This window comes from Heteronotia binoei, chromosome 19 (genome assembly GCF_032191835.1).
Source record: "Heteronotia binoei isolate CCM8104 ecotype False Entrance Well chromosome 19, APGP_CSIRO_Hbin_v1, whole genome shotgun sequence".
Lineage (NCBI taxonomy): Eukaryota > Metazoa > Chordata > Lepidosauria > Squamata > Gekkonidae > Heteronotia > Heteronotia binoei.
The window spans coordinates 17,061,719-17,133,807 of NC_083241.1; the positions used below are offsets into that span (position 1 = coordinate 17,061,719).

Sequence of the window (72,089 nt, forward strand, 5' to 3'; positions counted from 1 at the left end):
CCGGGACCGGTCTGCGGGCCAGGGATTGGGGACCTGTTATAAACAATAGATGATGTAGTTAGGCTCTGAGTGGAGATTTGAACCTGGGTTCCTACAGTCCTAGGCCAATACTCGTAACTACTTCACCACAATGGTGTAGGGGTTTTTTTTCCCATGTAAATGTTCTCTTTAATGAAAAAAGCTGCCTTTCTGAAATGTCTTACTGCCCAGAATAAGCATATTCTGTTTTCCTAGAAAAGCTCTCTTTGCTCTCTGCCAGCTCTTCCCTACCCACCAAAAAAGGCGCAACAGCAGTTTCAAGGGTGTGATCAGTGCCATTGCAAACAAAACAGAAGTGCAGGGGTGGACAGAGACCTCCCCAATGGCAGAAAAACCAGACTAAGCACCAGATCCGTTGGGCTCGGCAAGTTAACGAAGCCGGCGCCTTGATAATGGCTGCTCAAGGAGACGAAATGAGACACGTCCAGGCTGGGGCTGGGAAATGAGGCATTTTGGAGTCACATCAGGAACGTGCTGGCATCATCCAAGCCCTCCGCTTGCCACGCTGCTCCCCAGGCAGGGACAAGGCATTGTTATTTGGCATTAGGGCTCCAGGGGACTTTACCTGGAATTACTAATCCACATTCATAAACATGATCCTGCTAATTGTCTTGCCAGAATGGCAGGCAGCTCCTGCTTTCTCCCACTTCCCTCCCAGTGCTGGGACACCAGCCACATCTCCCTCCCTTCCCCATGCCAGTGCCTGAGATGTCTTGATTCCACATCTGGCTTTGATTAGAGAAGGGGGGAGAGGGAGAGAGATTCCACGGGGGGTTGTAGGAGGACCAGAAATAGGGAGAGTTAATGAACCAGATTAGACCTTCACAACAAAACAGTCGTGACACAGCCCCCGCCCCCCGCAGCAAGTTCCAGATACCCATAGTTTGTGACCCGTATTTTTGTGAGAATAACTGAAGCAGAAGTGGTGATGGGATACTGTTCCTTTCTCCCTGGATTCAGAGGAGAATTTTGTTGCGGTCGGCCAAATAGACATGCTGCATGGCTCAATTATGTCTGAGACTCCTTTGCTGGTGTGAGTTGCTGGGAGAGGAAAAGCCTTCCATACGGTGAGCCAGTTTGGTGTAGTGGTTAAGCGCGTGGACTCTTTTTCTGGGAGAACCGGGTTTGATTCCCCACTCCTCCACTTGCATCTGCTGGAATGGCCTTGGGTCAGCCATAGCTCTGGCAGAAGTTGTCCTTGAAAGGGCAGCTGCTGTGAGAGCCCTCTCAGCCCCACCCACCTCACAGGGTGTCTGTTGTGGGGGGAGAAGATATAGGAGATTGTAAGCTGCTGTGAGTCTCTGATTCAGAGAGAAATATATATATATATATAGAACTGTTGCCAGTCTGAGTAGACAATACTAACTCTGAGGGACTGACGGTCTGATTCAGAAGATGATATTGGATTTATATCCCGCCCTCCACTCCGAAGAGTCTCAGAGCGGCTCACAATCTCCTTTACCTTCCTCCCCCACAACAGACACCCTGTGAGATGGGTGGGGCTGGAGAGGGCTCTCACAGCAGCTGCTCTTTCAAGGACAACCTCTGCCAGAGCTATGGCTGACCCAAGGCCATGCTAGCAGGTGCAAGTGGAGGAGTGGGGAATCAAACCTGGTTCTCCCAGATAAGAGACTGCACGCTTAACCACTACACCAAACTGGCTCTCCAGTGTAAGGCAGCTTCATGTGTGTTCTTGAGCCAGCACCTTAGTGATCTATCCATAGTCCTGAGCTACAGCTGATCTCTTGTATGCCCATTTAGCCAACGCAGGGGAGGTGGGGACTAAGGATGAGCACAAATCAGGAAGACTGAGGTTCGTGACGGTTTGCAGTTCGTGAGACACCCTGAACCACAGTTTGCAACCCCCATGAAGTTTTTGGTTTCCTGAACCAGTTCATAGTTTGTTGGTTCTGAGCTGAGGCGGCAGATTTAAATGCCTTCCCTTCCCTCACTGAGGTGTGCCACCAAGAGAGCACAATTCAGTGAGTAAAGGGAAGGCAATTAAAGAGACCTACGAACTAAGCAAACTAGTGCAAAAAACATTGAAGTTCATGGGGTCGCTCATGAACAACTCAGTTGATCAAATCAGAGTTTGCAAATCAGTGAATTGGCCCGGTTCATCATGGTTCATTAGCTGGTTAATGCCCATCCCTAATGGGGACTTTTTGAACACTAGGTTCCCTGACTGTAGCTTTAATGTGAGTAAAAGGGCATTCTTGCTGCCTGTACATAGAGTAGTCTCTGGCACAAGGTGTAGAGATGTCCAGGTATCCTATAACCAAAGGCAGCTTTAAAAAAACCAACAACACGGTGACACTTGACATGTAGGTTGGTGAAGAAAAGGCAAAGCAGCGTTCTCCATTAGACCTTCATGCTGCAAATCCTCCAAGGAACCCAGTGTGGTGTACATGATTCTTTTCCCTTTCTCTCTCCACAAGAACCTGCTGAGGCAGGTGAGCCTGGGGAGAGTGACTGACCTTGGGTGAGCTCCATGGCAGAGTGAGGACTGAACCCCGGTCTCCCCCCCATCCTGACTCAGTAGTCCAACCACTTCACAAAGCCATCCCCTCCTCCTCCCACGAACAATGCTGCAAGGAGGACTTGGACTCTGCCACCTCTTTTTGCTCTGTTCTCTTCCCAGATTAGCGGCCCCATGGCACAGAGTGGTAAAGCAGCAGTACTGCAGTACCGTGATCTGAACTCTCTGCTCACGACCTGAGTTCGATTCCAGTGGAAGCTGGATTCAGGTAGCCGGCCCAAGGTTGCCTCAGCCTTCCATCCTTCCGAGGTCGGTAAAATGAGTACCCAGCTTGCTGGGGGGGAAGTGTAAAGGACTGGGGAAGGCAATAGCAAACCACCCCTTAAAAAGTCTGCCGTGAAAACGTTGTGAAAGCAACATCACCCCAGAGTCGGAAACGACTGGTGCTTGCGCAGGGGACCTTTCCTTTCCTTCCCAGATTAGTTATTTCTCTCGGCCCTATCATCAGGGTTGTCATATAGATGATGGTGTGGAATTGTTTTCTGTAGCCCCAGAAGGTAGGACCAGAACCAATGGGTTGAAATTAAATCATAAGAGTTTCTAGCTGAACATTAGGAAGAACTTCCTGACCGTTAGAGCGGTTCTTCAGTGGGACAGGCTTCCTCAGGAGGTGGTGGGCTCTCCTTCCTTGGAGGTTTTTAAACAGAGGCTAGATAACCATCTGACAGCAATGGAGATCCTGTGAATTTGGGGGGAGGTATTTGTGAATTTCCTGCATTGTGCAGGGGATTGGACCCTGGAGGTCCCTTCCAACTCTATGATTCTATGATTCCAACTGCTCTCCACTTGGACCCCTTGGAAGTCTTCCGCCCTAACTCCCAGGTTTCTTTTCCTCAAACTTTTGCATTCCAAATCTAAAACAGCCCTCTGCAAATGAGACTACAAGGGGAAATGTTAATTTTAAAAGTTGTGATATAAACAGAGTCGTGGGATTGGGACCATAAATTGATTTAGTTTGTGTGACCATGTTTTGCATAATTCAAGCCATGTTTTTGGATGCAAACAGATGGCAGGGCAGCTGTTTTCCTGCTTTGAGGTGGGTGGGGGGGGAGAAGAAAGAAATATCAGAGTCCTTATGAGATATAAAACTGGATACCAATCTTTCAAGGACAGTATGCACCTGAAAAACAATCCATTTATTATTGAAAGCATTTACAAAGTGATTACAATCATTAAAATAACAAAGTACAAGTGGGACATAACTATAATATATCTGCATAATAGTAACCAGTTGATCTAAAAACCGAATATGCTTACCGACAACTCGTCTCTTCATAACTCTTTACTCATCAGCTTTCTTCTGATCTTCTTGCTTTTTTCTCCTCCTTTTTTATTTCTTTTTCTAGGCTTGGGATGGTGCAAAGTTGCATGCCTTATTCATCTGTAGGCTATGAACACTGACAATGATTATCAAAATCACAACACTTTACTTGCTACATGACAGTTCGTCACAGGAAATTGTATTCAGAGTAATCCTTAACAAAATAAGAAATCACAAATCCAGAAAAGATGTTGGGTCTGGATGGAAAGAAAAGGAACACATTGTATTAAAAATATCCCCATTTAAAGCACTGGAGAAATTATTAAGTCTTCTTACCACTTGTCAAGTAGTGGGTGGGAAAGCAAGCCTGCAGAGGAGGGGAAACGGTTTCTCCAAAGAACAAGATCCAAGCTCAGAAAAATCTAATATCTTTATTTAACACTTGTCTCTTTCACCCTACAAGAAAACAGTGCTAGATCAAAGGGGAAGTGATGTCATACATAAGAATATGGTGTGAAGAACTTGCACTTCTTATCCCGCAAGAGCCAGTTAGACCCAAAACAATCGGGTCAGGGACCCAGTCCACACACACAGATACAAATGATACGGTCTGGGAGAAGGGCATTCATTATACAGTGGACCAAACTCAGTGGGCCACAGGCAGTAGAAGCAGACTAAGGGGAACAGAAATTTTCAGTAGGAGTGGGGAAAAGCCAACTAGGAGAAAGATGATCCCGTGTTAAAAACAAACAAACAAACCTGAGGATGTCTTGGATGTCCTCAAAGTACATAATATGGATGTAGCAAGCAATAACAATGAAATTAAACTTCCTCATCCAGGAAATGCAGATTCTGCATGAACTAGGGGAGCTCTGGGAGCTAGGGTTGCCAAGTCCAATTCAAGAAATATCTGGGGACTTTGGGGGTGGAGCCAGGAGACATTGGGGGAAGAGCCAGGAACAAGGGTGTGACAAGCATAATTGAACTCCAAGGGAGTTCTGGTCATCACATTTAAAGGGACAGCACACCTTTTTAAATGTCTTTCTTCCATAGGAAATAATGAAGGATAGGGGCACCTTCTTTTGGAGCTCATAGAACTGGACCCCCTGGTCCAATTGTTTTGAAACTTGGAGGGTAGTTTGGGGAGAGGCACTAGATTCTATACTGAAAATTTGGTGCCTCTACCTCAAAAAATAGCTCCCCCAGAGCCCCCAAAACCTCCAGATCAATTCCCTATTATACCCTATGAGAAATATTTCACATAGGGAATAATGAAGACGTTTCCCTCTCCTCCACACACACCCCTTCTCGCAAATCTGATGTAGGGGATTGGCTCTCTACTCACCAGCCAGCTTCTTCACAGTAACAAAGACACAGTCCCTGTAAAGTACTGGGGTCGGCGCAGTAAGAGACCAGAGTCGGAGAGTGATTTCAGCAAGCTTTACTTCAGGAACACACACACACAGACTGAGCTCTGTTCAAACTTCCCGCTCCTTTATACAATTCTTGCCCCCTTCTGATTGGTCCATAACTATCTACACGGATTGGCTATTTACAGGGCCCTAAGGGCCTATCAGGGTACAGTATGAGCCTGGATGTTGATTAGCTACTTATGTTTCAATCCTTCCCCTGATTGGGCACGCTTAGGCCTTCTCTGGAACCCTGGTGTGGAGTTCAAGCTCTGGCTTGTTCGGCTTCCCTCCAAAAGTAACAGTTCTCCCATTGGCTCGCCCAACAACTTGTAAATTGGACCCATGCCCTTCCTGGCTTATTAAATCTTGCCAGGGGGATCTTAGATATCCTGTGCGGGATATCATAAATAGATCCCTAACGGAAGGGCACTTTCCAACGCCACTCAAAGAGGCCGTGGTCCGTCCCCTCCTAAAAAAACCATCCTTAGATCCGGCCCAATTGGCGCACTATCGGCCGGTTTCAAATTTGCCCTTTTTGGGTAAACTTATTGAGAGGGCAGTGGCGATGCAATTACAGAATTTCCTGGAGGACGCTTCCATCCTTGACCCATTTCAGTCCGGCTTTCGCCCGGGACACGGGACGGAGACAGTGTTGGTCGCCCTAGTAGATGACCTTCAACGGCATCTGGATCGGGGTGGCTCGGCGGTGCTGATGCTGTTAGACCTGTCGGCGGCGTTCGACACGGTCGACCATCGGCTACTGACGTGCCGCCTCGCCGACGCGGGGATTCAGGGGTTGGCCTTACAGTGGCTTTCCTCTTTCCTGGAAGGTCGGGGACAAAAGGTCGCAATAGGGGGGGAGCTATCCCAGAGGCGCACACTTGATTGTGGTGTGCCCCAGGGGGCGGTTCTCTCCCCGATGTTATTCAATATCTACATGCGGCCTCTTGCCCAGATTGCCCGAAGGTATGGGCTGGGGTGTCACCAGTATGCTGATGACACCCAGCTCTATCTACTGATGGACGGCTGGCCGGTCTGCGCCCCGGAAAATCTTGACCGGGCATTACGGGCCGTGGCTGAGTGGCTCAGACTGAGTGGGCTGAAGCTAAATCCTACGAAGACAGAGGTCCTTTGCTTGGGTCGCCGCGGCCCGGGGGGGGGATCCCCCTGCCAGCTTTTGACGGTGCGCCGCTGATGGCGGCGGACAGAGTCAGGAGCTTGGGGGTGCTATTGGAGCCTTCCTTAAAGATGGAGGCTCAGATAGCAGCCGCTGCCAAGTCCGCATTTTTTCATCTTAGGCGGGCAAGGCAGCTGGCCCCCTTCTTGGAGCGTGACGACCTAGCAACAGTGATCCATGCTACGGTCACCTCGAGGTTAGACTACTGCAATGCCCTCTACATGGGGCTGCCCCTGTCCCGGACTCGAAAACTGCAGCTGGTGCAGAATGCCGCGGCCCGGCTGTTATTGGGTCTCCCAAAGTGGGGACACATTCGGCCGAGTCTTCGGACTTTGCACTGGCTTCCAGTGATGTATCGAGTCCGGTACAAGGTGCTGGTTATTACCTTTAAAGCCCTATATGGCCTGGGACCTGCCTACCTGAAGGACCGTCTCTCCCCACATGTTCCCCAGAGAGCACTGAGGTCAGGAACACAAAATCTCCTCTCTATCCCCAGGCCAAAAGAAGCCCGCTTGAAAGTCACCCGAGATAGGGCTTTCTCCGTTATGGCCCCCACTTGGTGGAATCAGCTGCCGAAAGAGGTGAGGGCCCTGCGGGACTTGGCTCAATTCCGCAGGACCTGTAAGACGACCCTCTTCCGGCTAGCTTACACCTAGCTGGGATGGAAACCTGACGTAACTGGCCAGCCATCTGTTCACATAAAATGACATGTTATTGGTTTTAAGCTGCATTGTTTTTATGAATTGAAATGTTATTGGTTTTAATGTTTAAATGTCAAGTATTTAATTGTTTTATACTTAAATTGTTAAATTGTTAATTGTTGGAAGCCGCCCTGAGCCACTTGTGGGAAGGGCGGGATACAAATCCCGAATAAATAAATAAAATAAATAAATTTGAGCCTAGGACACAACAGACCCAGACACAGAAAGTTGACGCCTTTCACCACCTCCAGAGGTGCAAAGGCACATGGTCCTTTGGGGCGGGGCAGGAAGCAGCCTGGGAAAGCTCCAGCTGCTGCGATGGAGCTGGGTGGAAGGGGAGGGGCAAGGAGAAGCTGCTGCGATCCAAGGTGAGAAGGTAAGGGAGGAGTAGAAGCATCAGGGATCGGTGGGAAGGGGAGAGGAGAAGCTGCTGGGATTTAGGCTGCGTGGGAAGGGCCGCCATTCCCCCCGCTTTCTGGATTTTTGCCGAGCGGGGGAGGAGGCTCCAAATCGGGGGTTCCCCGCTCAGGTGGGGGATTTGGGAAGCCTACTAGGAGCTGGTACAGAGCAAATGAGATGTGATGAGCCAGACCCCAAGTTAAACTCTCATCTCTTACATTACTTTCATCAAGGGGGGGGGCATTTTCTTTCTCAGCTGGAGACACCATCTTTAATATGGTAGGGATCACACTGGTCTGCCTTACAGAGCTGTAGCAAGAGTCTCTGTGATCATAAATGTTCTTGAGCATGAAAATGCCTAGTACATTCTAAGTATAGTTTCTGCATAAATGGAGCTGGGATAGTCCTCACTTAATTCTGCAGTTTTTTCTGAATCCTTAACTATTTTGATTTGGGTAGTCTCAAGAAAGGGCAAGGGACAGAAATTTTATTCAGTCATTTGTCTGGCTTGTGGGACTTCAGTAGGCATAGCCCACATCCTGTCATGCATTTCTTTGCATCACTGAGGGCTAGTAGGGACATGTTTTAAGTTGGATTCCCAGGCAGTGGGAATACCACATTTTCAAGTAGATCCATAGCCCCATGCATAGCTAGCACCTTCCTGCTGTCCCTATCATGGATGAAACCGGGGCTTTTTTTGTAGCAGGAACTCCTTTGCATATTAAGCCACACACACCCTGATGTAGCCAATACTCCAAGAGCTTACAATAGGCCCTGTACTGAGAGCCCTGCAAGCTCTTGGAGGATTGGCTACATCAGGGGTGTAGCAATGGAGTTCCAGCTGCAAAAAAAAAAGCCCTGGATGAAAAAAAGCAACAGCTGGTGTGATAATCTCATCCATTTTTTTGTTAAGGTTCATGTGACACTGTAGACAGCACCTGGTATTCTGAAGATGGATCGTTTAAAGAAAGGGCTTGTCTTCCTTGCCCTGGGAGTTCTCTCAGGTACATCACTTGTGCTTTCCAGGTCACTGAGGGTGACAAGGCGACACAGCAAAAAGGTCAGAAAATGCTATCCAACCTTGATCACTGTATGCGGACTGGAACCAAAAGCAGTGTTGTCAGGAGGGAGGGGGAGAAGAGTGCTGGAAGCAGACCTGCCTGGACTTAAGCAGCTGGTGTACCTGTGGAAAGCCCATTGCTGAGGCCACTACCACCCCCTCAAAAACGGAAGAAAAGCTCGCTGTACTTCATCCTGTTATCTTCTTGCTATATGAAGTACGTATTTCATTTCATTTCCCTTGGACATGTCCAAAGGGGGGAAGGCTGGGCCAGCAGTGTCTCCACCCCACAGCTCTGCCACACAGAGGCAACATCAGGCTGTCTGGCTCTCCCTTCCCTGGCTGCTGCAAACCACAGCCCCTTCCCAAAGGCTCCCTCGAGGCAAGAGGGTGGAATGTTTCTCCCACACTAGGATTCACAATGCCACGTAGGGACAATTCTTCGACCGAATCAGGCCATGGCTCTGTCAGGGCCATGACAGGTTATTTATTTATTTACTTGGTTTGCTTTTCTTCCCAATGGGGACCCCAAAGCAGCTTACAGACTAGTGAGGTTGGTTAGGCTGAGAGAGAATTGACTGACTCAGGGTCATCAGTGAGCTTCCATGTTAGAGTACAGATTTGAACCTGGATCCCCTGGATCCTAGTACAATACTCCAACTGCTACATCATGCATGGCTAACACAACAAAAAATACAAGCTAGTGGCCAGTTTACTAAGCAATATATAGAAACCAGTCCAAATGTCCAAAACATGTACATTCAAGTCCCAAAGTAGTGTGGTGACAAGCCAATCGATTAAGTACTTGTTTCTTTCCAGTCTTCATCAGACCTGGGACCAATACTGATTCAGTTATATAGATTATTTACATAATTTCTTGAAAAAGGGGACGCAGAGCATCTCCAACAGCAATTTCACATCAGCTACAGCTCAGTATGAGGCTTATGTAAAGAATTTATATAATTGAATCAGTATTGGTCCCAGGTCTGATGAAGACTGGAAAGAAACAAGTACTTAATCGATTGGCTTGTCACCACACTACTTTGGGACTTGAATGTACATGTTTTGGACCTTTGGGCTGGTTTCTTTATATTTCTTAGTAAATTGGTCACTAGCTTGTATTTTTTGTTGCGTTATCCATTATAGTGACCTCTCTCGGATTGTATTCTCTTCTACATCGTGCATGGCAGCAGCTCTCAGGGGTCCCCGGTAGAGTTCTTTCACACCATGTGCTACCTGATCTTTTTAAACTGGAGATACCAGAAATTAAACTTGAGCCTTCTATGTGTCCAATAGATACTTCCCCACACACCTGCACACTGGACTCACTAAACTATTGGGGCTTCAGCAGGCCAGTTTTTCCTCCCTCTCTCTCGGTATTTGGTGCCTCCAGGACACTATTCAGTCTTCATCAGGGCATTTTGTTGTTGTTGGAAGGTTGTCCCTTTTTCTTTGGGCTAATTTCCAAATGTTTTTCAGCACACCTGGGAAGTCCCCCCCCCCTTGTTATTATTCTTTATGAAGTGTGGCAGTGAAGCATTGTCAGAATTTCATTTGAGATTCTTCTAACTGCATGAGAAGGATTTGGAAAGGAAGAGTATTGGTGGAAGAATTGCCATTTGATGGCTGCAAAAATCCCTCCTTTGGATCCCGTGGAGGGATTTTTGCTGGCTCCCCTTTCTCGCTACAGGCTTCCACTTTCCCCTTCAGGCTGCTTTGAGTGTCCCACAAGAGCAACATTTTGGGAGCATTCTGGGGAGCTTCAGAAAGCGGAAGGTGAGGCTCGTCCTTGGCACTCATAGCAGTGGATTTATTCAGCAACATCCCAAGCTCGCCTCTGTGGAATCTAATGCTTCCCTTGTTTTCTTATATAATTTGTCAACACATTTTTTTTAAACTTGAAAAGTACCCAGACAACATTATGGTTCTTTTTCGACTAAATGAAGGAACAGGCAAACTCAGCATTTGTTGCATATGCTGGGTAATGTGATTGTTGTAACCCTGCATCTAGCATTTCTGTTTAATCCTTATTCATTTCAAGACCAGCAAGATCGTAAAATTCAGAACTTATCTTCTGCAGAGCAGACATATGCTTCACGGGATCCATCGCTGACAGAGAGATGTCACCTGTGTAGAAGCAGATTTTACGTGTTGTTCTTTTATGCTGCAGCTGCCTCAAAACATGGGAGCTGCAAAGAAATCACAACACACCACCCCTGGCAGAAGAGGCCCCCCCCCTCCCCAGTTCTTTTGCCTAAATAGAACAGATTAAAGGGCTGGCCATTATGTGACTGAGGGAGGTAGCGTTCAAGTTTTGGAAATGGCTTTTATTTTTAAAAAAAAAAAAATTTAAAATCTTCCAAATGGGAGGCTGAAATTTTGAAATAATTTCTTGACTTAGATAAAAGCCACTTACAGAATTCCTGAAGTAAAAACTTAGGTAATGGCCAGAGCTCGAATCTCTTCCATTTCATTGCCTTACTTCTAATCTGCTCCTAAATGTTTTTTTAAAAGCCTTTTCTAGAAAAATGAACAAGATATATGTAATCATGTTGTTTACCTGACTTGTTAACAGTTCTTATTTCTTTCTATCTATTAAGTTTCTTTATCTGCAGTCTCTGGAGATGTGGCATACACATTTTCTAAATAGGAAGTTTGAGTACTACTGGGGATATAAACTGAAGAAATCTATTAAATTGTGCTGTTGAAAGAGATGCAAACACTTTAAAGTAATTTTTAAAGAACTAAATATGATCTCTAGCATGTTAGTGCTAGGAGATGTCTATCTGATTTTGCAGTTTGCAGTAAGATCATAACTGAAATGAAGTCCTCCACAGAACTAGCCTGTAGAAATCGCTTTCACAATGTATAGGGATGGCTACGAGGCACTGTAGACAAAGTATCACATGGTAGAAGAAGAACTGGGTTTTATACCCCTCTTTTCTCTACCCTGAGTCTCAAAGTAGCTCACAATCACCTTTCCTTCTTCTCCTCACAACAGTTACCTTGAGAGCGATGTTCCCTCTAAGCTGCAGAGTCTTGTGAGCGAAAAATCCACTTTATGAACTACTGGCATTAAAGTAGTGAGCTACTGCATAAATTATTGTGCTCTGTGGCCATTTTTCCTGAGCTAAGACAAAAATGTGTGAGCTGGAGGCTAAAAATCTGTGAGCTACCTCACACTACCTCAGCTTAGAGGGAACACTGCTTGTGAGGTACATGCAAATGAGAGTTCTGGGGAAACTGTGACTGGTCCAAGGTCACCCAGCAGGCTTCATATGGAGGAATGGAAAATCAGACCTGGTTCTCCATTATTCTGAACCATTACACCACACTGGTAAGACCACCCCTGTTCCACTTATCTGGTGGGGGTTTTTCTATTACTGAATACTCTTCTACATTAAGAAAAAAATTCCCTGAAGAGAATCAGCATCTAGCAGAAAAATGGGTTAACCCTTTATTTGCCATACTTGTATTCCAAAGGCAGTATTTTTACATCATTGTTTGGAGGAATTATTCAGTTATGGAACCGTACACCTGGATAGCTCAATGAAACTTTCATGGACAGAGGTAGTATAACTTTAATATCAGATGCTAAGGACAAAATGGGGTCTGACCTTGATGCAAGGTATCTCAGTGGATGCTATTTTTAAAAAAGATTCCAGGCCTACTTGGCCCAGTTTGGTTAAGAGAGCAGATTCTAATCTAGGAGAACTGGGTTTGATTCCCCCCTTCTCCTCTACATGCATCCGCTGGTGTGACCTTGGGCCAGTCACAAGTTCTCTCAGAACTATTCTGCTGAAGAGCAATTCTTGGGAGAACTCTCACAGCCCCACCTCCCTCACAAGGATGTCTGTTGTGAGGAGGGGAAGAGAAGGTAAACCACACTGAAACTTCAAGTGAAAGGTGGGTATGAATCCACACTAAATTCTTTTCTTTCTCTTATCCTACAAGACAAGAGCAACAGTGGGTGGGGAGCATTACAGGTGCCAGGCCAAGATCTGGGAGATGTGATTTCAGATTCCTCACTTTCTCATGAAACCTGAAAAAGGAACTTGGGTCAGACAGCTGAACTTGAGAGATGATCTTGGGGTTAGTCATCTGAACATACTTCATAGCATTGTTGTAAAGATAAAATTACAAAGCAAGAATGCTTAGTGGAAGGATGGGATACAAGCATACCCAGATTTCCCACTCACCTTATGCCACTCTCACATTCGTCTTCTTAGCGGAGCTTCCTTCTGATTTCCCACTATCTGCCCCAGGGCTGCAGCAAGCATTGGCATTTTTGCGCAGCAAACAGAAACTGTTTTTTAGCAGTTTCTGTTTGCTGCACGAAAATGCCGACATTTGCTGCAGCCCCAGGGCAGATAGTGTGAAATCAGAAGGAAGCCCCACTGAGAAGATGAACGTGAGAGCGGCGTAAGGTGAGTGGGAAATCAGTTCTGATAGACTGGCCTGGAGACCAAACTCTATGAGGAAAGGCTGGTGGAGTTGGAAATGTTCACTCAGAAGAAGAGGAGATGTAGGAGGGGACATGATTCCTCTCTTTAAGTATTTGAAGGGCTGTCACTTAGAGGAGACCAGAGAGCTGTTTCTGTTGGCAGCAGAGGACAAGGCTAGCAATAATGGGTTTAAATTAAGGGTGGGAAGGTACTGACTGGATATTAGAGGGGGACAATTGCAGTAAGAATTGTTCAAAAGCTATCAGCTACTGAGGGAGGTGTGGTGAGCTCCGCCTCAATGGCAGTCTAAGAAGTGGCTGGACAAACACTTGTCAGGGATGCTGTAGGCTGATTCTGCACTGAGCAGGGGGTTGAACTAGATGGCCTGTATGGCCCCTTCCAACTCTGTGATTCTATGATTTGGCTGCACAAACATTGAAGCAGGAGCTGTTAAAGCTGGTAGGATAATGCCCTGGGGCGGGGCAAGCTCCCTACACTGGGGCCACCCAGGCAGAGTAGAGATTTGAATCTGAGTCTCTCAGATCCTAGTCCGACCCTCTAACCCTCTAACCACCACCCTACATTTACCCTCTATAGGCCAGATGGTCCAGGGAGCTGAGCCTTTTTTTTTTTTTTTTGGAATATGCTCCTCGTAGTCCCTTTTTGCCTGCCTGGTCCCAGCTACAAGTACAAGTTGATGGGGTGTGAACTGGCAGAGACTGACCAAGAAAGAGATCTTGGGGTCGTGGTAGATAACTCACTGAAAATGTCAAGACAGTGTGCGACTGCAATAAAAAAAGGCCAACGCCATCCTGGGAATTATTAGGAAGGGAATTGAAAACAAATCAGCCAGTATCATAATGCCCCTGTATAAATTGATGGTGCGGTCTCATTTGGAATACTCTGTACAATTCTGGTCACCGCACCTCAAAAAGGATATTACAGCATTGGAAAAAGTGCAGAAAAGGGCAACTAGAATGATTAAAGGGTTGGAACACCTTCCCTATGAAGAAAGGTTAAAACGCTTGGGGCTCTTTAGCTTGGAGAAACGTCGACTGCGGAGTGGCATGATAGAGGTTTACTAGATGATGCATGGGATGGAGAAAGTAGAGAAAGACGCCCTTTTCTCCCTTTCTCACAATACAAGAACTCATGGGCATTCAATGAAATTGCTGAGCAGTCAGGTTAAAACGGATAAAAGGAAGTACTTCTTCACTCAAAGGGTGATTAACATGTGGAATTCACTGCCACAGGAGGTGGTGGTGGCTACAAGCATAGCCAACTTCAAGAGGGGGTTAGATAAAAATATAGAGCAAAGGTCCATCAGTGGCTATTAGCCACAGTGTGTGTGTGTGTGTGTGTGTGTGTGTATATATATATATATATATATTGGCCACTGTGTGACACAGAGTGTTGGACTGGATGGGCCATTGGCCTGATCCAACATGGCTTCTCTTATGTTCTTATGAGCTCCAGGGGCCATCCCAGACCTTGAGTCTGCAGTGTGTGACGTCTGATGTTGACACTCTTAACTGTATTGGTAGGGTTTCATTTTCCTTTCTTCTGTGTCCAAATTTGCTGTCTTCTCAGCAGACAGAAACCTTGTTTCATGGACAGGTCACCGCTTTCAAACAACAATTTGGCTGAACAAGCCTGGGTTTAAGATTCCCAAAGAACAGCACGTGGATAATTACCTCCTGCCTCACCCCCGCTATTTCACAAGGGAATAATAAACAAGATTAGAGATTTCCTACAAAACAGAATGACCTTCGGTGACTTCCTAGGAAGTTATTGTGGTGCCTTTTTAAAGACTTGGTCATTAGGACAGCATTCATTAGCTGAGCAGCTGGGAAGGGCTCAAAGAAAGAAATGCTTAGATTGGAGAGGTGGGGGGGAGAGTGATTCAGGAAAGAGGGTTAATGACTTTGAAAGGAAACAAAGGGGAAGTCATAGTCTGAAGCCATTTGCTACCTTCCCTGTCTCCTCCAGTAAAGGAACATGGCTTCAGGCGGCTGAAAGGAAAAAGTGCGCAAACTTTTAGACTATTATCAGGTTTCAAAAAAAAAGGGGGGGATGAACTTGCACATGAAATAGTAGGAAACCACACCAGTGTAAGGGAGGAGCTGTAGCTTTATGAGACAGTACCTGTTTTGCTGCCCTGACCTGGAAGGCCCGGCTACCCTATCTCATCAGGTCTCAGAAGTTAAGCAGGGTGAGGCTGGTTGGCACTTGGATGGGGGACAATCAAGGAAGCCCAGGGTTGCCCTGTAGAGGCATAACGTCCAAACCACCTCTGCTTGCCTCTTGCCTTGGAAACCATGTGGGAGGGTCACCATAAATCAACTGCAACTTGATGACACTTCCCCCCCACACACACACACACCTGCCTTGCACGCAGAAGGTCTCACGTTCAACCCCAACATACCAGTTGAAGGATCTGGAGTAGGGTTGCCGACTCAAGAAATATCTTGGGACTTTGGAGGTGGAGCCAGGAGACTTTGGGGGTGGAGCCAGGAGCAAGGGTGTGACAAGCACAGCTGAACTCCAAAGGGAGTTTTGGCCATCACATATAAAGGGACCACGCTCCTTTTAAATGCCTTCCCTCCATTTGGAATAATGAAGGATGGGGCACCTTCTTTTGGGGCTCCAATATTTTTGAAACTTGGGGTGTTTTTTGGTCCAATATTTTTGAAACTTGGGGTGTTTTTTGAGGCGAGGCACTAGATGCTATGCTGAAAATTTGGTGCCTATACCTCAAAAAACAGCCTCCCAGAGCCCCATATATATGCATGGGTCAATTTTCCATTATACTCTATGGCAGAATTCCCCAACCTTTTTGGCACCAGGGACCAGTTTTGTGGAAGACAATTTTTCCATGGACCGGGGGAGAGGGAAGGGGAATGGTTTCGGTATGATACAACTGTGCACTTTATTTCTAAAGTGTTTGGTGTGGTGGTGAAGTGTGCAGACTCTTGTCTGGGAGAACTGGGTTTGATTCCCCACTCCTCCACTTGCAGCTGCTGGAATGGCCTTGGGTCAGCCATAGCTTCTCACAGAATTGTCCCTGAAAGGACAGCTTCTGGGAGAGCTCTCTCAGCCCCACTCACCTCACAGGGTGTCTGTTTTGGGGGGTAGGAAGGTAAAGGAGATTTTGGGCTGCTCTGAGACGCTGAAATTCAGCGTGGAGAGCAGGATATAAATCCAATATTGTCTTATTATTATTGCTACATTGTAATATATAATGAAATAATTACACAACTCATGCCCCGGTTGCTAGCAGGCCACGGACCAGTACTGGTCCATGGATCAGGGGTTGGGGACCTCTGCTCTATGGGAATCGGTCTCCATGTGGATTAATGGAATGCCCAGCAGACAGTTCCCCCCCCCCCACTTTCCGATGACCCTGAAGTGGGGGGAGGGCCTCCAAACCGGGGGACCCCCTGCCCCCACCTGGGGATTGGCAGCCCTAAGTAGCAGATGCTGAGTAGAATTCTGTTCTTTCCGAGAGCCTGCGGAGCAACTACCAAGGCCTTGGTCTGAGAGGTCTCGTCCCCTGTCTCTGCCGTGAGACCCTGGAACAAGCCCCTCTATGATGATGTTGCCAGATTCACCCTGGGTTTGGCCCAGCCCACTCACAGCAACACACGTTAGAGTAAATATAACTTTGTTGTGAAAGTTGAAGAAAAATATTTAAAAGCAATATAGTTCCAGTGGCAGCTCCAGTACACATATACAATTTTTTTTAACTTTCTCTCTAAAAACAGTTACAGCTTCCCATAACTTTAACAAATCCTAGCAAGCAGCATACCTCCATATGGTTGTCACATAAGGCAAAGTAGGTTACACAGATAAGGGCAGCGAGATGGAACAGGGGTGAGGAAGGATATAACTTAACAGCATAGACTATAGAAATGGGAGCCACAAACTTCCTGACTCCCTCCAACCAATCATTGGGCTATCTCTAAGGGAGATTCTGAATAAGAGCAAGCTCTCTCCCCACTCACATCCACATCCAGCTGAGCTGAACCAATTGATATAATTAGCAAGGCTTGAGAAATGACCTTGGCTGGTAATAGTAGATTTGTTTGGGGGGGGGGGAGAAGCTGACACCTGTTAACAGGCCAGAGAAGGGGGGAGGATTAAGTGGAATTTTCCTCTGAAAATGGCTTCTCTCTTGACTGCAACTGCTAGTCAGAACAGGCAATACTGAGCTAGATTGACCTGTGATACGACCTGGTATAAGGCAAAAAATTCACCCCCAAAAAAATAATGGAGAGAACACTTTGAAATTAGGCAGGTTGCCTAATTCAGCACAAACACCATTGCTAGCTGAAACCTCCCTCCCTCTGATAGGCATGAGGTGAGTCCACAACTGGATCGCAGAATGGAAGGGTGCCATAGAGGCCATCTAGTCCAACCCCTGCTCAATGCAGGATCAGTCTACAGCATCCCTGACAAGTGTTTGTCCAGCCGACTGCCAGTGAGGGGGAGCTCACCACCTCCCTCGGGAGCTGATTCCACTGTTGAACAACTCTGACTGTCAAAAAGTATTTCCTAATATCCAGCCGGTACCTTCCCACTCTTAATTCAAACCAATTATTGAGAGTCCTGCCCTCTGCTGCCAACAGGAACAGCTCCCCGCCCTCTTCTAAGCGACAGCCCTTCAAATCCTTCAAGAGCAGTCCTGTCCCCCCTCACTTTCCTCTTCTCCAGACTGAACATTTCCAAGTCTCCAGCCTTTCCTTATAGGGCTTGGTCTCCAGGCCCCTGATCAGCTCATTGACTACTGCTAAAGTTCATGTTGAGTCGCTGTACTTGCACAGGAGCTTGTTCTAAAGGCCCAGATTGTTGTCACTTGAGTTGTCAAACTCTGAACTGCTTGCTGCAGTTGCTATTTTTAATGAAATTGGCATTATTATATTATACTGTTTATGTTGCTAGATGACATTCCAAGTATCATGGCATACTTGGGTCAACAATCAGGTCAAACGGGGAAAAAGTTGAAGAGGCCAGCATCAGCAAGCAGGGAGGGAAACAGATTCACGATGACAAAGAGCAGACACCAAAAGCACAGCACGACAGTTAAACGGTAGGTCTCAATCCAAAACGACTTTTGTTTCTTCTAACCATCTGTGGGGAATGTGGGGAGTAACGGCTGCTATGAAAAAGTATAGTAGCTGTGCAAGAAATTTGTTTGAACACAAGCAAACAGCTCACTGCTTCTCCAGCATGCACAGGAAGTAAAAGGCGAGCAGAAAAAATTGAATCAGCTGATGCCATTTCAGTGTAAACCACCAGGGGCAGTATGCAGCACATACAATTTCACTCAACATCATTTTCCGGAAAATGCCAAAATTAGGTTCAGAATCTCAAACGGACAAGAGACTCTGACAAGACCAAAATGTGTGAGAAATTTTACATAGTGAATTTTGATTCATTGTAGATCCCATAAGAATCAGCCAGCACAAAGTAAAGATTTTTTTTTCATATTGTCCCCCAACTAGGTTGTGGACCAGAGTTTAGTTAAGGGTGCTTAGGGTGTTTACGTATCCTGAAGAACAGTAAAGTTCTTCCTGGATTTCACCATGCTACAGCTAGGCTGCTGCATGTGCTTGTGGTTCAGATGAGGAAACTGTTACTAATTTCTTTAAAAGTTTTTATATTCTCCTCACTCTCAAACCCACAGGTTCCTGAGGTGGTTTCCAATAACCATTGTTAAAATGGTATCAGTAAAAGCAAGACAATCAGCAACATTAAAAATAGTATCATAAAATCTGTAACAATAAAACCAACACAGAATTAAAAATTAAAAATCAAGAGGGGGGATTTTCATCTAGTGCCTCAAACTTAAGCAAATAGCTGTGGAAAAGGCAATCGAGTATGGAGACACGACCAAAGAGAAGATCCTCACTCTGGTAGGTATCTACCTTCCTCCAGAAAGTTGGGGCACACAGCACCCTTTACCACTTTGCTGAAAGGCATTGACAAGGGGAAAATATCGAAATGGTCTCCCTTCTTCACCTACCCCTATCCCTTTCATTCCACTTCTTATCCTAAGAATAGCCACATACTTATCACATTCCTTGAAAGCCAAGGACAGTAACAGTCATAATATTCCAGGTGAGTCCAGTCCAAACTCACTCCTTGTGGAATGTTTTGAGGTATGGATTTGGGCAGTCCTTCATCTCTGTTGGATATATTCCTTTCAAGCCTCTGAAGGAATGTACGCTGAGGAGAAACACCCTTGGGACTCCCTTGCCTGGCTCCTTATGGAAGACTAGTGATTTTGTTGTTCTGTAGCTCATCTCATGACAACAAGTCACAGTCTGCCTTATAGCGCCTGGCCTCTGCATCAGTGACTACCATGGAACTCAGATCCAGGAGGGCAGCCGTGTTGTTTTGTATCTGAGGAAGTGTGCCTGCACACGAAAGCTCATACCATGAATAAACTTTTGTTGATCACAAAGATGCCGCTAGACTCAATTTGTTCTACCATGGAACTCATCGATGGTCTTACTTTATCCAAGGGAAAGGTTAACTGTATACTGGCGCTGCACAATACCACCGCTCTGTTTCTGATCACCTCCATTGTTGCTTTTGTGAGTGTTACACAGGAAAGCAATGAGAGGGCAGGTCTGAAATGCATTTCCCCATCTGCCACAAGAAGAAACACTCTGCTGTTGCAAAGACTTGAAGCTCTGGAGCCAGGATGAATTAGCGAAAGCACAACCAATTCTGTGGGAAGACTTCAACTAACCACAGGGTGCGAGCATCTTCCTAGCCTGCGGCAAGAGTAGATCTGGTGTTTGGAAAAGTACAGTGGCTGCCCTAAATCTCATCAGGGACTGGAAAAGTTACACAAACAAGCAACCCAAGAAGCAAGAGGTTGGGGCATCTTCCTAAAGATAACCAAGAACCACATAGAAGTCAGTTCAAAATTAGGGATATTATAGTAGACTATTTGTGCAGCTTGTATTTGACTTTTCATCCTGTCTGTTTTTCATACGGATGGTGCTGATGTCTACCTGTCATTAATTTAAAAGAAAGTCAGTGTAGTGTATTGGCTAGTGTGTCAGCCAAGCATTGGGAAACCTAGGCTGAAATCCCTGTTCAGCCACTGGGTTAACCTGGGCCCTCTTTCAGTCTAACCTACTTTAAGGGATGCTGAAAGGAGCAAGGGAGAATCTTGTGCACAGTCCTAAGCAAAAGGGAAGGATAGAGATGTGATAGACAGGTAAGTAAAAAATAATGACCTCAAAACGTCCACAGTAAATATGACTGATGCCCTTTTATTTATTTCATTGCATTGGTCAATAGAATGGCTCAGAAACTGAATGGGATCCAGGATGTCCCTGGTTCAGATCTCACAGAGGGAGAGCGATGACTCCCAGGAGCTTGCTGATTCACAGTCTGATGAGACCCAGACCCAATTAGGTTAATCTAGGATGGCCAATGGTAGCTCTCCAGATGTTTTTTGCCTACAACTCCCATTAGCCCCAGCCGGCATGGCCAATGGCTGGGGCTGATGGGAGTTGTAGGCAAAAAACATCTGGAGAGCTACCGTTGGCCACCCCTGACCTAGGAAGATGCATTGTGTGTCTTCCAGGCATGCATACCTTCCAAAGCTGTTATAAGGATCAGAACAAGGAAACGTACATGAACCTCTGAACACTAAAAGTTCTATATATAATTACTATGATTATTCTTCACAATTCGATCTCATTGGTATTATTTTTCAAGTTCAAAAAGTTTTATATTCGATTTATTTCCCTCCCTGTCATTAAATTTCATTCTAATAGCCCAGAGTAGCCTGGGCTTCTCAGAGCTTGGGAACAAAGCAAGGTTGATGGATGGAGACCACCGGGAAAGACTGGAGTTGCTCGGCAGAGAAAAGTCCCCTCTGCCTCCTCTTTTGGCTGGAATGGATGGAATCCCTATGAGCTGTCTGCAAGCTGAGGGCAGTCTCTTCTTCTGTCATCAGAGAGGCTCCTGGGCCAAGCTCACAACAATGAAGCCACTCAGTTTTAATTTCAGTCTGATCCGCCCTGAGCCTGCTTGCAGGAAAGGGCAGGATACAAATTAGCAAAAATAAATAAATTTCTAGCGGTCCAAAGGGAAGGGGGACAGAATGCAAAGAAATTGGGGGCATACGTCTTGTCCCAGCAGGGCTGGCTCGCTCATTAGGCAAACTAGGTGGTTGCCTAGGGTGCCCTCCCCCTCCCCCCTAGTTTGCCTGCTCCCCAGCCGCCTCCTCCCTCCCTCCCCTGCCAGGTCTATTTCAACACCCGGAACCGACAGTGGAGCACCATGCTCCGGGCTATCTAAAGGTGCCCCACCACCACCACCGATCAGCTGATCATGGGTAAAACTGCACGGCACGCTGTCAGTGCCCGGGCAGGTCCGCAGCAGCGGGAAGGACCACGAAGCCTGAAAGGGCGGCCACAGTGCTGCCTCCTCCCCGCTTCCTTCCCATCCAGGAAGTGGGGATATCCCAGAAACATGTTCAAAAGGCATGTGACAAAAGTCAGGGAGTGACTTCCCAGCAGGGACATCAGCCTGGAATTAGGGGCTGTCGGTCTTCATAAACAGGAACAGTGGAGACAGAAAAGGGGTCTGGCTGCTGCTTCCATCAAGTGCATTTTGATTCTCACCCTTTTCCTGAGAACTCAGGGCAGAGGGCACTGTTCTCACTTCCACCACGTAGTTGACTCAGAAAAGCCTCATGACATAGGTCAGGCCAAAGTGTGTGATTGGCCCAAGGTCAGCCAGCAACTTGTCTGGTTCACCCAGATTCTAGTCTGACACACTAACTACTACATCACATCAGTTGTCATCACTAGTATGGAACATCATTGCAGCTGAATTCTTCCCAATGGGCAATTGGAACAGCTGCTTCTGAAGGATGCTGTGAAATTTGGTTAAAGAGCTGTTGCAGGTTTTTGAAAATGCCAAACAAACAAAAAAATCCCTTGCAAGACCTGTTTGTCAGAAATGACAGTAGCAGTGGTGGTGGGGTGTGTGTGTGGAGAAGACAGCAGTGAAAACAACCACAAGCAATAAAAGATGCTTTCTATACCACTTTAAGCATGGAGTGGGGCCTGAAACCCACTCTATAGAAATTGCAGCTGCTCTCTTTCCTAAAAAGTCTTCCTTGTGTCTTGGCCTCCCTGTAGCCTCTGTGCCCCGCCCCCTCCTCCTCCAACCCTGCTTAATCTGAACACAGAGAAGGGGCTGACCTGGAATCATCCTTCTCTGGCTTCTGCCACCACCCTGCCTCCCATTTTCTCTCTGCCAATTAAACCAGTGGGTAGCTGTCCCTATTAGGAATCTTATTTGCACAAGAGCAGAGTGCAAATTACTATCTCTCTCCTTCATGCTGGAGTGCAAGGGGAGGGGAGAGTTGGAGGAAGGAGGGAGGCAGGCTGGACATTTTGGCACATTGAAAAGCTTGGCAAATTAATGAAGAGTGACCGGGTGGGAGGGTAAGGAGGGGGGGGGGTATAAATAAACAGATGAATCCCTGGAACATTCCTTTTGCTGGCTATCCTGTTTTAGCAACAGTAATAATGTCTGGTATCTGATACTATTTCATCAGCAAAAACTGGAAGGCCCCTGCCCCATGGAGCTTACAATCTTTTAGTTGTTGAGGCACATGACACATGAATGTGTTAAGAGCTCGCCAAATAAGTACAGAAAACAAAACTGGGATTTAAAAGGAAAAGCTTTTCTTAAGACCTCTGATAAATGACTGATTCACTGAAAGCACAGAAGATGCTATCTTACGCTAACTCAAGCTATCAGTCCATCTAATATTGGCTAGCAGCAATTCTCCAGGGGAAAAGACCTGGAGAGGCCATAGTTCAGTGACCCCAGGTTTAACCCTTGGTGCCTCCAATTAAAAGGAACGGGTAAGAGGTCATAACTCTACCTGCAACCCTGGCAGTCAGATGCCAAGCAGAGTAGATAATGCTCAGTTTAAAAGAGAAATCTTATAGCAGTTTCACATGGGGAAGTGGAAAGTGCTATCATGTTGCAGCCAACTTATGGTACCCCCTTGGAGTATTCAAGGCAAGAGATAAACAGAGGTGGTTTGCCTTTGCTTGCCTCTGTGTAGCAACTCTGGACTTCCTCAGTGGTTGAACATAACATAAGAACATAAGAGAAGCCATGTTGGATCAGACCAATGGCCCATCCAGTCCAACACTGTATCACACAGTAGCCAAAATACACACACACACACACACACTGTGGCTAATAGCCACTGATGGACCTCTGCTCCATATTTTTATCCAATCCCCTCTTGAAGCTGGCTATGCTTGTAGTCGCCACCACCTCCTGTGGCAGTGAATTCCACATGTTAATCACCCTTTGGGTGAAGAAGTACTTCCTTTTATCCGTTTTAACCTCACTGCTCAGCAATTTCATTGAATGCCCACAAGTTCTTGTATTGTGAGAAAGGGAGAAAAGGACTTCTTTCTCTACTTTCTCCATCCCATGCATTATCTTGTAAACTTCTATCATGTCACCCCACAGTTGACGTTTCTCCAAGCTAAAGAGCCCCAAGCGTTTTAACCTTTCTTCATAGGGAAAGTGTTCTAAATCTTTAATCATTCTAGTTGCCCTTCTCTGCACTTTTTCCAATGCTATAATATCCTTTTTGAGGTGCGGTGACCAGAGTTGCACACAGTACTCCAAATGAGACCGCACAGAATTATTCTTATTCTTAACCGCACAGAATTATTCTTGCTTATTCAAGTACTGACTGACTAGAGCCAACGCCACTTAGCCAACCCAGAGATTGGACCTGGGGTATTTATTTACCATATGGCAGAGTTACAAACAGTGATCATTTAATAATATAAAATACAGAGCCAAGCTGATACAACAGTTATGCGGAACGATTGGGCAATCCCCCTAAATACTAATACTAATATCTAAATTTTCAATCCATTCGATTACATCTGGGGAGAGTTCAGGGAGCTCTGTCACTTCTCCCTGGAAAGCATGACACTCACATTCCTGTGACAGGTGGAAAACAGATTGGCAAGCTGCACAACAATCGCATTCAGGTCCTAGTATTTTGCCCCATTTAAACAACAGGTCTGTCAAAGATTGTTCTTATTCTATTAGCCATCTTCCATATTTTATGTGGCAAGTCACATCCTCCGGGTTTCTCGTTGGTATTTATCAGATTACAAATATTTGGGAGGAACTGAATGGACCTGGGGTGATCTATTAGCAAAAAGTGTACTTGGCCAGTGAGCCACAGCATGTCCTGAGATAGTACTTGCTGTCTGTATCAAGCAGCTTCTGACTCTGCTTTGCAACTACTCATCATTTCCATAAGGGAAACTACCCTTTTGGCTGCTTCTGCACTCATGATGAGAGCAGTCTAAGGTCTCAGGAGGGAACTCAAAGGAGAATCCTGTTCGAGGTTTTTGAACAGAGACCTGCAACTTCAAAACTGTGAGACATGATTCCTGAAGAAATCTGACATTGTCCAATTTCCCACTAGGCTTGTTCTGATCTCAGAGCCCTCCCCCCCTCCCCGGCACTTCTGTCCCATTGTGCACCAGCTGCCACAGGGCTGTGACTTGCCCCCCCCTTTCCCGCAGCAAACAAGATCCTCTGAAAACTGGTTTTTGCTTGCCGCAGGAAAGAGGTGGGGCAAGTCGCAGCCCCACAGCAGCTTGTGTGAAATTGGACAGAAGCGCCAGGGGGGAAAGGGCTCCGAGATCAGTACAAGTCCTAGTGAGAAATCAGTCAATGTTTTTAAAAGCCTACAAGATTTGGTTTTGGGGTAATTGTTAGGGCTTGGAATATAGGCTAGGCGAGAAGGTGGCATGGTATAGCTCACTCTCATCAGATATCAGAAACTAAGGAGGGTTGGCACTTGGACGGGAAACAGCCAAGGAACACTCTGCAGAGGAAGGCAATGGCAAACCACCTCTGCTTTTCACTTGCCTTGCAATCAGCTATATTTTTATGGTATTTACATACATAGAATACGGCTAATTGGGGGACACATTTTGTGAAGTTTTGCTTGGCTACTATCTCTTTGGATGATGTGCTGGATTGTTTGTAAAAATCTTGTATGGTGCAATCTGAAAAGGAGTTATACTCTTCTAAATTCATGGGTTTTAGATTGGTTGTAATTTTGTTTCATATTTCATATTATCGTTTGTCTTACTAATATTATATTTTGTGTTACTAATGTTTCAAATAAAAAAATAAAAGTGGGGGAAAGGGGTGGGTGGGGAAGAAGGGTGTATTCCTGTTTAGGACTGAACTGCAGATCTTTCATTCCTAGCTGCTCTGAGCTATGGAAGAGTGGAATGTTTTTATGTATTCATTTACACCCCCATCTTTCTCCCCAACTGGAACCCAAAGTGGCTCATGCTGTTTTCCTCTCCCCAAGTTTAACCTCAGAAAAGCCCCATGAAGTAGGACAGGTTGAACGAAGAAGAGTGATTGGCCCATCTCATCACACATTGAGCTTCCGCAGCAGAGTGGAGATTCGAACTCCTCCCAGATCCTAATCCAAGGACCCCCAAAATGGCACCCACCAAGTGTTTTTAGAAAGTGGGCACAGTAGATTGGAATTTGCTCAGCAAGGTTTCTGACCGGCCATTGGAGATTTGATTGTTAAAAACACTGATTTAGCAGCAGCGGCCACCACACCAACAAGATTTTCACTGTGTGACTGAAGAGAAGCTGCATTAGCCATTTTGTGGCTAACTCTGCATCCTGCAGCAGCTCTTTTATGGCACCCATTTTGTGGCTGCACTCTTCATGCTGTGCCAGAATCCCAAAAGTGCCCACAGGCTGAAAAAAGATTGGGGGGCCCTGTCCTAGTTCAACAGTCTGGCTATACCACACTGACTCTGAGATATGTTTGTGTGTCCATGTATTTTAAATGAACAAATAAATTCAAAACAAAAAAATACTAAGTAGGGGTAAAGGGTGGCAGAATCCACCTTTAAAAAAAATCACACAAGAGATCTGTATTCTGCAGTCATTGCTCCAAGAGCTCCTCTAGTGCGGGAATAGATGCAACACAAAATAATACAATTTTCTTTTGAGGCTGAATACATGGAACAGTGGTGGGCTGAGAGGCAAAAAGAAAGCCTAGAGACAGACAACCGCTGTCTAACTTGAAAGAAGGATCCTCTCAGCACTGAGACAGACAACTCCTCTGCGGGGCATGGTAGGTAACCAGACAGGCCAGAAGACTAATTTGTCAGGCTTCTTCTCTTTGAAAGGCTTTAAAGAAAGCTTCTGCCAGACTTTCCTACTAGCTTCTTCAGCAGAAACCAGCGTGTTCTGTCTCAATCGCCCACTATTCAAGCCACAGGCAGGCCTGCGGGCCTTAATGCAAAGTCACCTGAACACTGCCGGAATATCTGGCTGCTAGGGAGGAGAATATCCTGTCTACTGAGGAATAAGAAGGCAGGAAGAGACAAGAAAAGCATGGCATGCAATCGCAAGCAATTTCCAATCCATCTGATCCAGGCAGAGCTGCTAATGAAAGTCCTTCCAGACGGGCAGCATGCCGTGAGCTCAGGCCACGCGCCTTCTCAGGGGTTGGAACAAAGCACAGATCTCTCGTGCAAAAGCTGAGCTGCTTCACATTTGCCAAAGGCAAGCAATAAATGATCCTTTGGCTTCTAAGTTAGGGTCGCCATTGACACTTGTAGGTCCCTTTACATATGCTGGCAAGGGGAGTTTTCCTGTTTCATTTGTGCAATTCCGGCTGCTGCTAAGGCCTGGGGGCAGCACTGGAGGCCAAAAGGAAGCCCACAGCATTGTCTCAGAGTGCCTTCAGCATCAGTGACTATACATAACACAAATAATACACATTTGATTAGCAGAATGGGACCATGAACTATACTACTACTCAGCATGTATTATCTGTTTGCTTTATTATTTTGCTTTCTCTGCACTGTGTGCCTATGTAATGCCATTCTCCTGCATTGTTTTTAACATTTCATAGCTAATACTCAAGTTTTGTTTCCGATTTCTGTAATCCTGTTCTTATTATATTGCTTATTAGTCTCTTATTATTATAGGTCTGTTATTATTATTGTCTCTTATTATATTGCTTATTAGTGCCTGCTGATGGCACTGACCCAGAACGGGTAATCCGCCTTGAGCATCAATGACAAAGACTGACTGTACATAAAGCAAATAATACATTTACAGGTGGAGCTTATGTGATGGAAAATGAGCCATGAGAGTTATATGGAGCCTTCATGTTCAGAGGCAAAATGCTTGAAATAGCATTGGAACAGACCTCTCTCCACCCACTGCAACTCTGGCTTCTGGTCAGAAATTCCAGAAGGAAAGCTGAGTCAGACAGGACAAAAAGAGAGACAACCACATGAGAAAAGCCATGTTGGATCAAACCATAGGTTTATTTACATTGCAATCCTAGGCAAGCTACTCCAGTTCAAGCTCATTTATTTGAATGGGCTTAGACTGGCATAATTATAGTCCAACATGCTGGTTCTACAGTGGCTAAAAAGGTACCCATATTTTTTGCCCTTCAGCAGCTGGCCTCTGAATATGAAAGTTCCATTTAGTAGCCCACAGATAGATTTATCCTCCAACTTTAAACACCAGTGGATTAAGCATTTGTGGAAAAGAGCCCTAGAAACAGGATATCCAGAACATGACATTGTATGCCACAGTAAACATTAGGAGGACACGACTCCTCTTGGGTTATTAAGCCTGACTTTCAACAAGATGCTGGCAGGGCAGAAGTGATCTGTGTGACTTTGTGCACAGCTGGATGACCACGACAGAGAGAGAAGGGGTGTTGCTTCCACTGTGTGTTCCAGATTTCCTCCAATCATTCTTCAAGGCAGCCTAGATTTCAGGGCAGTTCACCATTTCTTTGTCTTGCAAGCCAAGCTAGTCCCTGTGCTGGACAACCAGGCATAGCAATTAAAAGTGTTGGGCAAGAACTGGGAAATCTGGGTTCACATCCCACCTCTGCCATGGAGGCTTGCTGGGTGACCTTGGGCCAGTCAATCTACCTCACCACCTGACCCCTAGGTCACAGGGCACTGGTGGGGGCTGTTAGTAGTAGCCCTGCCCCCCCTTTGTCAAAGGACTATGCACGCACCCATATTTTGTCCCTTGGAGGGTTGCCAACATTTTTTTTTTAAGTTTTCAACTGTGACTAGCGTTCCCTTTAAGCTGAGTTAGTGTGAGCTAGCTCATAGCTTTTCAGCTACAGGCTCACACATTGTCTCAGTGCAGGAAAAATGGTCCCGGAGCAAACTAAGTTATGCAGCAGCTCACAAAGTAGAATTCTTGATCACAAGACGCCACAGCTAAAAGGAAGGATGAACCTCCCTCCCCAGAAGCAACCAGAGCAGTGCTTCCTTCCCTTCAGTGGGCATTTTTCCATCACTAGCGGCAGAGGGCAATCCCCTGTACATTCAGGTGCCACCGAAGCCGACTATGCACACGTGCCACTGTCACGCAGGGTACTCTGACCGCAGGGGTGAGGTGGGCACGTGGTTTCTAACTGAGAAATTATAATAATAATATTTAATTTGTATCCCGCCGTCCCCGCCTAAGCAGGCTATGGGAGGCTCACATAGCACAACATAAAATACAAACATGACAATAATAAAAGCACACTGGTCACACAACATATTATGTATCACAATTCACTGATATCTATCATTACATTAAAACCATCAAATTCAATTCCAGCAAATTAGTTTGGTGCTACAGTCTCGATGTTACTCGTCTTACAGTTTTACATGAGGACGGTACAATAGGTTCCACGTTAAGAAAAAGGCAGCCGAAAGAGGGTAAATTATATCCGTGGACGGAGATCTGCTCCCTTGGAAAATGTGCTCTCCTTCCTATACCACCTCCCCCACCACCGCCATCTGGACCCTTCCTCTGCGGAGAGGCAAGAGAGAGACCCGGCCCTGCCTCTATTCCCACCCCGGTAGTTCTCCATCCAGGGAGGATTCAGTGGGCCACAAGCATCGCACACCAACTTCCGAGCGTTCCCTGGGGGCGCCTGCTGAGCCCGAGAGTTCGCCTGAGCCCCGCCCCAGACTTCTCAGCAGCCAGAAGGACGCGCCCTCAAATGCAAAGCAACCCTGCCCCTCTCTACTAAGGCAGCCAATCACCGAGGCGGGGGCGTGGTCCACTGGCGGACTTGCCCGGACATGCCGACTGCGCTTTAGTAGACTTTGCTTCCGGGATTGACACGTGGGAAGCCGGCTGGTGGAGGTAAGGGGGAAACGGGACGGGGGGGGAGGACAGAATTAGGAATTTGGGAGAGAGCATAATGGCTGGGGGTGATGGGAGTTGTAGGCAAAAAAAAATCTGGGGAGCTAGCGTTGGCCACCCCTGGGCTAGAGGAATGGGGGCCCTAGGCAGGCTGGAGAAGCCAGCCAGGGAAAGCCTAGGTTTAGTGGCAGGAACAGGAAGGCTAGGTGCAAAGAAAGAGAGGCCAGGTGATCACGACCACCCGTCACCTCGCCCCCGTTTTGAATGGGAGGGTCAGCGTTTGGGTAGGGAGAAAGGGATGAGTGTGGCCAGAGGTTTTTCGGTCACCACAAGTAGGGGCGCCTCAGTGGAAGAGTTATCTCCTCCTACCTGGAAAGTCCCGAGTTCAGTTCCTGAACTCTCTGTTAAAGGGTCGGTTAACAGATGAAGTGAAGTGCCTGTGTCAGTCAGAGTCAGGGGTAGTCTTGGGGTTTCCAACCTCCAGGTGAGACTTGGAGCTCTCCTGACAATGGGCGGCGGGCTACAGAGATCAGTTCGCTTGAAGGGAATGTCAGGTTCAGAGGGCGGTCTCGGTGGTGTACCGTGAAATCCCTCTCCGGATTCCTCCACCCCTCCTGAGGCACTGCCCCAAATCTCCAGCCGGAATTCCCCAGGCTGGAGTTGGCAACCCTATGGCAGAACCTACTGTAAAAGGCAACTTTCTGGAGCTCATAGCAGCTCCTCTGGCTTTCGCTGCTGTGTTGCGTAGGCTGAGTGACCCAACACAAAAGAGAGGAAAGGAAGGGGGTTTGGTGGAATCCAATGTGCTAGCCACTGAGGATTTGGGAGAGTAGTCCAGTGAATGTCTGATGCCCCAAAACAATTTAGCAGATCACTGGATCCTTGCTAGTAAAGTTTACTGTTACTGGTGGGAGGAGGAGGTTGTTTTCAATATAGCATGCAGAAAGAGAACCTCATAAAAATACAGAGCGATCGATGAGAAAGGATGATAGAGTCCCAGATTTCACACTCAGTTTGGAAGGAGCATGTCTGCATGATCAGGCTGAGTGGATTCTGACGTGGGCCTACTTGAGGCTGACAGAGGAGTCATAACTGCTTTGGAGAGCCCAAGTCAGGAATGCAAAAGCCTGTCCGGAAAGGACAGATTTGCCATTCTTCAGAATGGTGACAGCAGCTTGGAAGGATGAGCCTCGCTTGACAGGGATGTGATGTCAGCATTAGGAAACCTATACCCCAGTCACTGTCCATATTCATTCTTTTTGCTTAGGGGGAAAAAAAACCTCTGAAGAGGTTTAAAGTTGTTAAAAATAAATGGATAAAAATAACAAATAATAAAATGCCAGATAAACAATAACCCTTGGGGGGAAGGGCAGTGGTGGTTAGTAATTCACTGGAGACATGAGAAAAGTCTCTCTGGAAGGAGTGTTGCATACATTGGATGCCACTGCAGAAAAGACCCTGTTGCTTGTTACTGTGAACCTAATCTCTGAAGGAGGGAGTGTTTTAAAGCACAGGCAGGTTGATAAAGGTGAAGGCATTTCTTTTGAAAAGTCCCCTTTCAGCTGTTTGATAAGGAACCTTGTAATGAGGTGGGCTATCCAAACCAATGAATAGGTAGTAAATATTTCCCTCCCTATGTACATAATCAGGCTATTAGTCCATCAAGGTCAGCAGTGTCTGCTTTGACTGGTAGCTGGCTGTCTGGAGTGTTAGGTGGGAGTCTCACATCACCAGCTGCTTGATCCTTTTAACTGGAGATGAACCTGGCACCGTCTGCATTCCTGTCGTATCACTGAAGCACGCTCCCTGTAGATTTTTCTGCACTGGTATTATTTTTATTCCATCCTCAACTGGGCTCAGGGCGGATCACAACAGAAACAACCACAATAAACTACATCATTAAAATGAGTAATCACAAGGTAGCAGCGATTTCAGGATGATCTGCTGGGCTACATAGATGGAATTAATAAATACTTTAATGGATTAGGAATTTGGGAAATTTGAACAATTTAAGCAGGAAGGCCAGCTAACATGGATGCCTCCCACCTCAGTCAAAGGCCTGGTGAAACAGCTCTGTTTTATAGGCCCTGCGGAACAATAAAATGTCCCCTTTTTGATAAAAGCTAGAGTTGATTTAACACTTTCATTATAAAGTATTAAGGTTTGCTGCTCATTACTAACTGTTGCATTTTCTTTCTTTCTTTCTGTTGTCAGGATGCATTCTAGCAGCAAACATCTCCTAGGAGGGATGCAGCCAGCAAAAAGGGACCAGGAAGAAGGGACTAGTTTAGGGGTAGATGACCAGCTTCTCAAATGCCCCCGCCATAAATGGGATCCGGGCCAGTCTCTCAATAAAGCTTCCCCATGTGCTGAAGCTGGTCGACAGAATAGAAGAAAGTCCAGAAAACACCAGCGTTGTATGGCACGCAGAATGCTGGAATGGAAGGAGGTGCTGAGGCACACATTGGAGGAAGAGACCCTGAGCATGGCATTGGACTCCTCCAAGACCTGCAGAATACAAGGCCAGGAAGTCAGCCAATTGACCAAGGAGGAGAGAGAGAAGGAACTTCATACACTCTGTCCAGCAATGTCAGTTCCATCAGCAGGAACAACCAAGCAATATTCATCTTCCCAACACCTTATAAATGCGGTATCCTTTCCCTGCAGCTCTGCTGCAGATGCAAATTCTTTCTGTTATCTGAAATGCAAGTCTAAGAAGCCAGTGGCCATAGACTGCGAAATGGTGGGCACAGGTCCTGGTGGGAAAGTGAGTGAGTTGGCTCGGTGTTCAGTGGTGAACTACGATGGTGATGTGATCTATGACAAGTACATCCAGCCACAGCTTCCAGTTGTGGATTATAGGACTCGCTGGAGTGGGATCACCCGGCGGCACTTGGAGAAGGCAACTCCTTTTGTGACGGCACGGGCAGAGGTGAGAGTGTGAGTTTGTCGCAGAGCTAGAGTTGCTATAACAGTTTTATTATGAAGTACTAAGGCTCACTGCCATGACCTGGATAGCCCAAACTAACCTGATCTCATCAGATCTTGGAAATGAAGCAGGGTTGTCCCAGTTAGTACTTGGATGGGAAACGTCCAAGGAATACCAGGGTTGGGAGGCAATGGCAAAATGGAGTCAGGCAATGGCAAACCACCTCTGAATGTCTCTTACCTTGAAAACCATACGGCAGGGGTGGCCAACAGTAACCCTCCAGATGTTTTTTGCCTACAACTCCCATCAGCCCCAGCCATTGGCCATGCTGGCTGGGGCTGATGGGAGTTGCCGTACGGGGTCTCCCTAAGTCAGCTGTGACTTGACAGCACTTTCTACCCCCACCAACATTTGCTAACTTTTGCAAGAACAAAAGTGTTTCAATGACCTGCAGCCCTGGCTGGAGGTTTGCTGTCTATGTTCCCTTTTGATTTGTCTTGAGAAGATAATCTTGGTTCAAGTTTCTTTTGGAAGTTTTTAAACAGGCTGGATGGCCGTCTGACAGCAATGAAGATCCTGTGAATTTAGGGGGAGGTATTTGTGAGTTTCCTGCATTGTGCAGGGGGGTTGGACTAGATGTCCCTGGAAGTCCCTTCCAACTCTATGATTCTAAGGGGTCTGTTGGATAGTGGCTGCTTAGAACCACAGAATCACAAAGCTGGAAGGGATCTTTAGGGTCATCTAGTCCAGCCCCCTGGGCAATTTCACAAATACCTCCCACACACACTTACATCCCCAATGACACCTGCTTCATGCCCAGAAGATGCCAAAAACCTCCAGGACCCCTTTGCCAAACTGGTCTGGAGAAAATTGCTGACCCACTGACTTGGATTTCACAAAGGATTTTCTCCTAGGTCATATTGGCTAGCATCTATGTCCTTTAAAAATAATGAAATGCTGCCATTTGAGAGGCAATCACATGAGAAATGGGCCTAGTGTGACACTGTAACTACTACACCATACTGGCTTTCACTTAATCTTAAAATATAAGGAGCATATTTTCGTCTCTTCTGCCCACGCGCTCCCAAATCTTGCCATATGATGGACTGACAACCTTTTCACCCTTGCAGATCCTGCAGATTTTAAAAGACAAAATTGTGGTGGGACATGCCATTCACAACGACTTCCGAGCCCTGAAGTATTTCCATCCCCAAGAATGGACACGTGACACTAGCCGGAGCCCTCTCCGGAAAGGGAAAGGGGGGCTGCTGCTGAAAACTGGTGTCTCTCTCAAGAGCTTAGCTAAGAAGTTTCTACATAAACAGATTCAGGTAACCTTCCCTTTTTGTGAATCTTGACCTGATTCACACCCACATGCCCATTGTTTGATTGTTCAGTGTCCAGTGTAGGCTTGCGTGTATGAATAGGTCATTACAGGTTTGGTGGCTTCCCATCCTCTCCAGTACCCCTCACAAACTCGTTTTTAGCTCTCTGCAATCTTGTCCCACGCTGTCTCTCCAGCCTTTGTCCCTTGGTATGTTCCTATCTATGACTGCCGCTTGTCTTCCCCCAACCCTCACCCAACAACAGTTCTCATGTCAGACAGTGAAGTATGTGGTTAGTCTAGCGAAGCCAGGTGGTAGGTACATCGCTGTTCTGAAGTAGCCAAATGAGCTCATTGGGCACAGCGGAAATATTTGGGGTCATCATCCACATGGTAGGTGAAGAATCGGGTCCATTGAAGCTAGTATTTACTCAGACTGGCAGTGGCTCTAGGGTTTCAGGTGCAGATCTTTCACATCAGCCAACTGCCAGATCCTTTTAGGGGAAGATGGTAGAGATTGAACCTGGGACATTCTGCATGTCAAGCAGATGCTCTGCCATGGAGCCATGGCCTCTCCTTGAGTTAATACAAAAATGACTCAGCCTTCAAAGCACTTTATATCTCTTGGCCAGATCTTATCCAGTCAGCTGATCCCTGCAGCTTCCTTTGAGCCTTTCCAGAGAGAAGATTTTGGATTTATATCCCGCCCTATACTCTGAGTCTCAGAGCGATCACAGCCTCCTCTACCTTCCCCCGCCCCCCACAACAAACACCCTGTGAGGTGGGTGGGGCTGGAGAGGGCTCTCACAGCAGCTGCCCTTTCAAGGACAACCTCTGCCAGAGCTATGGCTGACCCAAGGCCATCTCAGCAGGTGCAAGTGGAGGAGTGGGGAATCAAACTCGGTTCTCCCAGATAAGAGTCCGTGCACTTAACCACTACACCAAACTTTGGAAAGAGGCTGTGCTTTCTCTGGTGCCATCTGAGAGTGTGTGGAGATGGGTACAGTAACTCTTCCTGAAGGCTCGGTGTGTACATTTACTTGGGGTTAAATCTCATTGAATAAAATGAGATTGTGTCCACAGGTACAGGCTTGCATGGTAAATTTCACTGTGTTTGGCACAATGTTTTATTTTATTGAATTTAGACTTTACAAACATAGATTTCAGTTCAAGCATTACAAACAGAGCATGAGAGAAACTTATGCTTCAATAAACCAGCATTCAAACTGAGTTTCCAAAAGAAGTTGCACAATAATATATTAGTAACTTCAATATTTTACAATTTAAAAATGTAGGTTTTCTAAAGAAATTTATAAAAACCTAATGATTCTTTAGTCTAATACTGGCAATTAAAATACTCAGTCAATACTGACAGGGAATAGACACATTGATGTAAACATCCATATATTATAGTCAGTTTGATTCGGTATAACATTGTTGAACTTAAAATAAACAATAACTGAGTCCCAGCAGTTATGCATATGGTCAGTTGCAGTTAATAAAGAATCTCCTAAAAAGAAAACATTTTGAGTCATTTGAGACATAATGAATGTTTCCCTAATTCTATCGTACCATGCTTCCAAGTGTGAGTTTTGCTGACTGTTTCCGGCAAGAGGCAATGATATGTCTGGCTGCAGCTACCAGCGGAGAAATAAAAACTCTCTTGCATTTTTCCACCAAGATAGTTGGCCAGGAATCTAAAAGAAAAAATTCAGGACTAAAAGGGATATTTACTCCTGAACACTCTACAATTCTATTCCAGCCTTTTGACCAAATAGACACCACGTCCTCCTGACACTCCCACCATAGATGAAAGAACATTCCCAACTGGCTGTATTTTTTCCAACAATACGGAGTATGGAGTACTGTTTACACCTTAGGGCTGTGCTTCAAAGATTTGGAGTAAATGATAACTAGAAATAGTCAGCTTAAGGTATGATGAATGGCAGTGGATCTTAAGAACTGGACCTTTGTTTTCAAAACAGTTTTCTTCCTCTCTCCCTCATGCTAGGTGAGCAGAGAGGGGCACTCATCAGTAGAAGATGCTCAGACCTCTATGGAACTCTACAGATTGGTGGAGATGCAGTGGGAGAAGGACATGACTGGCCAACTCTCCACAAGTCCTTCCAGCAGCCCTCTAGATAATTGCACTGATAATGACCACTACATGGACGATCAGTATTGGCCTGAGGATCTCAACTTGGACTGCAAATGAAGGCGCCCTCTTGAGGGAAGAGCTTGCTTTGGTGCTTAAGAGAGACCTGTTTAAAACTCTGCTCTGGACAGTTGCTTTGGGAGCTGTGGATTAAGCTTCAGGACTTGGTTCTCATAAGCTTGGTACCACTGTAGTCATTTTGAGAGGATAGATAGATTTGATCCTGACAATATTCCAGCTCCCTCTGGCTAGAGTAGCCCAAGCTAGCCAGGTCTCCAAAACGAAGCAGGGTTGGCCCTGGTTAGTACTTGGATGGGAGACCTCCAAGGGATACCAGGGTTGTGGTGTGGAGGCAGGCAGTGGCCAACTACCTCTGATAGTCTCTTGCTTTGGAAACCTTACAGGGTTGCCAACAGTCAGCTGTGACTAGCACTTTCCACCACGTCGTATTGCATTGTTCATTGAGTGTCTTCTCCTATCAATTGTATGGACTCGCTCTTGTGAAATCTGCCTCCGATCCAAGTAAAAACAGCGGACAATAAATAAACAAATACTATCTGAATGGGAGTGTATACATTTATGGGGGGAAGGCTATAGAACTTCTCATACCAAAGAAAGCCTCTGATAGCAACAATTAAAGAAGCGTTTCTGCAGTCCTTGTTTCACAAAGGGGCCTATTTGGAGGCTCCTGGGCTTTTAAGGAGGAGACCCTGTGAGCGTCCCAAATTTGTCCCTTTTTACTGTTTGTGCTGTAGAGCAGAGGGCACCGTGCCTGCCTATGCCCACCCACAAAAGGGCCTTTTCCTTCTGGAACAAATGCCCCCCTCCTCACACGGCCTTTTCCTCCAAAAATGAGTGGCCCAGTAGTGGGATGCTGTACAAAGGCAGCACAGGATTTCAGTACACTGGAGGAGGCCCTCTTGGTGGGCTGGGAGAAGCTCTTGGTTTGTAGGCTGCTGATCTCTACCCTAGAGGCCTGCTTATAAATTTAACATCGAATTAAGCCTGGAGATGCAGCAGCTGAAAGGTGATATCACCATCTTCAGGTACTTGAAGAAGATATTGGATTTATATCACGCCCTCCTCTCCAAAGAGTCTCAGAGCAGCTCACAATCTCCCTTTATCTTCCTCCCCCACAACAGACACCCTGTGAGGTGGGTGGGGCTGGAGAGGGCTCTCACAGCAGCTGCCCTTTCAAGGACAACCTCTGCCAGAGCTATGGCTGACCCAAGGCCATGCTAGCAGGTGCAAGTGGAAGAGTGGGGAATCAAACCCAGTTCTCCCAGATAAGAGTCCACACACTTAACCACTACACCAAACTGGCTCTCCATATGAAGGGCTGTCATATAGAGAATGATGTAGAATTGTTTTCTGTTGCCCCAGAAGCTAGGACCAGAACCAATGGGTTGAAATTAAATCAAGAGTTTCTGACTCAACATTAGGAAGAACTTCCTGACAGAGGAGTTCCTCAGTGGAACAGGCTTCCTCAGGAGGTGGTGGGCTCTCCTTCCTTGGAGGTTTTCAAACAGAGGTTAGATGGCCATCTGAAGCAATGCTGATCCTGTGAACTTAGAGGGAGATATTTGTGTATTTCCTGCATTGTGCAGAGGGTTGGACTAGATGACCCTGGGGGTCCCTTACAACTCTATGATTCTGTGACCCCGGAGTTACCTTCCAACTCTGAATCTAACTCTACCAAGCAGAGGTTCCCAGGACTGTACAGCCAGGATAGGGATTGCATCTTTGGTTTATGGGAGTTGCCACCTCACCTGACCTCTTCTGTTGTTGACTGTTTCATAAATTAAGAGTTTGCTTTTATGTGCAGCACCAGAGACAAGTTGCATCTGATTGTGTGCCCGCATTAAATATTGCGTCAGCCAGCCATAACAGCTGATTTGTACGAGTCAACGCAAGAATTGTAAAAGTGCCTAGACCAGCACCACTTCAGGCTGCAGCCAGGGGAAAAACTTTAGTCGACTATTCGTAACATGTAGTTGAGGGAGAATCCTACCTTGCATAGAGCAGTAGCTTAGTCATTGCCCTGCTGTGCTTGTTTTCCTTATGCAATGAGAGTGGGGCTTCTTCAGGTAGCCTCCAGCTGTTTTGCTTCTACCCCCTTCTTTCTGAAATGGTATGGTCCAGGGTTTCACTGTCTGCTGCATGTGACAACCAAGAAGAAGAATTGCAGATTTATATCCCGCCCTTCTCCCTGAATCAGAGACTCAGAGCGGCTTACAATCGCCTTTATCTTCTCCCCTCACAACAGACACCCTGTGAGGTGGGTGGGGCTGGAGAGGGCTCTCACAGCAGCTGCCCTTTCAAGGACAACCTCTGCCAGAGCTATGGCTGACCCAAGGCCATTCCAGCAGGTGCAAGTGGAGGAGTGGGGAATCAAACCCGGTTCTCCCAGATAAGAGTCGGCACACTTAACCACTACACCAAACTGGCTCTCAGAAGAAGATATTGGATTTATATCCCACCCTCCACTCCGAAGAGTCTCAGAGAGGCTCACAATCTCCTTTCCCTTCCTCCCCAACAACAGACATCCTGTAAGGTGGGTGGGGCTGGAGAGGGCTCTCACAGCAGCTGCCCTTTCAAGGACAACCTCTGCCACAGCTATGGCTGACCCAAGGCCATCCCAGCAGGTGCAAGTGGAGGAGTGGGGAATCAAACCCGGTTCTCTCAGATAAGAGTCCACACACTTAACCGCTACACCAAACTGGCTCTCCACATTGGGCATCTTGATTTCCCTAAAAAATTAAGTGCCAGGATGTGGCAGCCAATGCACTCATCTTTAGGTGTATTTGTACCTGCATGTTCATCTCCCAGTGGCGTGAGATGGCCAAGCAATTTATAGGATGTATGAATGAGCCTCCACAAATCAAAACTCTACAGAAATCTTTCAAGGGACTTGAAAATACCTCATTTTTCAACCGTGCGACTTGGTTACATCCAGGGAAGGATTGCCTTGCTGGGACAAACCAAGCAGTCCCACCTTTTCCAGTTTGCTGTGGTTACCAGAGACCAGCCACGTTCTTCTGAAAAGCCACAGGCAAGTGACCTCCCAATCATGGGTTCCTAGCTACTTTTACTCCCAAGATATACTGCCTCTGACCAGGGGAAGGTCCATTTGCCATTGATCTTGTTGGAATTTGTCTAATCCTTTGATAAAGATGAAGCCAATGGTGGTCATCACATTGGGTGGCTATGAGGAAAAACATTTTGACAGTCAAGAGTTTTTCAGCAATGGAATCAGCTTCTTGGGGAGGTGGTGAGTTCCCCCTCACTGGCAATCTTTAAGCAGTGGCTGGACAAACGCTTCCCACGGATGCTTAGGCCAGGGGTCAAATGCTTAGGACAGAACGGGCAGCCCAAGACCTTCATCAGGCCCACCAGGCTCTTTTCTCCCCCTCTTTAATTGTGTTTGTCGATTTGTGACACACATGGCCTGGCCCTCCTAACAAAATAAATTCAACGCCCCTGCTCTAGGCTGATCCTGCTCTGAGCAGGGGATTGGACGAGATGACCCAGCTGGCCCCTTCCAACGCTGTGTTTCTACGATTCTGTATTATAGCAGTAAGTTCCATGAGTCCAGTTTGCGTTGTGTAAACAGCTACATTCTTTTTGCTTGACCTGAATCTCTGGCCAGTCAGTTTCACTGGATTGTTCTAATATTAGCTCCACGACTATCGAGTCCATCTCCTTAGAGAGCATTGTAATAAACTGATGGTGAAATCAGGGACAGTCTGTCTACTAGGCAGCAGCCTTAAGTAATCGCCTTAGGGCAGGGGTGGCTGACGGAGGCTCTCCAGATGCTTTTTGCCTACAACTTCCATCAGCCCCAGCCAGCATGGTCAATGGCTGGTGTTAATGGGAGTTGTAGGCAAAAAAAAACATCTGGAGAGCTACCATTGGCCAACCCTGCCTTAGGGCACCAGTGATGGAGAGGCACACGCCAGCCCCATCACCAGCTGCAGCTCCAGTGCTAGGACCTCAAGCACCCCAGGCTGGAACCTTCCCCCACCTGTGCCTGCCCTGCCACCACACCCCCACCTGCCAAGAGGGCAGGTGAGGTGGCACAGCAGGGGATGGCAGGGCAAGCTCCAGGCGAGCTGTGCCTGCACTCTCAGAAGCAATCTGAGCACCTCCAAGAGCGCACTCACAGGCATTCTCCGAGCTCAGAGCCAGTTTGGTGCAGTGGTTAAGTGTGCGGACTCTTATCTGGGAGGACCGGGTTTGATTCCCCACTCCTCCACTTGCACCTGCTGGAATGGCCTTGGGTCAGCCATAGCTCTCACAGAGTTGTCCTTGAAAGGGCAGTGACTGTGAGAGCCCTCTCCAGCCTCACCCACCTCACAGGGTGTCTGTTGTGGGGGAGGAAGGTAAAGGAGATTGTGAGCCGCTCTGAGACTCTTCAAAGTGGAGGGCGGTATGAGGAAAAACCCCTTACAGAACATTGTAGTCACCAACTTGGTTGCCAGAGCACCTGGAGAAGTAACTCACACACGTCTGGCCAGAGAGTGTGAGTGAACCCATCCAGGTGCGAAAGAGACTTATGCAGTACTAGCAGCCATAACGCTATGAAGGCACTCAAGACCGGTACAAGAGTGCCCGCCAGGAGAACAGAGGGCTTCCCGCCATTCTGTATGACGTCCCTCTCGGCCGTGGAGCGGAGGAGGTTGCGCCGCCAGGAGCTATCCAGGCGAATGGTTTTGAAGCACTGACCATGGAATCCACTGTGGAGGGCTAACACCACACATAGCCATCTTCCTACCAGGCCAGACTCCATTCCAGCAAAGCGAACGGCTCACATACTCACCAGATGTCACCTATGATTGCAGGCAATCGACCCACCCCAGGTGTGGCCAACTGTCCAACCGCCACTGTCTTTGTCCAGCACAACCTTGGACAAAACACTGATGACAATAGAAGATTGAAGAAGAGGAAGAACATCTTCACTCGGAGCCAAGTGTCTTTTTACCAACTGGGTGTTACCTTAGATAACAATTTGGCCATCTATTGTCACCCTCTTAGATAAGTGTGATAAACTCAAGCACACCACCACCCAGTGATTTCCCCCATTCTTCTCTGTACTGTCACCTTGGAGCACCCGCACCCTGGTCCATTTCAACCTGAAAGTTCACTCAGGTAACCAGAACCCAAGCCTGTTCATTGGTCAGGTATGGGCACCCAATTAGGTGCCACCAATGAACTTTCTATTGGCTATCGGAGTAGTCCAGCCCTTTTGGTCACTGCGAAGCCTCCCCTTTTTGAGAGGTCTTGCAACAGCTGACCATCTTCCTTCTCCCTCATACCTCCTATCCCCTAAGGGCTCAAGATAGTCCTTATAACCTGTGACACAGCTTCCCACATTTGTGCATCTAGCAGTACCCCAGTTCCACTGTCTAGATCCATCCCCGATTCTGGCCACAGTTTTGGGTCCATTTCCCCCATCCTCTTACGTTGCCATTGGAGCCTTCTTGAAGACAACGATCGGTAATTATCACCCTGTTTCTCTACCCATGTGTTGTCTCTATATTTCTCTCTATTTTTCTTAGGACTGTATGTATGATTTTATGAGTATTTTATCTTGTATGGAAGCCTATATTTTTCTGGAATAAATTTTAATTGTTTTACTTAATTAGAGTCCCTAATATTTTTAAGCATTAATTTCTGGACGTGGAATCCTGTATACACAGGTAAAAGATCCTGATTAAGCCAGGTGCCCACCTGACAATTCCCCAACCTCGTTTTGAGGGCATTTTGGCTTACAGCGGGATATAAATCCAATATCTTCTTCTTCAGCTTCCCTTGCAAGATAAACCAAGCTCAGAGGAGAAGAATGGTTTCAAGGTGAGAACAGCCGGGCAGGGCACGTTCTACTCTGAGTCCGGTTTTCCTTGCAAAGCAAGCTAGTCTTGGAGGAGAGCACCACCCATGTGCCATCCAGCTGCTCTCAGCTTCCCAGGACTGTGACCCAGGAAGCCAAGAGTGGTGAGGGGAGGGGGCACCCAGCAACACCCCATATGTGAGGTGCCACCCCAGGCCGCCACCTACCTCAGCTACTCCCACATGCTGGCCATGGCCAGTTCAGTGATGATGGAAGGAGATGCAGGCAGTGCTGGCACTTAGAAGCCTTGGAGGCCTGAATGGAGCAGTGCTCATGGGTCAGTCGCTTCAGGTACCTGAAGAAGTGAGCAGTGACTCTCAAAAGCTCCTCTCCTGCCACAAATTTTGTTAGTCTTCAAGGTGCTACAGGACCTTGGTATTTCTGCAGACTAATCTTATTCCATACAGGGCTTACAAGAGCAATGAAAGTGCTAGCAGAGACAAGAGGAGAAAGAGCTTAATTTTTTCCTATGGCAAGTATTGCATGACGTGATCACTTGGCAAATGTGAAGATCCTTGCAACTTTGGAGAGTGAAGACTCCGTTGCAGTACTTCCATGCGAAGACGTCCCTGCACTTTGAGAATTAGCCTGTCAAGGAAAACGCTAAGCAGGTAAATTTCTTCCTGACTTCTAGTTTTCTTTGTGCATGGATTTCTTTTCTATGGAAGTCACTCAAGCCCTGTGATTCCTCACCTGGAGCTTGAAGTCAAACTTTTTTTCCCACCTCATACATAGTTTACGTGAACTGGGTTTTACATATGTGGGGGAAATCTCTGGTTTACGTGAAACTGTGCACTTTTAAAAAAAGAACCTTGTTTTCTCAAGCAGATGTGTTTCTGGCTAAAAAAGATCAGAACTGTACATTCCACGTTCTAGTATTTGTTACCTCACTCTTGACTCACTGTAGTTCTCCCCACTGCAAATGACTAAGCGAGGTTACCCCAGCTGTCTGATTTTCAAGCGGCTGAAAGACTTCTTTCCTTGCTCCCATTAAGCAATGCATTCCCGCCCCCCCCCGCCCCCCCGCACTCCGCCCCAGCAGTCGTGTAGTGGGGTTGTGGAAATTACTGTAGTCTGCCTTGCAGCAAAACAACTCATTGAGGAAAGGCATAGAGACAAAATGCCAGCAACAAGCTGTCAGACTCTGTTCATTGATACTATTGCTAAACGCTGACTACTAACCACATTGATCAATACCCATATATGCTAACTAACCTATGATAGTAGAATTGCGGGGGGGGGGCAAGTAGGGAATAGCCGAGGAGTAGCTTCCCAAGAATATCAAAGTCTGTTGGGCGGCCTTTGAAGTAGAGAATGCCCGTCAGGTTCTCACCTCCCCCCTAGAGGCTGCAAGGACATCGCCGCCGGGAAATGTAACCACCAACTGTAAAAGATAAGGGGGAGCTGTGTGAAACCTCGCACATGCAAAGACAGCCTTTGTTTTGGGAATTGGGGAGTAGATGCAATTGCTTTGATGTAGAATGTTAAATACCAGTGATTTGAACTGCTTGCCATCAGTTCCAATACCTATCATGTTGGAGTAACTTTGGAATATACAATAAACGCAACTTTGTTTCAAATAACAAGTCTGCTCATTTGGAAACTTCAATGAACCTTCGCTGACACAAGCAGGATCGAAAAATGTGACTCATTGAGGGGCAGCCCAATCCAGAGAACCGCCGCTTAGCTGCACTCGAGTGCAGAACTGGCATCAGCAGCCACAGTTGGCTCCCAAAGGGGAGACCTTATGACACGCTTGGAAGGGGAGAGGGGCCTGACAAGTGGGAGAAAACCCGTCGTCATGGTGATTCCGCTCAGGCGCATGCCATTGGCCCGCTGCCAAGGCAGGGGTGGGGGAGGCACGGGCTCGTGCGGGACCACAGGATTGGCCAGCCCGTTGCACATGACCGGGAGAGGGGGCGGAAAGCCCGTGCCTGAGAGGCCATCAATCCCCTCACTCCCTCCCGCTGTCAGAGACTCTGCCAATGAAAACACCTCAAAGCCTCTCCGTGTAACCAAAATAATACTCATTATTCCTACTTATTTACTATTTACTAGTAACAAACACAGTGCTCACAGTGATAGCCAAACATAATAGAAACAAACATATTTATAGAACACAAAATCCCTCCGGAACCGAAAGCACACGCTGCTCCTACTGTATGATGGATCAATGTCCTATAGAAAAAATATGGAGCTGTAATACAAGTCCGACAATACCCAAAACCAGTCCAATATTGTTTCGAGTGCAGAGACTCTTCTTCTTGGGACCGTCTTCTTTATTGTTGATTCAGTAGGTAAGTGAATTTTTGTCTCACTTTCATGGCTTTGTTTTCATTTCTCCATGGAACGCCTGCAAATGATCTCCATATCCTTCTGAAATGGCATACCCAAGAAGAAGAGTCTCTGCACTCGAAACAATATTGGACTGGTCTTGGGTATTGTCGGACTTGTATTACAGCACCATATTTTTTCTATAGGACATTGATCCATCATGCAGTAGGAGCAGCATGTGCTGGAAGAGCAGGCTGCGTTTCAGCCGGGTGCTCTCTTAAAGGGACAGTCTCTGACCAACCTCCCCACAACAGGGCAGCTGCCACACACACCATGCCCTGCCAGGGGTTGGGAAAGCAGCCCCCTGCTGGAGCCCACTGCTGGGTTCAAGTGCCAGAGACGCTCGCACACCAAGCGGTCGAGAGCAGGGGGAGGGGGAGAACAGTGGAACTTACCCAGCCACGGCCAACACTCCTCACATGCAGGAGCCTGGAATCTGTGGAGACCTGGAAAGAAGAGCAGTTAGCCCCGGGGAGAGACCTCTCTCTCTCCCTCACAAGTCAAAGATACTGTCAAAGCAACTGCACAGTGCAAAACTCATCACCAATGTGCCTGCCTGTCCCTTGCTCTAAGTCCCTCGCTCTAAGTTGCTCTAAGCTTTCCGGCAGAGCTTCCTGCTATGCGAAGCTGTCCCTAACAACTGAGTTGTGCGAGGCCAGAGCGGAAGTATTTCTAGGAGGGGGGAGACCGCAATTGGGTGCTGGGGAGGGGGCTTGTCTGCCCGAGGAGTGAGGGGATTGGCAAGGCAATCACGCCACTCCCTAAGGGGTTTGCAAGCTTCTGCAGCGGCGGAGGCGACCTTTGTTTTTAGTTTCAACGAGTGCCTATGGGACACACTGCTGTTTTTGCAGGCGTGACGTCGCGCCTCTCGGGGGAGGGATGTGTCATGGGCCGCCTAAACCTGGCCGCGCCCCCAACTCCACCCCCTCCTGCACCTGAACGCCGTGCTCTGCCTCACTTTTGCCCACGCTCAAGCGCAGCTGCTCTCAGGCGGAGCAGTGCTGGGGCAGCCCCCCACCCATGTAACTCCCCTCCCCCACGGTACCGCCAGCCGTACATCGGCGCAAATGCTTCTGGCGGCCACGTAGCGGCAAGTGTGCTTCCATAGCGCTTTCAGCCCCACCCCCTCTTTGGATTGTGCTCTTAGCCTTCTAAAGGAAGAGGCTAAGTAAGGAAAGGGTTGCAGAGTCCTTTCTTGCAGAAAATGGGGCAGTTGAATGTGAGCATCGCTGAAGGAAGAGGGCAGGAACTTGCGGTGGTCTGGATCTGCAGGAGGCAGCAGGGGGGGAGGGTCTGACAGAAGAGGCCAATTGCAACAGAGCTTCTGTCAGAGCTCAGAATGGAATTCTGAGCATATTAAAAGATGCTGAGTTGTCATCTATTTAGATCCTGATTTTAAAGTCTGACATGCACTCCTGAAATTTAGACTGTTGAGACCCCTTTTCCAAGTCTTGTAGTAGGTCAAAATGAGCTCCCTGGATTTTGCAGCCATTGACCATTTTTCAGTTTTGCAGCCATAAGTTTCCCGTGTCACATCCAGTCAGAGGAAAGTTGCCAGTGGTCATTTCCAAACAACCCTCAACAGTAGCCCTGCGTGCAATGCATTACAGTGCTCAAGCCTTTATGCTTTTTCACTAAATCTGAATGGATAACAGGATAAACAGAAGAACAAAAAGTTGCTGCTTGTCAGCTATCATATACTGTTTAAATATTCTGACAAGTCACTGCATGTTGTCAAGAGCTATCAAATGCTGATTGGTAACTGGCTGATATTATCAGTTATTGTCCGCTACTGAAAAGCCAAATGCTAACACTGAATATTAAATATCCACAAAGCTAGAGGTTATTATTGATATTTGTGAAGAAAGATTTTAGGAAGCAAATATATTTCAGCTCAAGCTTGAATAGGCGTGAAAACAAAATGTGCTGGCTTTCCAAAGTCCAAGGAATCCTGCTTCAGGAAAAGTGTATTACAATTGTTACTGGAGAAGTGACAGTTTTACATGTCCCGTTGGAGGGGGAGGTGATAATGGATTGCCTTACTGGATCAGTGGGGCTCTCTACTGCGTTCAGGTTACCCTGCTGGCTCCTCTGATTAGTGAGAATTTTTTGCAAAGGCAGCTTTTCTCAGCACTGCAGCCTAGTGGTAGGAAAAGCTGCTTGCGCCATCCAAGTTACCCTGTGGGTACTGAAAGGTAAGCAGCAGCCCATGTATCTAGTCGATGTACTTTTCCACCATAGGAGGACATTCTCCAAATCTGCCTTTAGAAGAATTCTTCCATTCTGATTACTCTCTTGTGATTTTGTTCGGTGTTTCAGTCCTCTTGAACTGCAGTTTAATGAGGAGATTTGTAAAACTAATTCTGGAGCTGGCACATGCACAGTTTAGCAATTCCATCACTCCTTTGCTTCTCTTGTCTCCACCCATCACATTACTGATGTGCACATTTATAAAGCACTGCAAAAAAGAGAGAGAATCTTGATGTGATTCCATTAATGAAACAAGGAGATCTTTTTCTGGCGTGTTTTACTGATATGCTCCTGGTGGGAAGAAAACACACTCAAAATGCGATACAACCTTACCTACGATCACAACAAGAGTACACTTTTGCCATTTTTAATTAATGTGCGTGTGCACATGTGAAAAAGACAGAAGGATGGCAAAAAGATGCAAACAAACTGCAAGACAGACTGCTCATGTACAATGCACCATATGAAATTTGGACTGGAAAAATGATAGTGGAGGATGACTGATGTGTCAGTGTCAAGAAGGAGGAGGAGGAGGAGATTGGATTTATACCCTGCCCTTCACTCAGAGTGGTTTACAATCTCCTTCCCTTCCTCTCCCCAAAACAGACACCCTGTGAGAAGAGGAAGTAGACTGCAGATTTATACCCCCCTTCTCTCTGAATCAGTGTCTCAAAGTGACTTACAATGTCCTTTACCTCCCCACATCCACAATAGGCATCCTATGAGGTGGGTGGGGCTGAGAGCTCTCCCAGAAGCTGCCCTTTCAAGGACAACTCTTGCAAGAGCTACGGCTGACCTAAGACCATTCCAGCAGCTGCAAGTGGAAGAGTGGGGAATCAAACCCGGTTCTCCCAGATAAGAGTCTGCACACTTAACCACTACACCAAATTGGCTCTTTGGAACAAGACCAAGTGATTTGCAAGTTCAACATCTAGGATGAAATAGAGTTTCAGAATCACCCCTTGTCTTTAAGACCGTGACTGCATCCTATTACATTTCTCTGGGTTCCTATTTCATCTCTCTTCTGGCGCATTCTATGGATGCCAACTTGATATTATTTCCCAGATAATGTTATTTTCAGTCAACTCTGATTTTCAGAGGGAGCTGTCACAAAAGCAAAACAGTCATTATTTCTATCCTTTTACATTTAGCTGAGCAGATGGGAAACTCAGCTGGTGCTTTCCTATTTTTTCTAGGTTTGCAAACTCAAGTTTTAATACGTGTATTACTGGCATGGTGCATTAACAGGTAGCGCCTCAGTCGATAGAATATGTATCCCAAGCTGGATTTCTCAGAGGGTGCTTGAAATTAGTGTTGGGGAGATCAATGGCCACTAATCAGAAAGATTTACAGAAGAGGGACTTCAAAGCAATGGGAAGTCTCCCCATTCAATAAGAAAGAGATCCATTATCACCTCAGAACATACATAGATGCCACCTCTCCAACATCAGTTGTGACCAACTTCCAGTCAAGCAAGACAGCTGAGCTTACTTTTTTTTCAATTAAAATTGGAAAGTAACTTTATTCTTCCGCTTAGGGTTGCCAATCCCCCGGTTTGGAGGCCCTCCGCCTGCTTCAGGGTAATCAGAAAACGGCGGGGCGAGGGGGGGGGGAGAAATGTCTGCTGGGCACTCCCATTATTTCCTATGAAGATCGATTCCCATAGGATATAACGGAGAATTGATCCGTGGGTATCTGGGACTCTGAGGAGGCTTTTTTTAAGGTAGAGGCACCAAATTTTCATCAGTGCCTCTCCCCAAAATGCCCTCCAGGTTTCAAAATGATTGGATCAGGGGGTCCAATTCTATGAGCCCCAAAAGAAGGTGCCCCTATCCTTCATTATTTCCAATGGAGAGGAGGCATTTAAAAGATGTGTGATCCCTTTAAATGTGATGACCAGAATGTGATGACTCCCTTTGGAGTTCAGTGATGCTTGTCACAACCTTGCTCCTTGGTCCACTGCCAAAGTCCCCAGATATTTCTTGAATTGGACTTGGTAACCCTACTTCTGCTTCAAACAATTTCTTTTTGCAGCGCAATCCTAAACAATGTGTCAGCTTTCTAAACCCATCTATTTCAATAGACTTAGAAGCATTTAACTCTGCTTAGGATTGCACTGTTACAGACTTTTTTCTGTCATGGCTTCTCTATGCCTCACACCAGAGCCCACTGCAGCTACTGAGGTTTCTGCTCACACTCAATCCATCTTTCACAGCATTGACTGACATAACATGGAACCTTTAAGAGCCAGTAGCTTCCTTCTAGAGAGGCGGGGCTTGTGGCCTCATCTCCTTGCAGGAATACTTCAGCCCTCCATACCACATTTGGTCTTTGTCAGAAAGAACGATCCTTGGGTGGTGTGCTCTGTTGAGGTCAGCCCCAATGAGGCTTCTTCCCCAGCCTTGAGGAAGAAGTCGGGAGCTGTTTCAGGTTGGGAAAATCCCATTCTGAACTGGGGCCACATGTCAGGAGCACTTTCTACATGATGGGAAGGGAATGCTGGAAGCACCATATTGAGATTGACTTTTTGTAATGGTAATCTAGGGAGTGGGTTGTAGATCAAACCACACCTGAATTCTGCATAGAAGACAAAATGACGAAACTGAGGCTATCATACTTTGGTCACATATAAGAATATAAGGACTATAGTTACTTACTGAATTAGCTATAAGGTTAAATAATAGGTATAAGATACACTGATTCTAGAGAGTCAGTTTGGTGTAGTGGTGAAGTGCGCAGACTCTTATCTGGGAGAACCAGGCTGGATTCCCCACTCCTCCACCTGCACCTGCTGATGTGGACTTGAGTCAGTCACAAATTCTCGCAGAGCTGTTCCTCTCAAGAGCAGTTTCTGTCAGAGTTCTCTGAGCCCCACCTACTTCACAGGATGTCTGTTGTGGGGAGGGAAGGGGAAAGGAGATTGTAAACTGCTCTGAGACTCCTTCACATAATGAAGGGCAGGTTATAAATCCAATCTTTTATTCTTCTACTACTTATCAATTTTCAATTTGGGGATGGGTTTAGTTGGGGGATTAATTGCTTATGATCCGTGTGATTAATTGCTTTAATACTTTAAAATAGTTGTTAAATAAAACAATTTTTTAAAAAATATATATTTTAGTCATAGTACGAGAAGACTAAAAGTCACTGAAAAAGACTAGGGTTCCCAGCCTCCCGCTGGGGGTGGGGATTCCCCCAGTTTTGGGGCCTCCAACCCACTGGCACGGAGCTGGCCAACAGGGGGATCCCCACCCTCAAAGAGCTCCGTCAGCACCAGAGATACCCAGCATGTTGACATCACCCAGAAGTGACGTCATCATGTGGGGGACACTCTAGCATTTGAGTAAAAACTCTATGGCACGTGAGAAGCATCACCAACAGGAGCCAGGTAAGACCTGGCAACCCCAGAAAAGACGGTCATGCTAGGAAAAATTGAAGGCAGCAGGAAAAGAGGAAGACCCAACATGAGATGGATGGACTCAGACAAGGAAGCGAAAGACCTGAGCAAGGCTGTCAATGACAGAACATTTTGGAGGTTAATTCATAAGGTCACCACAACAGGAAACAACTTATGGCACATAAGACATAATGCAAGGAAGTAATGATGCTGTTGAACAGAAGGAAAACCAATGCCTAGGAAGCTGGATATACTTTAGTGCTCTAATTTTAGAACTTCACATTCTTAGTCCAGAATTCAAGACGAGTATGGGGCAGAACAAAGCCCCCAAGTAAGAAAGGAATTGAAATACATCTTTTCATCCTTTTTTCTGGAAAGATTTAATATTATAGGTGATAATGGTTAAAGCAGATACAGCCAAATTTTTAATAGCTATTTCAGAACATATTGAATTTAGTTGGCTGGAGCTCTTGCCACATAATGCTCCTTCTCCAGCAGTTCTATATACAAAAAAAAAAAATGCAGAATGTCAAGATCTAAGCAGTCACTGAGCCTTAGAACAATCTACTCCATGCTTAGAAAAAATCTGTGCTGTACAAGCTCTGCTGCAGAGAGATATAATGTGGCTCTTTCAGTTACATATCATAGCTGTTAGCTGATAGAAAATCAATTTCTTCTTGATTTCAGCAGAAGACTGGCAAGAAAATGTTCAATTTATCTGCAACTTATTTCTTTATAAATTGGAAAGCTCAATAAATGGTGTGGGCAAATCCTCTACTACATTCACCCTCCAAATTCAAAACCTTAAATCTTAGCATACCCCTACAATGACAATCTAAGACTGCAGAAGGCATCTGCTGGAAACACAAAAAGGTCAAGACTTTTGTAATAGGAAATTTATAAGGTCTCTTAAGGAGGCTGTCAAGCATGGTGAAATTCCATTGATAAATGATTGTTTTAGGGTCCTGCCTAACCTGGTCTGTGAAGTATCATGGAGGATCCAACTTTGCTAGCTTGTTATTCTTTCCCTTCCCCCGGTCTTGCTTTATGGCTTATAATTAGAAATAGTGAGAACTGAAACCAAGTAATCAGCACCTTCCCATACATTCCTGTAAGGGAGTAAGAGCCATCTGGGGAAAGCAAGGACACAGTCCTGATAACACTATGGGAATGTAGACATTTATGATAGTTTATGTGCGAATGCTACCCCGCAATCCCGTCCCTTGGAATCCTTTTGAATTAAGCCTTAAAAGTATTGTATCAATGTATTGGCAGCATTACTCTCAAGAACCTGTTACACCAAAGTATCGGTCTATCAATAAACGTAGTATCAACTTCGACTCGTCATTGAACCCACATGCTTGACAGAGGCTGAATAATAGATTTGGCTTTTGTGAGCATGTATCAAGAACATGTTTTATTTTACAATGCCTTTTTAGCCCTGGCTGATTGGCTACCCTGAAAAATAGCTTAATGAAAAGCCATAAGACTGGGCAAGTAGTTCAGTCTCATACAGCAAAGAATTTCTTCTTGGACATGGGTTGGAATAGAGCAGGCTGGAAGCAAAGTCTGATCCAGTCCATGATCCATAGGGAAAGGGCCTTTTAAAGTAAAGTTGAGAGGAAAGAATACCACTGGGACATCCTTTTCCAGTCAATAGAGTGGATCCCAATCCTGATCCATATAAAAACCACAGGATGTAGATCAAGATGGTTTAAGAATAGGAAAGATTTGTTTCTCCCCCCAAGAGCATCATAGACTGTGTTCGCTTGGCATTTATCTCTAACATGCTGATTTGACTATAATTGGATCACCTACGGAGATATGCCCTAGTGGTTCTATTTTATTTTTCATAACAGTGACCTGGATGCTACCGGCTTTTCTGCTGGAGAAAGCGGGAAGAGGGGCCTCTCTGATTACCAGAAAGACTGTGCTACAGAGCTCGTGTGTGGATAAAACTCAGAACAGGAATATGAGCTAGATGGAGCATCTTACCTGGCACTCCTTCCACTTCGCTTTGCTTTTCTCTACCTCCCCTGCAAGACAGTGATACAATTTGAAATGTCGATGTTTCAGTACCATCTGAGAATGTTTTAATTATATATTACCAAACTGGATTCCCCACTTCTCCACATGCACCTGCTGATGTGACCTTGAGTCAGTCACAAGTTCTCACAGAGCAGTTCCTCTCAAGAGCAATTTCTATTAGAAAAAGACTGCAGATTTATACCCTGCCCTTCTCTCTGAATCAGAGACTCAGAGCAGTTTACAATCTCCTGTATCTTCTCCCCCCAGAACAGACACCCTGTGAGGTGAGTGAGGCTGAGAGGGCTCTCACAACAGCTGCCCTTTCAAGGACAACTCCTGAGATAGCTAACCCAAGGCCATTCCAGCAGTTGCAAGTGGAGGAGTGGGGAATCAAACCCAGTTCTCCCAGAGCTCTCTCAGTTCCACCTACCTCACTGAATGTCTGTTGTGGGGAGGGGAAAGGAAATCATAAGCTGCTTTGAATCGCCTTTGGGTAGTGAAGGGCAAGGTATAAATCCAATCTCTTCTTCTTCTACTACTTCTTCTACTAGGAGGGACTAGCTATAAATCTAAATTATAAATAAATAAACTTTAATATATTCTGCATTTTTTGGTGTATTTCTTTCCAATATCTTTTTGCTTTTTTACAAGTCCATCACAAATGAAAGACGGTTCCATCTATATCCCGACATTTCTGGCATTTTTCTTTGTAGTTTTTATGTGCTTTCTCAATGTTCTTTGGCACTATATGCCATCTGAAAAACATATTGTACTGATTTTATCTTAGGGTCTGGCTGACTATAAATTTGATGTTTTCTCCCTAGCCATTTCTGTTTTTTCATAGATATCTGTTCTTTAAGGTTTTGCATCCACTTAATCATACATTTTTTCATTTGTTCATCTTCCGTTTCTAGCTGGAGTAAAATCTTATATATCCATTGTAGTAAATGCTCTTTTTGTTTTATAACCAGCTGTTCAAATTCAGTAACATATTTTAGAACTCCACCTTCAACACTCATGATTTTCCAGATAATACATCAACCATTGAATATTTACACATTCATCTTTAACATCTTGCCAAGACTTGATTTTCCTGAGCGTTTATTATAATGCCCTAAGTTTAAAAATCTGGGAGAACCGGGTTTGATTCCCCGCCTCTTCACATGCACCTGCAAGTATGACTTTGGGACAGTCACAGTTCTCGAAAGAGCTCTCTCAGACCCACCTACCTCACTGAGTGCCTGTTGTGGGGAGATTGTAAACCACTCTGAGTGAAGGGTGCAGTAGACCTCTTTCTCTTCTTCTTCTTCTTCATGTTGTTCATAAGCAAAGAGTTTGAGGGACTCAATAAATTCTGGTGTGTAAATCATATTCTCAAAAGTTCATCTCTGATTATGTGACTTAGTTCTTGTGTTATAGTCTTCAATTTCTTAATCCGTAATTAATTATGTAGGTCTTCAACAAGTTCTGCTGATTCTAATTTTACTATTCCTTGTCTTGGGTTTTTAATCCAGTCCACAATCCAGACAAGACGCTACTTGGTAATAATTTTCTATTTGGGACTACTAAACCTCCTCTTTTTCTCCTTGTAATATTTTGAACCTTATTCTTGTGGGGGGGAGGGAGGGTTGCCAAAAATTCCATATAAATTCAGTTTTCCTGTGTTATCAGTCTTCACATCAAAGGGATAGAGGCAGGGATAGTAAACAGGAAAGAAATCCACAGTCTGTCTGTATCTAACTAACTGAGGGCCAGTTTGGTGTAGTGGTTAACTCTTATCTGGGAGAACCAGGTTTCATTCCCCACTCCTCCACTTACACTGCTGGAATGGCCTTGGGTCAGCCATAGCTCTCGCAGAGTTATCCTTGAAAGAGCAGCTCCTGTGCGAGCTCTCTCAGCCCCACCTACCTCACAGGGTGTCTGTTGTGGGGGGGTGGGAAGGTAAAGGAGATTGTGACTGCTCTGAGACTCTGAGATTCAGGGTATAGGGCACGATATAAATCCAATCTCTTCTTCTTCTCTGGTAACCACCATGCCCCGCCCCCTCCACCTCTGCAGTCTGAAGCTAAGAGTCTTCCTCTTCCAACATTAATTAATGAACAGAGCCAGTTTGGTGTAGTGGTTAAGTGTGTGGACTCTTATCTGGAAGAACCGGGTTTGATTCCCCACTCCTCCATTTGCACCTGCTGGAATGGCCTTGGGTTAGCCATTAGCTCTGGCAGATGTTGTCCTTGAAAGGACAGCTGCTGTGAGAGCCCTCTCAGCCCCACCCAACTCACATGGTGTCTGTTGTGGGGGGAGAAGATATAGGAGATTGTAAGCCGCTCTGAGTCTCTGATTCAAAGAGAAGGGAGGGGTATAAATCTGCAATTCTTCTTCTTCTTAGTCCCTTGAGTTCAATTGACTTAGAAGGATGTAACTCTTTAGATAGATATTGGATTTATATCCCACCCTCCACTCAGAATCTCAGAACGGCTCACAATCTCCTTTCCCTTCTTCCCCCGCAACAGACACCCTGTGAGGTGGGTGGGGCTGGAGAGGGCTCTCACAGCAGCTGCCCTTTCAAGGACAACCTCTGCCAGAGCTATGGCTGACCCAAGGCCATGCTAGCAGGTGCAAGTGGAGGAGTGGAGAATCAAACCCGGTTCTCCCAGAAAAGAGTCCGCATACTTAACCACTACACCAAACTGGCTCTGCCTAGGGTTGCCCCATGGGAGATAGTACAGGGCTGCTTGCCCGCAAGTCACTCCCTCCAATTTAGAAGCATGCCTGCTGAAGTCCTTCAGCCATAATCCCAGAGAGAGGGGAGCAGGAGTGACCTGAGAGGTCACAGGTAAAAAAAAAACCCACTGGCCCCACCCACTTTCTAAAAACATTCTGCAGGTACCAGGAATGGTTCAGGGAAGTGCCACAGTGCCTGCGAGCACCTGAGTTGGAGATCTGTTGGAGGAGGAAAATAAGCTGTGTGACATAAAAGTCATCCTGCAGAATTTTTTTTTAACTTGTACACATTTATACGAGTTCCTGCAGCGAAAGGCAATGTCAAATTGCTTGTAATTCTCAGTTGCCATGAAAACACCTTGCTGCAGTGTTCCCTCTAAGCTGAGTTAGTATGAGCTACGTTATAGTTTTTTTGCTTCCGGCTGACACATTTTTGTTTTAGCTCAGGAAATGTGGCCCCACAGCAAACTAATTTATGCAGGAGCTCACAACTTTAATGCCAGGAGCTCATGAAGAAGAATTTTTACTCACAGGACTCCACAGCTTAGAGGGAGCATTGCTTGCCGGAGGCCGCCATAAGTAGGCTGCGACTTGGCAGCACTTTACACACACATATACGGGGTGAAGAATTGAGATTTTGCTCCCCCAGCATTTGAGTTGTCTTGGTGCACAATTTTTTTTGGATGCTGTTTAGCACAAAGCACACAACCATCTCAAGTTCAGCATTACAAATTTGCAAATGCTTCCTAAAGTAATTTCCTTAGACCTGCCCAACAAAACTGCATGGTAATTTTCTCCCTGTTGCAAGGGCACCCTGATCTTTAACTCAGAAGGCTTTCGGCTGTTGTCACGTTTAAGACACGTGGCCATGTGCTTCATTCTTTTGACAATTAGGTTCCACTTGCAGGTGGCTGAGACCTTCTGCTCATTCAAACCTTATTGTCTCTCTACAGTGGCACATCCCCATCAGCATCTGAAAACATTGGCCTATGTTTAGAGATCTCTGATCGGTTGTCTCTGGCAAACTGAGCTACACCCCTTGAACGTCTGGGGGAATGTGGTTTCGGCGCTCCCAAAAGGGTGCATATGTGTGTCTCACTTTGCTGGCAGTACAAATGACTCTTAAATTTGCATGAATTTGCTGAATGTAACAATCTGCTGTATTTCAACCATCTTATGAAGAGAGAGGTTTAGGGGGTGGAGTTTTCCTCTATCCCATACTCAGGTTCTAGTTAACTCTTTACTATCCCTTTTTGCTACTCAAACAGCTTCTGAAGGAAACACAAAATGAACAGAGGGATTAGTGTCTCTCTCTCTCTCTCTCTCTCTCTCTCTCTCACACACACACACACATGTGGCTCTTCCTGCTTCCCCCCACAGCTCCAGTCTTGCTGAGATTTAAAGGCACACACACCAGATATAACTAATTACTATGAAGCTTGCCAGCTTAAAGCATTGTTAGAGATAGAGAGGGAAGATGATCAGAAATGGGTAAGGTTTGAGAAAGAGGCTAATAATGGAGTAGGAAAACATGGTATCTTCACAAATATGGAGAAGAGGGACTTTAATTTAAATGAGGGACCAAGGAAGAGTGGGTAATGGTGTGGAAGAAGTGTCTGAGGCAGTTTACCACTGAATACCAACTACTTTGGGTAACTATTGGTGGAAGACATCCATGGCCTGTTAGAAACAGGATATTGGGTTAGATGGAACTTGGGTTTGATCCAGCAGGTTTTGTCTTATGTCCACTTTTCTATTAATATAATATACAAAAACTAGGAAAATGCACATCATGGTGTCATAAAGATAAGATGGATGGATGCTGGATATTGCTCAGCACTGTATGCTTACTTCCATTCTTAACTATTAACAGGGGTCGTTTTGTAGAAAAATAGGTGGTGGAGCTCATTGGCATAACTCATTAGCATATGCTGCCCACCCCAGCCAAAAGCAACCCGATGCAAGAAAGGAGAGCCCTGGGTGAGCGAGGCCTGCTTGGGCTTGCTAGAGATCCAGCCAGCCCAAGCAGGCCTTGGTCACCTGAGGCTCTCCTGGGCCACCCCCCTCCCACCGTCAAAAGGCCAGGAAGCCACCAGCCACCCAAAATCACTGAAATGGAGAAAGGGTGGTGCGGGCTTCTCCAGGGGATAATGAGGGTTGCTGGGGGCATGGCAAAGCTCCTGGTGGCTGGCTGGCTGCCCACTCTCCTAATCCAGGGATTGTTATGCAGCTGCACCTACTATTCAATGGACTGGGTAGGTGGGAAGGAAGAGGGGGAACCCTCAGAAAGGTTGAGGAGCTGTGCTCCTGTGAGCTCCTGCTGAATCTGAGGCCTGACTATTAATATCCACTTTGGGCTGTCTTTGCTCTGTCCTTTAGTGTGTGGTATATTGGTTGCTGGCCCTGAAAATAGGTCTGAGATGAAGGGAGGGATTTGTATAATGGCACCTGGTATCTGAGATAAGATGAGTTCAGCCAGCTCTGAATCAACCAAGAAGAAACAGTTACAGAGGAACACAGGCAAAACTGCAACTATATACAATCTGGCCATGGTTAACCATGCCTCCCCAGCAGGCAACAGTTATTCCTATTGGCTCACTCCAGAATCCTTCATTTGCATCTCTTTGTTACAAGTTGTTACACGCCTAGCATCCTGACTGGCCAGGCTTCAGGATCCTGGTTTGCAAGGAGTGTCTGTCTCAAGCTCAAGGAACAAGAACCCAGTGAGATGCCATACATAACAGTATCACAAAGCAATACAGTTCTCCCGTGTTTGTGGAACCCCCTCCACACTGTTGTATGCCTAGCAACTTTTGTGTCAAATTTTAGGAATTGAGTAAAAGGCAGTTTATTCTAATAGTCTTTAAAAAAAAACACAAGTTTTTAACTGAGTGTATCCTGTACAGAGAGAGCAATATTGGCCTAACTTGCAAGGACATTATAAGGACTGCAACAAGCTCTAATGGACATGAAACACTTTGACAATATTATTATACCAAGTTAATAATTTTTCTCATAGTCCTAAATCTTGTATTTGTTAAAATGAGGTGCTCGTAAATGTTCTGGCTGTGCATGACAGCCTTAAATTTGTAGACATGCTCTCTAAAAGAAGTTGCTATTTTTGCTTCCTGGCAGATTGCAAAAAATTCTGAAAGGCAAGTGGACCATCATTTACAGCAGGGGTGGCCAATGGTAGCTCTCCAGTTGTTTTTTTGCCTACAACGCCCATCAGCCCTAGCTAGCATGGCCAATGGCTGGGGCTGATGGGAGTTGTAGGCAAAAAACATCTGGAGAGCTACCGTTGGTCACCCCTGATTTACAGTATGATTTTGAAGCCTGTGGTATTACTGAGTCAGCGACACAAATCCCAACTGACAGTTGAGGAGAGAAGGTGGCATGCAGGTAGGAGAGCCATGTGGTACAAATTTGTAGATTTCTCCCTTTTTCTTATATGATGTTCCATGAATTTACTCTGCCAGTATGGTGCATTAGTTAACAATGTCAAAATAAGACTGAGAAGAAATCTTTACTTGACCATGAAGCTCATTACCTGTTCTGAGGCTGGGCACTTACTCTCATCTACCTTACAGGGTTGTTGTTCCAATAAAATGGATGAAGGAAGAACCACATAACTCAGGGGTGTCAAACATGCAGCCGGGGGGCCGAATCAGGCCCCTAAAGGGCTCCTATCAGCATGTTTTATTTTAGAGTTTTTTAAAAAAATCTTTAATTGTGTTTGCCTGTGTCCTTTATAACATTTATATCTCTGCTACCTAATCTGAAATAAGTATGCACATGGCCCGGCCCGACAAGGTCTCATTTGTGACAAGGCCCTCATAGCAAATGAGTTTTACACCCCTGAGGAACTCTTTGGAAGAAATGATGCAATAAAAATATGACTGATATATGTGATTCATTTTTTTCTTGACTACAGAGAATTATTGAAAAGCTATTCAAAAATCAGAGCATACATGGTTTGTAACTTGAATCTTTTTCCATATCAGCGTTTGTTGTTGTTCAGTCACACAGTCGAGTCCAACTCTTTGCGACCCCATGGACGAAGTCACACCAGGCCCTTCTGTCTTCCACCATCCTCCGAAGTCTGCTCAAATTTGTGTTAGTTACATTAGTAACACTGTCCTGCCATCTCATCTTTTGCCGTCCCCTTCTTCTTTTGCCTTCTGTCTTTCCCAGCATCAGGATCTTCTCCAGTGAGTGCTCCCTTCTCATTTGGTGGCCAAAGTATTTGAGCTTCAGCAGTGTTCAAATGTGTGTTCATAAAACCCTGGCCCCGGGGGTGGCGGGGGGGGGGGGAGCAGCCAGTGCAGTTGCATGTAGATTTGCACCAAGAGTCTTTTGGGACAGGGAGTTACTGATGTGCATATGCATTCCTGTGCAAAAACACCACACAAAAACCAATTTCATAGCATAGTGTATTTGCTCTCCTTAAGAAAAAACTGCTTTTTTGCAGGGTTTTATCATTATATATATATATATGCCAGAGCAGTAGCCTCAATGGAACTAGATTGAGATTTTATCTTTAAAACAAAGCTTTGCTTTGCAAAAGTGTTTTGCCAGTTCCACTTGACCTGCCTTGTGATTTGCTACCCGCAATGATTTGAGCTGAGGCTATTCTTCTTACTTGCTAATTCCAGCCAAATTGAATTTTTGCACCTCATTCAGTATTAGCTGCGATCATGAAATGAGAGAGAGAGAGAGAGGTCAGAAGCAGATAAATAGCAGATGCTGGGAACAAACAAGCAGAAAGGCCATTGTTTCCTATACAGCATCAGATCTGTTCCTTGACTGGATGACTGAAGCTCCTTTTGTATGAATATTCATGGGTTCCTATGCAAATATTGATGGCTCTTTGGATTTGCATGTACCTGATGGCCACCTAGATATTCATTAATAATGAATAACAACAAAAGGGGGAAATGGAGCTTTTATCATTGAGAAATATAGTTGCAGCTGCCTGGGGCCGATAACTGACAATGATGTCACTGATGTGACATTTTACCTGGCCGCCAGTGAGAGATGACTGGGTGGCACATGGTTCTTCCCTTCTGTCTAGCAACAACCTTTCTACTAGCTGCAAGTGACGATTCAAGTGGGACTGAATGTGAAATCTCTGAGCGGTGAGTTAGGAGGAAAGCTTCCCAAAATGAATTTGCACATCTGCGTATTCTTTCTTGAACTTAAAATCACCCCTGGCTGCTGTTTGTGTTGCTGCAGTTTCTTAGGAAGGGAAGGGAATCTTGTAGCAACATTTTAAAAAGGACCATGATTATCTATTACTTTATGTTTCTGCAAAGCAAATTTACAAGCATTTGTCATGCTAATTCCGTCCTGGGACCTGTTTTGTTCAACATCTTTATCAATGATTTGGATGAAGGAGTAGAGGGAATGCTTATTAAATTTGCAGATGATACTAAATTGGGAGGGGTTGTAAACACAGCAGAAGACAGAAACAGGATACAGGATGACCTTGACAGGCTGGAAAACTGGGCTAAAACCAATAAAATGAATTTTAACAGGGGTAAATGTAAAGTTCTGCATTTAGGTAGGAAAAATCCAATGCATGGTTATAGAATGGGGAAGACTTGTCTTAGCAGTAGTATGTGTGAAAAGGATCTAGGAGTCTTAGTGGATCATATGCTGAACATGAGTCAACAGTGTGATGTGGTGGCTAAAAAGGCAAATGCAATTTTGGGCTGTATCAACAGAAGTATAGTGTCCAGATCATGTGATGTGATGGTATCACTTTACTCTGCTCTGGTAAGACCTCACCTGGAGTATTGTGTTCAGTTTTGGGCACCACATTTTAAGAAGGGTATAGACAAGCTGGAACGGGTCCAGAGGAGGGCAATGAAGATGGTGAGGGGTCTGGAGACCAAGTCCTATGAGGAAAGGTTGAAGGAGCTGGGGATGTTTAGCCTGGCTGAGAGGTGATAGGATCACCATCTTCAAGTACTTGAAGGGCTGTCATCTAGAGGATGGTGTGGAATTGTTTTCTGTGGCCCCAGAAGGTAGGACCAGAATCAATGGGTTGAAATTAAATCAAAAGAGTTTCTGACTCAACATTAGGAAGAACTTCCTGACCGTTAGAGTGATTCCTCAGTGGAACAGGCTTCCTCGGGAGGTGGTGGGCTCTCCTTCCTTGGAAGTTTTTCAACAGAGGCTAGATGGCCATCTGACAGCAATGAGGATCCTGTGAACTTGGGGGGAGGTGTTTGTGAGTTTCCTGCATTGTGCAGGGGGTTGAATGACCCTAGAGGTCCCTTCCAACTCTATGATTCTATGATTCTAATAATTATGGGCAAAAAGGTACCAGCTAGATATTGGAGAAAAAATTGACAGTGAGAGTAGTTCAGCAGTGGAACTGGCTGTCTAGGAAGGTGGAGAGCCCCCTCCCCACTGGCAGTCTTCAATCAGTTTGTCAGAGATGAATGCTGTCAGGGATGCTCTAGGCCAGAGGTGTCAAATTCATTTGTTATGAGGGCCAAATCTGACATAAATGAGACCTTGTCGAGCCAGCTATGTCGGGTTGGGCCGGGTCATGTGTGTACCTATTTATGATTAGTTAGAAGAGATATAAACTTTATAAAGGACACAGACAAACACAATGATTTTTAAAAAACCTTTAAGCATCCTTAAAACATTAGCACTCATTGGTCTTAAAGGTGCTTTCTTTGTATCTCTCCTGTGCAATCCAGGGAGATGGGCAAAGCAACCTCTGGCTCTTTCCTTCCTTCCCCAGGGGACCAGAGGGGGATGAGCCTCAGCAAATAAAAGGAAGAGAGGCTTAGCTCAGTAGCTCTGTTGTGCAACTGAGAGAGCCTGGCAAAGCAAGCTCTGCCTCCCCCCCCCCCGCTTCCTCCCCAAGGGAGGAGCCTCAGCCAATGGAGAAAATAGAGGCTTTGCTCTGTAGCTCCTGTACAATTGAGCAAGCCTTTGCAAAGCAAGCTAAGATGCAGAAGGAAGCAAGAGAGAGGGAGAAGGAAGCAGATGACAGCCAGTTGCTCGGGGAGCTGATAGGAGTCCTCCGGGGGTTGATTTGGCCTCTGGGCTGCAGGTTTGACACCCCTGCTCTAGGCTGATCTTGCACTGATCAGGGGTTGAATTAGATGGCCTGTATGGCCACTTCCAACTTTATGATCCAAGCCTTTTTTTTTTTACTTGAATCCCCGTGGCTCACCAAGTTGTGAGCCACTTACAATATGGGGGGACATATTCTGCAATTACAGCAGTAGTCTATCCTGCTCACTGTTTTCTATTTTAACCAGTGCTGGTTCTCCAGGATCTCAGACAAAGAGGAGCCTTTTTCCCATGGCTGGTGCGGGGGAGTAGGCCATGTAGGCAGCTGCCTAGGGTGCCGCATGGCCTACGAGGAGCAGCTAGGTGCCCCCTCCCCACACACCAGCTGGCCCACAGCCTCTTGGGCGGAGGAGAGGCAGCTTGGCCTCGCAGGCGAGGCAGCCTGAGAGCAAGGCAGAGGTCCCGCGCCGCCTCTTTCCCCCGCCCAAGACTTTCTCGCCCTGCGGGACAGTGGAGGTGGTGGGGGCGTTTTCATGGAAGGCTCCTCACACCATGGAGAAGCTGAGCAGGGGCGACGTTTGCGCAGAGCGCTCCTGGGGCGACAAAAAGCCCAGCCCTGGCCCTGCTTTCCCGAAAAGTGTGATGGTTTCATTTGAGAGAACCTGTGAAAGTCACTCTTGTTCATCATGCTGTTTGAAATATATACAAAATTACTGGGGAAGGTCTTCTGGGAATTTGGATTGAGATGTCATCAGTAATCAGATGCCATTCAACTTTTCCTTTTTATCAAGCCTGAGGTGCTGTTAAACCACTGTGGAAGCTGTAATGAGAGGGTGAGCAAACTGAAATGAAATTTGGACAAAATGGCCGTGTGGGTCAGGAATGAAAGCTGATCCAGGAACATGCACTGGCTAATATTGTTCTCCCCCAGAAGGAACAAAGTCATAGCATTGATATGCTCCTGGATGTCGAGAGTGTCTCTTGCCATGACTAATGTAGCTACAAAGGGTGCATGCATCGCCTTGTTATTTGCTCATGAGTGCATTTTGCCTGTTACGTCTTTACATTACTAAGTAATCACTTCTGCCCCAAGAAGGTACATGTGATGGCACCAAGGTCATCCTGCGTTATCTGGCTCTCAGAGAATGTATTTTGATTTCTTTCTCTCAGTTAATGCTTGGAATGTTCCTAAGGGGGAGAAGGAGGGTTTGCAATTGGTAGATTTTGGCTCTTAGCATTTTGAATGTATAACAGATGGACCCAAACCTATATCTGGACAGACTGAGGTCCCAGGCCTCAGTTTCAGCAAGAGAACTCTTACTTGCTGCACCTGTCTAATTATCGTATAATAAACCTTTTTTGGTGTAGTGGTCAAGTGTGCGGACTCTTATCTAGGAGAACCGGGTTTGATTCCCCACTCCTCCACTTGCAGCTGCTGGAATGGCCTTGGGTCAGCCATAGCTCTGGCAGAGGTTGTCCTTGAAAGGGCAGCTGCTGTGAGAGCCCTCTCAGCCCCACCCACCTCACAGGGTGTCTGTTGTGGGGGAGGAAGGGAAAGGAGATTGTGAGCCGCTCTGAGACTCTTCGGAGTGGAGGGCGGGATATAAATCCAATATCTTCTTCTTCTTTATTGGAGGAACTTCACATCAGATTTGACTGATGGGAACTCTTGTGAGAGCTGGCTTGATAGCTACTCCGGCTCTTTGGAATCCACTGACTACAGTTTCTTCTTTAGATGCTCTCCACTGTCAGTTGCAAACCTTTTTAAAGCCAGAAAGCATTTTTTTACTTGCGTTTTGTCACCAGTGCATGTCAGTTTTAATGGCTGTCATTGCCAATTTTTAATTGTGTAGGATGTTCTTGTAACCCACCTTGAGCATTTATTTTTTAATAATTAGTAATGAATTTAAAAATGCAGAAGTTCTGGTACAGGCTGCAGGCAGACCATGGGCTGTAGAACTCAGCCAAGTCCCTCCCCTCTCCCCGTTCTTCATTAAATTGCTGTTGCGAATCTATGAGGCATATGCCATGATGCGGTAGGGAGAGGGTCAGATTTGGATTGGGGAGCCCTGGGATCAGGATGCTGGAGAAAATGGACACTTGATCTGATACAGCAGGACCTGTCTCTTGTGTTAAGGCATAAACTGCATTAAATGATCCTGTGTAGGAGCACTTCCTGTTATTAAGTAGGGCTGCCACCCTCCAGGTGGGGCCTGGAGACCTCTCTGAATTGAAACTGGTCTCCAGGCTCCAGAGAATCCATTCCCTTGGAGAAGATGGCAGCTTTGGGGGGTGGGGACATAAGAACATAGGAGAAGCCATGTTGGATCAGGCCAATGGCCCATCCAGTCCAACACTCTGTGTCACATAAGAACATAAGAGAAGTCATGTTGGATCAGGCCAATGGCCCATCCAGTCCAACACTCTGTGTCACATAAGAACATAAGAGAAGCTCTGTTGGATCAGGCCAATGGCCCATCCAGTCCAACACTCTGTGTCACATAAGAACATAAGAGAAGTCATGTTGGATCAGGCCAATGGCCCATCCAGTCCAACACTCTGTGTCACATAAGAACATAAGAGAGGCCATGTTGGATCAGGCCAATGGCCCATCCAGTCCAACACTCTTATATACCACACACATATACATATATAGACACACTGTGGCTAATAGCCACTGATGGACCTCTGCTCCATATTTTTATCCAATCCCCTCTTAAAGCTGGCTATGCTTGTAGCTGCTACCACCTCCTGTGGCAGTGAATTCCACATGTTAATCACCCTTTGGGTGAAGAAGAACTTCCTTTTGCCCATTCTAATCCAACTGCTCAGCAATTTCATTGAATGCCCATGAGTTCTTGTATTGTGAGAAAGGGAGAAAAGTACTTCTTTCTCTACTTTCTCCATCCTATGCATAATCTTGTAAATTTCTATCATGTCACTCCGCAATCAACGTTTCTCCAAGCTAAAGAGCCCCAAGCATTTTAACCTCTTCATAGGGAAAGTGTTCCAAGCCTGTAATCATTCTAGTTGCCCTTTTCTGCACTTTTTCTAATGCTATAATATGCTTTTTGAGGTGCGGTGACCAGAACTGCACACAGTACTCCAAATGAGACCGCACCATCGATTTATACAGGGGCATTATGATACTGGCTGATTTGTTTTCATTTCCCTTCCTAATAATTCCCAGCATGGCGTTGGCCTTTTTTATTGCAATCGCACACTGTCTTGACATTTTCAGCAGGGGGGTCCCCGGTGTGATGCCAATGGGTGGGGCTCCTGCCAAGCAGGGATTCCGGTTGGCCATTGGAGATCTGATATGCCACACAGATTAAAAGGACACTGGTTCAGTGGCAGCTGCCTTTGCAGTGTTGATTTCATTCTCTCGCACACTCCTTTATTCCAGTGTATTTTTTTTAATTACTTATCCCCTGCGCTTGGTCTTCCTCTGGGTGTATGTGTGGCTCCACCTCATGTGGCAGCCATTTTTGCAGATGCACCCACCACCCTTTCAGACTTCCAAAGATGCCCACAGGCTCAAAAAATTGGAGACCCCAGCAGCTCTCTGGCATTAGACCCTGCTCAGGCCCCTCCCCTCCCAACATCACCCTACCCAGGGTCTGCCCCCAAATCTCCAGGAATTTCTCGACTCTGTTTACTGTAGGACATAGGATGGCAAATGTTGTATCCCTTTCAGTTTGAGAGCCAGTTTGGTGTAGTGGTTAAGTGCACAGACTCTAATCTGTGCGTCTTTCACATGCAGCTGCGGGTGTGACCTTGGGTCGGTCAGTTCTCTCAGAGCTGGTCTCTCAAGAGCTGTTCTCTCAGAGCAGTTCTTTCAGAGCTCTCTCATCCCTGCCTACCTCACAGGGTGTCTATTGTGGGGAGGGGAAGGGAATGGAGATTGTGTGCCCCTCTGAGACACTGAATGAAGAACGGAGTATAAATCTCTTCTTTTCTTTTCTTCTTCTTGTCTGCCTTGGCACGATGCTGAAGCTGTGTGAAATATAAAGCTGTTTTCTTCATTCACTCTTGCCAAGTCAATTAAAAATTAAACTCCATGCAGATTTTATTCATTTCCTTCTGTGCCTAGAGTAAAAAAAAACTATAGACATGATGCAAAACCAAACATTAGGTGAGTCTCCTTGTTGCTATGTGGACTTTGTGTGCATGCACCTGTGTGTGTATACCAGAGTCTGACTGACTTCTGATTGGTCTAGATTAGAACCTGAAAACCAATGAACGCCACTAATGTTTCCTAGCAACAATTTTTTGCTAATGAACAAAAGCCTTTATGACTCCATCTAGAAAAGAGGAGGGGGGTGGCAGCGGCTGGAAATCCTCAGAATGAGCCTGATCCTGTGTTAAGATCCTCAGCTGCTTATGAAAGGAAAAGCAAGAGAGAAAGGGCTTTGTGGCTTTTTCTGTTACATTGCCAATTAGGACAGGGTTGCCAGCTTACTTTGCCAGCCAGTGCTCCTGTGCCTCAAATGGCAGCAGCATCTGCAGGCATTACCCGAGGAGAGGGCTTCTCTCTTGGCTGTGGAATGGTCAGAGCCCCCCCCCCCCCCCGCAGCACTCCCAAGCAGCAGCCCTGGACAAGGTAGAAAAGTAGCAACACACCCCCCCCTTGCCCCATTACTTGGCTGATGTGTTTTTTCTTCTTTTAAGACAGAAGTGCTTGAATGTATTAGTCACAGCATTAGGTAGCACTGACACCACTTCTCTGGCCTTGCTCTTCTGCCCAAACTAGTTAAGCAGGAGGGCTGCTACTAATATCTATGCAGGGTTCTCTAGCCAGGTCTGAAAAATATTCAAGAAAATATTCAAGAATAAACTGGCAAAAAGAAAAAGCCCTTACAGCTATTAAGACCATTTGCTGTGATTCCTTCTTAAAAGTTCCTTGGAATAAACAATGGGTGTTTTCGCACAGGGCTTACCCCGGAGTGACATCCCTCTTCACCGCGCAGCGTCTGCGCAGGTTTCACACCAACTGCTCCGCAGAACCCGGAAGAGCCGCAAAGTGCTGCGGTTTTGCGTCGCAAATGTAAACCGCCAAAAACCAGTTTACATTTGCGACGCAAAAGCCGCGGCTCTTCGCGGCTCTGCGGAGCAGTTGGTGCGAAATCCGCACAGACACTACATGGTGAAGAGGGATGTCGCTCCGGGGTAAGCGCTGTGCGAAAACGCCCAATGTAAATTGATCAGTAGAGAATAAAGACCTCTCCTCCTCCTCCTGGGATTTAGAGAAAAGATAATCTAACTATTTGCAGTGATAACACTTTTGCCCAAACCTAACTAGGAATATCTGTTTTACCTGTGAGTTTCTGGTTGTGCTTTTTATAGTTTATGGACTTTTCTATATTATTCATTTTTTCCCATTTTATTTCCCACCTCCCCCAGTGAGTTCTTCATTCTCTCCTTCATTTTGCCTCCTATGAAGAAGGTTACGCTGAGAGAGAGAAAGAGAGGCTGGTCCAGGTCACCCCAGGAGAATAGTAAAATTAACAAAGCAAGCCTTTGATCTGGGTAGCATGAGCGTGAGAAACCAATAAAACAGTAACATGTCAAAATGTGAGAATGTCCACTAATCACTCCATTGTTATAAGCCTGGGCCAAAATGAGGGCATTTCTTTTAAAGGCATTCCTTTAAATGTGATGGCCAGAACTCCCTTTCCAATTCAATTATGCTTGTCACATTCTTGCTCCTGGCTCCACCCCAGTGTCTCCTGGCTCCACCCCCAAAGTCCCCAGATATTTCTTGAATTGGACCTGGCAACCCTAACCTGAACATATGATTCTATCTGCATCTGAAGAATGTGAAAACTCTGATAGAGGACAAAGGAAGTGCAGAAATGCTCAGTGCCTATTTTGCCTCAGTTCCCTCCCTACCTGAGAGACAGCTGGCAACACTGGATGAATACAGGGCCCCCAGGCCAGGTGGTGGGCACCCAAAAGAGCTTGCAGAGCCTTTGTCCATCATCTTGGAGACCTCTTTGAGGACAGGATGTGTGCCAAGAGATATATGGAGGAGGGTAAATGTTATCACAGTCTTCAAAAAGGGAGGAAGGTCGGCCCAGGAAACTGTAGGCCAGTCAGTCTGACCCTGTCCCTCCCAGCTCTGAGTTTTAAAGGTGTGGTTCCCCACCCCCTTCTCTAGAAATGGCAGGGAGCCGGTTCAATTGCCTGCTAGATTACATCTATACATATGCTAATAGTCCTGGTAGAAAAACTAATTAAGGAATGTGATATGAGGAAGTCTCCAGGCAATCCTGGAAATTTCCCAGAATGCCTTCCAGGAGGGCTCTCAGGGTGCACCTGTGACCTGGGTGGGTGGGGTCAAGAGGGTGGAGGGAGTGGTGTCAAGGGGGTGGAGAGAAGACACTGGTTTGATAAAAGCCCTTGCTCTGAGGTAGAAGGGTCTCTTGGTGCTGATTCTTCAAAGGGAACAGACTTCTGAGGGATGGTCAGTTGTGGCAGACAGACAGTTGTGGTGTAGTGGTTGAAGAGCGGTGGACTCTATCCCACTCCTCCACATGCAGGCTGCTGGGTGACCTTGGGCTAGTCAGTTTTCTCATTCCCACCTACCTCACTGACTGTTGTGGGGAGAGGAAGTGAAGGTGATTGTAAGCTGCTCCAGGACTCCTTCAGGTAGTGAAGGGCAGGTTATAAAACCAACTCCTTTTCTTCTTTTGCAACCATGCAGGTAATGGAATATAAATAGGAACCCTGTGACTTTTAAAGATCATTAGCACCTGTCCTATTTTAACATCATTTGGGGTATGCCTGGAAAAGGGAAAGAGGATTGTGTTTATGACCAGTTTCCTCTTGAATTCCATTTGCTAATCTAGCACTGTGCTTATATTTTCTTTTAAAATAAATCTTCTTGGACTTTCCCCATCACCTCCAACCTGATCCTTTGAATGGGAGATGCTGGGGACTGAATGGAGGACTTTCTGCATGCAAAGCAGGTGTGCTGTCAGTGAACTGTCGTTCTATGTGCCTGTCCTGTCCCAGCAAAGCACATTCATGAAAAACTTTCATGCAATCCTATGCCCACTTAACAGTTGTCAACTGTGCTCTTTAGCCTTTGAGGAAGATATCCTCTCCTAGGTGGTTTGCCAACAGCTTTCAAGCTTGCTCAGATGTTGAACACACAAGCCATTCTAGGCAATGAGTGTCGTTAATTTTTCTTTGCAGAAGGGTAGATGTGGCCATTCCTCTGAAGCAGATGCAAGGCAGTCATGGAACTCTACAGGGCTTTTTTGGTAGAAAAAGCCCAGCAGGAGCTCATTTGCATATTAGGCCACACCCCCTGACATCACCATTTTTACACAGCGTTTTTTGTTGAAAAAGCCCAGCAGGGACTCATCTGCATATTGGGCCACACCCCCTGACACCAAGCCAGCTAGAACTGCATTCCTGCTCAAAAAAAGCCCTGGTACTCTACAAATCTGCAAAGACAAAAGGAGGGGAAACTGCTTTAAACCTACTTCTCTGATTTGTTTTTTTCCTCTTTATTCTTATTGCATAAATTACAATTGTTTTGTTTTCTTTGCCTCAGCATCCTTCTCAGAGTTACCTGGTTGCCTTTCTAAGAAACCAGTTCTGTTAGCCTCACTTCAGGGTGTTCATGTATTGCAGTACATTAATAACAACGATCCTTCCCATTTGTTTTTCACCAGATAAACAGCGCTGAGATATCAGAGGTCCTGTGACTGTTTGCTGGCTACCTAATAAGTGGGAGCAAGAAGCATCCTTGTGGATGGTCTGGTATGGTCTACATGCATGCATTTCTCCACTACACCACCAAGTGATAACTCGTGTGTGTGTGTGTGTGTGTGAATGGGCAGGGCACCACTGGAACAGAGAGAGAACTCACAGCAGGCTCCCTTCATAGGTGTGTCCCAGTGTTACCAAAGGCTCTTCCCTGTTTGTTATGTGTTTCACTTGTTCTGCAGTAGTTGGTCCTCTGTGAATTTTGCACAGAAGGACAGGAATTTGACAGGGGATTCCATATGAGTTTTAAATTCTCAGCACATGCCACATTTTGACTCTTGCATAATAAAGATTGCTGCTGTGTCGTTGTGCATGTTGGGGCTCCCCCCCACCGCATGCTCCCACTCCAGCGTCTCTTCCCGATCACAACGATCCTCCGTGCTGCACTTTCCTTTGTAAAAGAGGTGTGTGTGTGTTAAGTGCTGTCAAATTGCTGCTCATAGGGACCTTCTGAATTATTGTCCTCCAAAACATCCTCTCATTCACAGCCTGGCTCAAGGGCTTGCAAACTGAAAGTCATGGCTTCCGGGATTGTGTCTACATCAATGTTAGGTCTCCCTCTTTTCCTGATGCCTTCAACTTTTCCTAGCATTATGGTCATTTTACAGTGACTCTTCTCATATTGTGACAAAGTATGATAGTCTCAATTTAGCCATTTTTATTCCTGGGCTTGATTTGTTTGATCTAGAACCCCTTACTTGTCTTTTTGGCAATCTGCAGGATCCATAAAACTCCCCTCCACTTTTCAAATAAGCAACTTTCTGTCGTCAGATGACTTGAATGTCCAACTTTTACATCCATATGGCCAAATAAATATAAATCACGGAACAAAGTTAGAGTCCAGTGCCACCTTTAGGACCAACAAAGTTTTATTCAGAGATTTTTGTGCATGCACGCTTTTTCATCCTCTCACTCACAGCCTTGCTCAGGCCTTGAAGAGTCCCTTGGACTGCAAGAAGATCAAATCAGTCAGTCCTAAGAGAAATCAACCCTGACTGTTCCCTGGAAGGTCAGAAGCCGAAGCTGAAATATTTCAGCCACTAAATGAGAAGAGAACACTCACTGGAGAAAATCCTGATGCTGGGAAAGACAGAAGGTAAAAGAAGAAAGGGACAGCAAAAGATGAGATGGCTGGACAGCCTTACTGATGTAACTAACATGAATTTGAGCAGACTTCAGAGGATAGTGGAAGACAGGAGGGCCTGACTTGGTCCAGGGGGTCGCAAAGAGTCAAACTTGACTGTGGAATGAACAACAAACGCTTTTTCAGATATCTTCAGATATAATAGTTGCAGTTTGCCAAGACCCCCCCGCCCCCCAAATAGTCCAAAGAGCACAAACATTCCAATTTATAAATGGTTGTTTATTGGCCCTCAACAACAGGTTACAGGCATGGTGGGTTTTGGAAAGACTGACTAGGCGGGCATCTTGGGCCCTTATATGGGTTATCTCAAACGGTTATACTTTTAAAAGCAGGAAGCAAAAGGGGGAAATCTTTATCCCTCTCCCCCCCCCCCCCGACACCATCGTCCTCTTCCAGGTGCATCTTGGCTATCGGCGTGACCTTGGTAACCCTTAGCAATTCCGCAGGCCATTTGGAAAGAATTTGTATAATTGTTACAACAAGATAAGCAGTGCAGCGAAAGAGCAAAGCAGCCGTGCTCATTAATACAGCTTCTTCCAAGTAAAAAAATGGCAAGGCGCTTAACACAGTTTCGTGATTGAGCACTAGGTGGCAAACTTGGGCTGCCTTGTTTTGTTTTCCAGGGCCTGTGTTGATTAGAGCCCACACGCCAAACACGGTTTAAGGATCAAACCGACTGCCCCTCAGTGAAAACGCACACATTTCCCCAGAATAAACAGGACTTTGTGTGCTCAACAGAAGGAACAATATTCTGCAGTAATACGCATGGGATTTCTCAGTCCACTGCAAAACTTGCAGCCAATTCCATTGGAATACCCAGCACTTTCTCAGAAGGCATGTAACTGTAAAAAATACCTTTATGCCTACATATTGGTGTAAAACTGCTAAATTATGTGTGGTAACTACCCGCTCCAGTAAGGACTTCCCCCACATTGGCAGCTTATTGAGTCTGGTCTCTGCCCCCCCCCCCTTCTGCCTCTATCACACCCCACATCTGTCCTCCCTGCCTGTCAGCAGGTGCAAGCAAAACCTTTGCCACTCCCTAGCAGTTGCCCCCTGAGAGAATGAAGCTATTCATATAAACACAGAAACATACGCACACACACGCACACACACACATATAAAACTAGAAAAATCCCACCCCCATAGCCAGAAAGTAGAAACCCTATATATAGAAATGCCAATCAGTATGATCTTATTTCTAGATGGGAAGACTGGCTAATTCTTTTGGTCTGGTGACATCTGTATCTAAGGATACTTGGGGCTATCTGAGGCCGTGTGCCTGCACATGAAAGCTTATACCTTGAATAAAATTTTGTTGGTCTTAAAGGTGCCACCGGACTCAAACTTTGTCCTGCTGCTTCAGACCAACAGAGCCACCCACCTGAATCTATCTTGTCAGGTACATATCTGCTCAGCTTGGTGTAGTGGGTAAGCGCACGGACTCCTATCTGGAAGACCAGGGTTTGATTCCCCACTCTTCCACTTGCAGCTGCTGGAATGGCCTCTTGGGTCAGCCATAGCTCTCGCAGAGCTGCCCTTGAAAGGGCAGCTTCTGGGAGAGTTCTCTCAGCCCCACCAACCTCACAGGGTGTCTGTTGTGGGGGGAAAAGGTAAAGGAGATTGTAAGCCACTCTGAGATTCAGAGTGAAGGGTGCGATGTAAATCCAATATCATCATCTTCTCAGTCACTCTCTCCCCTTGTTGACCCTTCTGCTGCTTATGGAAACAAAATCAGTCAGCGACGGTCTGGAATAACTGTCAAAAATGGAAAATTTCTGGCCACTCCAGAAAAGAAATCATTCTA

The 72,089-nt window shown here is 46.1% G+C and overlaps 1 protein-coding gene across 1 annotated transcript; it reads left to right on the top strand.

The window, feature by feature from the left end:
• The first annotated feature begins 29,202 nt into the window (after window positions 1–29,202).
• LOC132587837 (apoptosis-enhancing nuclease-like) lies at window positions 29,203–36,263 on the top strand. The gene is made up of 4 exons (XM_060260222.1): window positions 29,203–29,293; window positions 31,508–32,225; window positions 33,353–33,553; window positions 35,558–36,263. The coding sequence occupies exons 2-4, from the start codon at window positions 31,509–31,511 to the stop codon at window positions 35,759–35,761; spliced, it is 1,122 nt and encodes a 373-aa protein (XP_060116205.1). The 5' UTR covers window positions 29,203–29,293; window position 31,508; the 3' UTR covers window positions 35,762–36,263.
• The last annotated feature ends 35,826 nt before the right edge of the window (window positions 36,264–72,089 follow it).

Coding starts and splice junctions, on each gene's coding strand:
- LOC132587837 (XM_060260222.1), top strand. CDS start 31,509: ATGCATTCTAGCAGCAAACATCTCCTAGGAGGGATGCAGCCAGCAAAA. Junction 32,226..33,352: donor TTGTGACGGCACGGGCAGAG/GTGAGAGTGTGA, acceptor TCACCCTTGCAG/ATCCTGCAGATTTTAAAAGA. Junction 33,554..35,557: donor TTCTACATAAACAGATTCAG/GTAACCTTCCCT, acceptor CCCTCATGCTAG/GTGAGCAGAGAGGGGCACTC.